At 47.7% G+C, this 60,948-nt stretch overlaps 2 protein-coding genes and 1 long non-coding RNA gene across 3 annotated transcripts in view; 1 reads left to right on the forward strand and 2 right to left on the reverse strand.

Annotated features, from left to right (window-relative positions):
• Positions 1 to 17,872, forward strand: part of ldah (lipid droplet associated hydrolase) — a 521,342-nt gene extending 503,470 nt beyond the window's left edge. The window contains exon 7 of the mRNA XM_072498873.1: positions 15,982 to 17,872. Coding sequence (XP_072354974.1) covers positions 15,982 to 16,017 — 36 coding nt within the window. The 3' untranslated portion in view covers positions 16,018 to 17,872. The remainder of the gene's footprint in view (positions 1 to 15,981) is intronic.
• A 3,336-nt stretch (positions 17,873 to 21,208) lies between these two features.
• Positions 21,209 to 23,886, reverse strand: LOC140410596 (uncharacterized). Its single transcript, XR_011940696.1, has 2 exons — positions 23,212 to 23,886; positions 21,209 to 22,700 (listed from the first exon to the last, which is right to left on the reverse strand). It is a non-coding gene; the product is annotated as an uncharacterized lncRNA (long non-coding RNA).
• Positions 23,887 to 29,274: 5,388 nt separating this feature from the next.
• Positions 29,275 to 40,802, reverse strand: gdf7 (growth differentiation factor 7). Its single transcript, XM_072498875.1, has 2 exons — positions 39,808 to 40,802; positions 29,275 to 30,888 (listed from the first exon to the last, which is right to left on the reverse strand). Exons 1-2 carry the CDS (start codon positions 40,121 to 40,123, stop codon positions 29,990 to 29,992), a joined length of 1,215 nt encoding a protein of 404 aa, XP_072354976.1. The 5' UTR covers positions 40,124 to 40,802; the 3' UTR covers positions 29,275 to 29,989.
• Between the last annotated feature and the right edge of the window lie 20,146 nt (positions 40,803 to 60,948).

Raw genomic sequence — 60,948 nt, forward strand, 5'->3', positions numbered from 1 at the left:
GCCATTCCCTTGTTCAGTCCCCAAGACAATGCCTTGACCAATCAGAGTTTATCTGCCTGGTTTGAATTTAAACAAAAGCTTGGCAGTTAACTGGTCCCTGGTGCATTCTCTATGGCATCGCTTCTACCAATCAGAGTCCACTTGCCAACCAATTAGAACCCTCTTCTCATGAAGTATAAATTGTTGTTCCCTTTACAACTAGTATTCTTGCTTCTGCCCCGATGTGTGCAAAATTAAAAACTTTGACAGCATGTCTCTTTTTATCAGAAATACTAAAGGTTCCACTACCAGACAATTAATTGTAGTATTATGGGAAGGCACCCATTCTGATACGGGTGCATTTCAACCAGCACCAGAGGGAATACCTGGGTATCAATTTTTTTTTAATTCTTTCACGGGATGTGGGTATTGCTGAAAGGCCAGCATTCATTGCCCATCCCTAATTGTCCTTAAGAAGGTGATAGTGAGTGGCCTTCTTGAACTGGTGTAGTTTATGTGGTATATGTGCACCCACTGTGCTGTTAGGAAGGGTGTTCCAGCATTGTGCTCCTGTGACAATGAAAGAATGGTGATATAGTTCCAAGAGAGGATGGTGTGTGGTTTGGAGGGGAACTTGCAGGTGGTGGTGTTCACATGAAGAGGATAGGAGGGCCTATGTCTCACACTCTCAGCCCTAAGGAAATGCCCAAGGTTTGCCTATTAAGGGCTGGTTTAGCACAGGGCTAAATCGCTGGCTTTGAAAGCAGACCAATGCAGGCCAGCAGTGCAGGTTCAATTCCCTTACCAGCCTCCCCGAACAGGCGCCAGAATGTGGCGACTAGGGGCTTTTCACAGTAACTTCATTTGAAGCCTACTTGTGGCAATAAGCGATTTTCATTTCATTTCATTTTCATTGAGCCCAACAAGGCTCCAAAGTAACTAGTGGGATATGCTGGGACATAGCATATTGAGATTCTAAACTTAGTTATTGGGCGGGATTCTATGTTAGCCGATGCCAAAATCGGGAAAAGTGATCAGGCGGAGAATAGCTTCCGACACCTAAATTGCGGCAGGTGTTGATTTGACGCAAAATCGCGATCCTCCATCACCTTGAAAACGGCGTTAATACTTTTCACTCTGCACGTTTACACATCATTAGCGGGCCCGACCCAATATTCCCTGGGGCCTCCGCGATTCTCCGCCTCGGGTGGGCTGAGTCCCCGACGGCGCGGTTCACTTGTGCTTTTAGAAATCGTGAAACCGTTGTGGTGGCTGCTTAGGGAGAGGGAGGTAGGACCCACAGAGGAGCGACTGCGGGCTGCTGGCACGGACACTGGCTGTGCTGGCCAGGGTGGGGGGTCCTGCCGATGGGGCGGAGGGAACCCCCCCCCCTCTATCCCCCCTCCCCACAGGACTGGGGCGGTGCCCAGGCACGGACCGCCATTACGGTGGCCATTTTTCTGTGCATCCATGTTGGCCCCTGGTTCTGACCTGTGTCACCAACTGTATGAGTGCCCCCACTCACGCACCCCACTCCACCCCATACTCCGCCACACCACCCCTCTCATCTCAACCCACCCCCCCCTCCCCAACCAGCCACCACCTACCGGCAGCCCACCCCGGGGGCGTAGCCCCTGGCGAGGACAGTGCCAGACGATGGTATGGAGTGAGGGACGGGCGCCTAGGAGGGGGGATAGAGGGGGGGGACTAGCCAGTGGCACGGAAATCGCATCCAAACCCCACACCCCATCATTTCCCGCCTCGGTCACCCACCTACCTGCAACCCCCTCTGTGATACATAGCTGCCGCACTACTGGGTGGGTGCCCTGGGTTAGCAGTAACAACGTGATGCACAATCAATACTCTTGAGACCACGAGGAGTCATATCGATTCAGCTTTAATCAGATAGAACTGTACCCAGCAGCGATGTTACAGAAGTGAAGGCTGCTGAGACGGCACCGGCTCTTATACCCTGCCTCTCAGGGCGGGGCTATGTACATTACCCAATGGTAGACCCCGCGGTCTAGCCAATGGTCATTCCTCTCTCAGGTACTGCAATACCTGGCATTACCACATTCACCCCCTGTTAAAAAAAGAGTCAGCGGGGTGATGGCCAGTGTTACTGTCGCCTTTCCATGGTAGGACCAGGTATTGCAGGTACCATGCTGTCGAGGGTAACGGAGAAAGTTCTTGTGTTGTTTATTTTCTTCATGGTGCTGCAATCAGATGATCGGGCGGCCTGGTCGTCCTACTGGAGCGTCTAATTTTCGGCGGCGATCCTGGTGAGGGCCCCGGCGGTTGTGACTCCGGGAACGTGGTGTCTTCCTCCCAGGCAGTTTCGTCACCCCTAGGCGGCTCTGTAGGGTCAGAAACTGGACAGGAGGAAGGGGTGCCTGTAGGGGGCGTTGGTGCCTGCTCGGCTCTGGGTCGGGGTTCTGGCGGCAGTACTGACACTCCGGTCAGGTGCAGTGGGGGGAGTGGGGGTGGGGGCAGTGGCTCGGGCGCGCGTGGGGCTCCGGCGGGCGCCAGGTCCCTAAGGGAGACCGTATCTTGGCGTCCGTCGGGGAACACTACGTAGGCGTACTGAGGGTTGGCATGCAACAGGTGAACCCTCTCGACCAGCGGGTCCGACTTGTGCGCCCTCGCATGTTTCCGCAGCAGGACGGGTCCGGGTGTCGCTAGCCAGGTTGGGAGCGAGGTCCCCGAGGAGGACTTCCTGGGGAAAACAAGGAGACGTTCGTGAAGTGTCTGGTTTGTGGTAGTACATAGCAGTGACTGAATGGAGTGACGGGCCACTGGGAGGGCTTCTTGCCAGCGGGAGACTGGGAGATTCCTGGACCGAAGGGCCAGCAGGACGGTCTTCCAGACCGTTCCGTTCTCCCTTTCTACCTGCCCGTTTCCCCAGGGGTTGTAGCTGCTCGTCCTGCTCGAGGCGATGCCTTTGCTAAGCAGGAACTGGCACAGCTCGTCGCTTATAAAGGAGGACCCGCTATCATTGTGGATGTCTGCGGGGAAACCGAACAGTGTAAAAATACTTTGGAGGGCCTTGATGACGGTGGTTGTGGTCATGTCTGGACAGGGGATGGCGAATGGGAACCGGGTGTACTCATCAATCACATTCAGGAAGTACGTGTTGCGGTCGGTGGAGGGGAGGGGGCCTTTGAAGTCCATGCTGAGGCATTCAAAGGGACGGGAAGCCTTTATCAGATGCGCCCTCTCTGGTCGGTAGAAGTGCAGTTTGCACTCCGCGCAGATTCGGCAGTCCCTGGTGACTGTCCTGACCTCCTCGATGGAGTAAGGCAGGTAATGGAAGAACCGGGTGACTCCCGGGTGGCAGAGGTCCTCGTGGAGGGCTCGGAGGCGGTCTACTTGTGCGGTGGCACAAGTGCCGCAGGATAGGGCATCAGGAGGCTCGTTCAGCTTCCCGGGACGATACAAGATCTCGTAATTGTAGGTGGAGAGTTCGATCCTCCACCGCAAGATCTTGTCGTTTTTTATCTTGCCCCGCTGTGCATTATCGAACATGAAGGCCACCGACCATTGGTCCGTGAGGAAAGTGAATCTCCTGCCGGCCAGGTAATGCCTCCAGTGCCGTACAGCTTCTACTATGGCCTGGGCCTCCTTTTCAACCGAGGAGTGGGTTGAGGGTGGCGGCCAGGTCGCTCTCGACCTGGAAGGGGAGGGACTCGTCGATGGCGCGCATCGTGGCTTTTGCGATGTCCGCTTTGATGCTGCAAAAGGCCTGGCGAGCCTCGTCGACAGGGAGAAGGTTGTGGATTGGATCAGGGGTCGAGCCTTGTCGGCGTAATTAGGGACCCATTGTGCATAGTAGCTAAAGAAGCCGAGGCAGCGCTTTAGGGCATTGGGGCAGTGAGGGAGGGGGAACTCCATGAGGGGGCGCATGCATTCGGGGTCGGGGCCTATGACTCCATTTCGCACTACGTAGCCTAGGATGGCTAGACGGTCGGTGCTAAACACACACTTCTCCTTATTGTAGGTCAGATTAAGGAGGTGCGCGGTCTGGAGAAATTTACGGAGGTTGGTGTCGTGGTCCTGCTGGTCATGGCCGCAGATGGTGACGTTGTCAAGATACGGGAACGTTGCGTGTAAGCCGTACCGGTCAACTATTCGGTCCATCTCACGCTGGAAGACCGAGACCCCGTTTGTGACACCGAAGGGAACCCTTAAAAAGTGGTAGAGCCGGCCGCCTGCTTCGAAGGCAGTGTACTGGCGGTCGCTATTACGGAGGGGTAGCTGGTGGTAGGCAGACTTGAGATCCACCGTGGAGAAGACCTTGTATTGCGCGATCCTGTTTACCAGGTCGGCTATACGGGGGAGAGGGTACGCGTCCAGTTGCGTAACCCGGTTGATGGTCTGGCTATAGTCGATGACCATCCTATGTTTCTCCCCGGTCTTTACCACCACTACTTGAGCCCTCCAGGGGCTGTTGCTCGCTTCGATGACCCCTTCCTTCAGCAGCCTTTGGACCTCGGACTTGATGAAGGTCCGGTCCTGGGCGCTGTACCGTCTGCTCCTGGTGGCGACGGGTTTGCAATCCGGGGTGAGGTTCGCAAACAGGGAAGGCGGGTCGACCTTAAGGAGTCGCGAGGCCGCAAACAGTAAGGGGGGGTATAGGGCCGCCAAATTTAAAAGTAAGGCTTTGTAGGTGGCACTGGAAATCCAGTCCCAGAAGGGTAGCTGCGTAGAGATGCGGCAGCATGTATAGGCGGAAATTGCAGAATTCCCTGCCTTGGACGGTGAGGTTCGCGAGGCAGAACCCTTTTATCTGCACCGCGTGTGACCCGGAGGCCAGGGAGATCCTTTGTTGGATGGGATAGGTGAGCAGAGAACAGCGCCTTACCGTGTTGGGGTGGACGAAGCTCTCCGTGCTCCCGGAGTCGATGAGGCATGACGTCACGTGGCCGTTGATGGCAATTGTCGCGGTGGCCTTCGCTAGCGTTCGGGGCCGACTCTGGTCCAGGGTAATGGAGGCCAGCTGCAGCAAGGAGTTTAGATCGGGCAGCGCGTCGTCAGCCGTGTTGGGAGCTTGAGGCCCCATTCAAGATGGCGCCGGCCATGGATCGCACATGGAGTTCGGGGACAGAGACTCCGACGATTGGACCGGCGAGGGACAGAATGGCTGCACGCACTCCTCCAGCATGGTTGCCGTGGGGCAGAATGGCCGCGGCTGCGACGCTGCCTGGAGGGACAAAGTCTGCGCTGCGCGTTGGGCCAGCAGGACTGGGAAAAGGGAGTGCGGTGGGCCTTGGACGGTCGGGACTTGCAAAAAGGGCTGTGGTTACACAGCGGGTGGCTGGAAGAACGGCTGTGGGTACTCATTGGACCGCACGGGCTAGGCAGACCGCGGCATAGTGGCCTTTCTTGCCGCACCCTTAGCAGGTGACGGTGCGGGCCGGGCAGTGCGCGCGCGGGTGATTCGCCTGGCCGCAGAAGAAGCAGCGTTGGCCGGCGGCGGTAGCGGGGCGACTTGCTGCGCAGGCCTGCGGAGTTAATGGGTAGGTATGGGGGTTAAGCGGGTAAGTCTGGGGGGCGGGGGCGCGCGGGGGCGAACTCAACGGCGTTCTTGTACGCCACGTCCATAGACCCAGCCCGGGCCTCGGTGAGGCCCAGCGAGTCCATTTCGAGTAGCCTTCGGCGAATGTCGGGGGAAACCATACCTGCCACGAAAGCGTCTCGAATTAAAAGATCAGTGTGCTCGTTCCCCGTCACCGCTGGGCAGCCGCAGTTTTGGCCCAGCACTATCAGTGCCCGGTAGAAATCTTCGAGCGTCTCATCTGGGCTCTGCCGTCTCGTTGCCAGCAGGTGACGGGCGTAGACCTGGTTCAGTGGACGAATGTAATGTCCTTCCAGCAGTTCCATGGCTTTATCATAGTTCGCCGCCCCTTCGATCAGGGGGTAGATCGCCGGGCTGACCCACGAGCGTAGGAGGTGTATCTTCTGCCTTTCCGTGGGGGTGTCGGCAGCCATATCGAGGTAGCTCTGAAAACACGCCTGCCAATGCTTAAAAATCACGGTGGAGTTTTCTGCGTGAGGGCTGAGCTGAAGGCACGTCGGCTTGATGCGGAGATCCATCCTTCAAAAGTACTTATCTGATTAAATTGATGCACAATCAATACTCTCGAGACCACGAGGAGTCATATCGATTCAGCTTTAATCAGATAGAACTGTACCCAGCAGCGATGTTACAGAAGTGAAGGCTGCTGGGACGGCATCGGTTCTTATACCCCGCCTCTCAGGGTGGGGCTATGTACATTACCCAATGGTAGACCCCGCGGTCTAGCCAATGGTCATTCCTCTCTCAGGTACTGCAATACCTGGTATTACCACACAATGGGTCTAGTCCATGGGGTGGAGGATGATGACATCGCACTCTGCGATGAGCTCTGCTGCTCCGCATCGTATGGCAACATCTGACTCCTGCCCACGGTAGCACTTCCCACAACCACCTGGGTGATTCCTGAATGCAAGCTGGACATTCCATCACATGGTCCCATCGAATCCCTGGGGTGGCGTTGGTGGGGACAGCCCGGGGGGGAGGGGGGGAGAAGGGGGGGGGGGGGGTTGGAATCAGGCCACCCACGGGGTCCCACCATTCCACCGCTCCGCGCCCTCCCCACCCCCCACCGGCCAGCCTAGACTAGCCCACCTCTCACACCCATCAGAAAGAGCACCGCAGCTGGCCGTAACAGTGGTAACAGGGTTTATTGTGAACAATATTTACAGATTTGTGCCCTAGTCCCTGTAACTAAATTGTGCCCTGAACCCATGCTAACTTAACTGGTGTCTACTTTTCTGGCCTTACAGGCCATAACATTACATCTAGGTGGCTCCCCAGGTGGTACAACAGAAGTGGAGGCGGCCTGCTGTGATTCCTGCCTTGCGATCTGGGTCCCCATTGGCGCACGTTTTCTGGGGCGACCGGGCCCGGAAAGGCCCAGCCACTGCTCTGGTATCCCAGGTGGCATGTGCTGCCCTGTTCTGCCCACCAGGGGCAGGAGGGGAAGAGTCCGAGGTGCTGCCGTGTACCGGTACCTCCCCTGCGGGAGTCACCGGCACGGGCCTCATCACCTCCTCCTCCCTCGGGGTGCCCAATGGCCCCTGGGCTACTCCATGGGATGGGGGTGCGAGGGGAGCTACCCCCTGAGGCTCCCTCGCCACCTGACACTGCCAGTCCTGGAGTTCCGCTCTGACCTCGACCATGGTCTGCATGCTGGCGGCCATGGAGCACAGGGAGTGGACCATCTCCATCTGGCACTGTGCCATATCACCCATTGACTGTGCCACCACACTCTGGGTTTGTGTCACATCAGCCAGTGACTGCGCCATCTCCCTCTGGAACTGGGCCACCTCCCTCTGTGTCTGCGCCTGGCAATGCCACATACATTCCCAGCCATGGCCTCCTGTGACTGGGCCACGCTCTAGAGCACTGCTGCAATTTCCAGGTGGCTCTGGCTCTTGGCTGCCTGTGAGGCAGAATGCCCCAAGCCTTGGACATGCTGATCCATAGCCGAAAGTGTCACCCCCAAGGCTTCCACCACAGACGCGACCCATGCGGTGTTGGCCTGGATGGCATGCATTGTCGGCACCACCTCCTGCTGCTGCACATGGTTGGACTTCTCAAACTGTATCTGCAGATGCTGGATTCTCACCGACAACCCCTCATGTAATCCCTGGCTCTGCGACAGTAACTCCACTATAGATGGGACTGACTGTTCCAGAAGCCCGAGACCCGTCTGGACGGCAGCTATTCCCTGGGATTGGCCTGCACTCTGACCATCCGCTCCCTTGGGTGCTTCTATTCCGCCTGCTGTAACGGGTCACCTGTGTGGTGCGCACCAGAGAGTGTCCCAGGAGCCTCTTCACTAACATGGCCAATGAGGTGAGTGTCTCTGGAATGGTGGAGGGTGCTGGAGACAGCTGTGATGGAAAGTTGGTGTCATCCTACCACCCGAGCTCCGGGGTCTCCTGAGTCTCGAGCGGAGGGCTAGTGTCTGAGCTGCTTCCATCACTGTTCGGCTCGAGATGGGGGGCTCCAGCAGTGGCAATGGCTGGGGGTGGGGGACCCCAGGTGGGTCCACCCCATCTCCAGCTGGTCCTGCAAGACACAAGGCAAAATGCATGATTTTGTCCACTGGGTGGGGTGTGGGATGGTGGTGTGGGGGTTGTCTAGGGTGAGGGTGTGGGTGGGGGTGTGGGCGGTGTGGGGGTGAGGATGGAGCGGGAATGAGGGTGGTGTGGGGGTGAGGGTAGTGTGGGGGTGGTTTTGGGGAGGTGGTGACACGAGGGTCATGGGGAACCGCAACGAAACGGAGTCTCACTTCCTCGCCCGTGGCCGAACTCCACCTCGGCGACCTCCCTTTCCTTGGGTCACTGCCAACTTCGTCCCCTCTGCTCTGCACGGTGAGGGCCACAGGTCTGTGGTCCCCCTCGTCTTTGCCAGCTCCCAGCGGCTGTGTGCGGCCTGCTCCTGGGGGAGACGACACAGAAAACAACTCCTGCGTCTGCAGGAGTTAAACAATCCGACACATGCAGCCCAGGGGGTGGGTAGCTGGTGGCCTCAGTGGCTAGGGCACCCGGCCATGGCGGCCGGTATGGGTGCCAACATGTGGGGCAGGTTGAGGGTTAAGCTGCCCTCCGGGGGGAGTGGGTGGCAGGTAGGGATACGGGTGTGTGGGGACCGGGGTCAGTGCCAGGGTCACAGATCTGCCTAGTCACCCTGGCCTTCCTGAGGAGGTCGAGCAGTTTCTTTCGGCACTGCTGGCCGGTCCGGACTACATTGCCCATGGCGCTGACCTCCTCTGCCACCTGCACCCAGGCACAGCTTACTGCGGCGGCTGGCAGCCTTCTTCCTGGGCCGGGGTACAGGATCGCCCTACTCTCCTCCATGGCATCCAAGAGGATCGCGAGCTCTGCGTCTGCGAACCTTGGTGCCGCTCTCCTTACAGCCATCTTATTGGCTGGGATGTTGTGTGTGGGAGGAGAATTGTTTATGTGCGGCTACACCTTGCCAGCCTCCTAAGTATCAATCACGGACCCGGCAAATCCCACACCGTTTTTCATTAGAAACGATTGTGTTCCACGTGGTGCCGGTGCTAGCCCCTTAATAGTAGCAGAATCCGTATAGGTGTGGCGCCATTTTTTCAGTCATGGAAGTCCACGGATTCTCCGTTAGCGTCAACACTTAGGGCTGGATTCTCCGATTGCAGACGCTGAAATCGCGATTGGCCGGAGAATCCCTTTTGATGCCGAAATCGGGTGCGACGCCATTTTCGGATTGTCTGCCCCCTTCAATACAGCATCATCGGTGAGTGTGCCACATGCCGCTAGGACGGCCTCACGACGCCACCTGAAAACCCTCCCCCAATGCTCCGCCCCCAATGGGCCGACTTCCCGACAACGCGGATCACTTGTGGTCTGAGGTTTCATCAGCCTCGCGTGGCGGCTGCGAACTATGTCCAGCATAGCCACAGTCGGGGGGAGCCGATCCGCTGCCCAGGGGGGGGCTTTGGCGGGAGCCGGTGGTATTGGTGGGGGGTGTCGAGGGGGGTTACAGGGGGGCACTATCTGACAGGCCGGGTCTGCATACGGCCGGCGTCATATTGTATGGCGCGACTGCTGCAGATCGCTGCTGTGCGCATGCGCCGCCACGGATCCGGCAATTCTCCGTCCCTCTCTGCAGGTAAAGCCGGGGGGTTTACGTGGCGTGGCTGCTAGCCCCCCACCTGGCGGAGCATCAGTGCGGGGCAGTGCCAATGTTTTGGTCATAATATTAGACACATGACGCTGGATTCTCCACCCCGCCATGCCACTTTTCACCTCGGCCCGCCGGCGGGATTCTCCGTAACACCGGCCGTTCACTGGGGTTTCCCAGTGTGGGGCAGCCCCACGCCGTCGGGAAACCCCCGGGCGCCGGCAAAACGGAGAATTCCGTCGGCGGAGAATCCCGCCCATGATCCGACATAGTCTCAAAATCGGAGAATCCAGCCCTTACTCTCAGAAACAGAGAATCCTGCCCATTGTCTCCTGCATACCCTCTCACCAGTCTCAGACTGAGTATCGAAAGCACAGTGAATTATTATTCCCTTTGTATTTGTGAGTAAAGCATAACCTGGACCATCTTTAAAACAAAGCTCATGCCTCCTGAGGCAAACTGCTATTGATTACATGATTTTGTCTCTGTCCTAACAATGCTACAATGAAATATTACGATTATATATAGGATGACCTATTACACTACATCAATTAGGTTTGAGGAAATTCATCCACTATTGTAGAATCTTCATAAGCAAGCTTGTGTTTATACATATGAAAATTTCTTTCCTACGGGTAGTTCAGACTATTAAATTAGCACCAAGGTTTCATTCAATAATTCAGCTTTCAGCAAGTTATTTTATGCTAACTTAATCTTACATTATTTTTTTTTCTTTGCAAGAAGATTTTGAGTCTATACCAAAGAATGCTTTATTTTCCACTAAGTGGTTTGTTAATGTTTGTCCTTTCGGGAAAATTCTGTTACAAAGTGCTCCAAAGAAGAGTCATAGAGACTTGAAATATTAATTCTGGTTGGAATTTTTCTTTAAAAATTGCAAAGTGTCAGGTTCTGACTGAAAACCGGCGTGTTTCTTCCCAGAAACACAACGGGGGGCGAAATTCTCCGACCCCCCGCCGGGTCAGAGAATCGCTGGGGGCTGGCGTGAATACCGCCCCCGCCGGTTGCCGAAGTCTCCGGCATCGGATATTCGGCGGGGGCGGGAATCGCGCCACGCCGGTTGGCGGGCCCCCCTGCTCGATTCTCCGGCCCGGATGGGCCGAAGTCCCGCCGCTAAAATGCCTGTCCCGCCGGCGTAAATTGAACCACCTACCTTACCGGCGGGACAAGGCGGCGTGGGCGGGCTCCGGGGTCCTGGGCGCGGGGCGATCTGGCACCGGGGGGTGCCCCCACGGTGGCCTGGCCCGCGATCGGGGCCCACCGATCCGCGGGCGGGCCTGTGTCGTGGGGGCACTCTTTCCCTTCCGCCTCCGCCACGGTCTCCACCATGGTGGAGGCGGAAGAGACTCCCTCCACTGCGCATGCGTGGGAAACTGTCAGTGGCCGCTGACGCTCCCGCGCATGCGCCGCCCAGGTTTTCACTCAGGGGCGAAATTCTCCTGAAACGGCGCGATGTCCGCCGACTGGCGCCCAAAACGGCGCAAATCAGACGGGCATTGCGCCCGTAGGAAATAAATTTTCATATGTATAAACACAAGCTTGCTCCGCATCTTTGGGGGCCGAGCCCCAACCTTGAGGGGCTATGTCGGCGCGGGACAAATTTCCGCCCCACCAGCTGGCGGAAAAGGCCTTTGGTGCCCCGCCAGCTGGCGCGGAAATGACATCTCCGGGCGGCGCATGCGCGGGAGCGTCAGTGGCCGCTGACAGTTTCCCGCGCATGCGCAGTGGAGGGAGTCTCTTCCGCCTCCGCCATGGTGGAGACCGTGGCAGAGGCGGAAGGGAAAGAGTGCCCCCACGGCACGGGCCCGCCCGCGGATCGGTGGGCCCCGATCGCGGGCCAGGCTACCGTGGGGGCACCCCCCGGGGCCAGATCGCCCCACACCCCCCACAGGACCCCGGAGCCCGCCCGCGCCGCCTTGTCCCGCCGGTAAGGTAGGTGATTTAATTTACGCCGGCGGGACAGGCATTTTAGCGGCGGGACTTCGGCCCATCCGGGCCGGAGAATCGAGCGGGGGGGCCCGCCAACCGGATTCCCGCCCCCGCCGAATATCCGGTGCTCGGAGAATCTCGCCCCAGGTTTCCCTTTTTGGAAACTAGCAGTGTTTCCGGCCGGCGTGACATCACGTTGACAGGGTGAGGGGGTGGGTGCATCTGATGACGTCGGAAGAAATGGCATTACGTTGTTGAAGAATATTTAAATGGAGTCAATTTCATAGTAATCAGGTTCAGGCTCTTGCTGGACATGAGCCTGATTTTGTAGCCAATTGGTGGCGCGGAATATCTCAAACTGAGATCTCGCTACCGGAAATTCCCGAGGGTTAGCAGCCACAGCAGAGTTTGCACCCATGGTGAACGGGTCCAGAAAATCACAGCCTCTGTTTCTCTCTCCACAGATGTTGCCAGACCTGCTGAGGTTCTCCAGCACTTTCTGTTTTTCTTTCAGACCTCCAACATGAACAGTATTTTGCTTTTAGATTCTGCAACAAAATGTGTTTGGTTTGTCTTAATTCTTATTTTCATGTATTGATTCACCAAAACATTTACATAACAGCTACAATATGTTTTGTTTCCTCAGAAGAATTTGGCAATGCTCAAGTTTCAAGTCACTTTGTTCGCAATGCAATAGCCCTGCCACTAAGCAAGTGCACTAATATATCCCTGAGCTGTTCCAACATGTCTGAAGAAGCACTTTCATATTGCAACAAATGGGGCCATTCATGAGCTTATGCCCAAGTTTGAAAATCATGATGAAATTTGATTTATGAAGTTTTGGTCCATTATGCATCCCCAGTTTTGAGCGTTATATGAGTGCTCCTAGTCATGCTCTATTCAGTTCACATTTGTGTGGCTGCTCTTTTGCATTGTTGTAAGGTCAAGCAAGAAAAACAGTAATGTTGACCTTATAGAAATCAGAATTTTGGGCAACACGATGGCGCAGTGGTTAGCAATGCTGCCTCACAGCGCTGAGGACCCGGTTTCAATCCCGCCCCGGGTCACTGTCCGTGTGGAGTTTGCACATTCTCCCCATGACTGCATGGGTCTCACCCCCGCAACCCAGGGCAGGTGGATGGACCACTCTAAATTGTCCTTTAATTGAAAAAATAATAATTGGGCACTCTAAATTTAAAAATAGTAAGAAATCAGAATTTTTGCACACATTGAAACTACCTGCAAAAGTAAAACTATCTCTAGCATTGTAGATTAAGATTAGGGTAAGGTTAGGGTTAGACAACAATGTGATCTGAAATGTCTAGCTAAATTTTGAAACAAAGTTCCATCGGTGCACCTGGGAGCTCTCCCTCCCATGTCATTATCATCTTTGTGTAGGGTGTATGTATATCTGTTCCAGATGCATATCCAGTATTACAGGTCAAGTATAGGCACAGGAAGACCATTTTCTTGTCATCCCTTTTCTAATTTTAATGCCTCGCCCTCCTGTAATATTTCTTACTTTATCATGTCTATAATTGTTTCTATAAGGTCACTCCAGTGTTTTTTCTTCCAGTATAAGCAACACCAGATTCCTTACAATTCAGGTGGCTAATCACAGCTAATGTGTACATGATTTCATATCGCTGTTACTACATTCAGCCATTGTAGAAAAAAAGCATGTCAGGCAAATCAAACCATTTGTTTCTTTTTTTATTCTGTCCTCAGTTCCCTTTATTCGCAATGTCCGATTTCAACACTCTACTAAAATGTAGGGGCCAGATTTTCAAATGCCAGTGGGGTCGAGATCCAGTGCAGGCGTGATTTGAATATCCCAATCCCAGAGGTTGTTTCAAGATCCCTATGCCTCTGGATCCCTCTGAGATTTTCAAAGAGCTGGCGGGGAGGAGGGAATGGGGAACCCAATCACTGCCAATTAACGACCCATTAAATTCCTTACAAGACCTTGTTAAAGCGCCTATGCAAAACCCTTGCACGCTTCCCCTATAACCCTCGCACCCTTCCCCTATAACCCTCGCATCCTTCCCCTAGAACCCTCACACCCTTCCCCTATAACCCTCGCTCCCTTCCCTTATAACCCTCACAACCTTCCCCTATAACCCTCACACCCTTCCCCTATAACCCTCGCTCCCTTCCCCTATAACCCTCACACCCTTCCCCTATAACCCTCACACCCTTCCCCTACAACCCTCACACCCTTCCCCTATAACCCGCACACCTTTCCCCTATAACCCTCGCTCCCTTCCCCTATAACTCTCGTACCCTTCCCCTATAACCCTCACACCCTTCCCCTATAAACCTCGCTTCCTTCTCCTATAACCCTCGCACCCTTCCCCTATAACCCTCACACCCTTCCCCAAAACCCTCACACCCTTCCCCTATAACCGTCACACCCTTCCCCTATAACCCTCGCTCCCTTCCCCTATAACCCTCACACCCTTCCCCTATAAACCTCGCTCCCTTGCCTTATAACCCTCACAACCTTCCCCTATAACCCTCACACCCTTCCCCTATAACCCTCGCTCCCTTCCCCTATAACCCTCACACCCTTCCCCTATAACCCTCACACCCTTCCCCTACAACCCTCACACCCTTACCCCATAACCCTCGCTCCCTTCCCCTATAACCTTCGCTCCCTTCCTCTATAACCCTCACAACCTTCAACTATAATCCTCGCACCCTTCCCCTATAACCCTCACACCCTTCCCCTATAACGCTCACACCCTTCCCCTATAACTCTCGCACCCTTCCCCTATAACCCTCACACCCTTCCCCTATAAACCTCGCTCCCTTCCCCTATAACCCTCATACCCTTCCCCTATAATCCTCACTCCCTTCCCCTATAACCCTCGCTACCTTCCCCTATAACCCTCACACCCTTCCCCATTAACCCTCACACCCTTCCCCAAAACCCTCACACCCTTCCCCTATAACCGTCACACCCTTCCCCTATAACCCTCGCTCCCTTCCCCTATAACCCTCACACCCTTCCCCTATAAACCTCGCTCCCTTCCCCTATAGCCCTCATACCCTTCCCCTATAACCCTCACTCCCTTCCCCTATAACCCTCGCTACCTTCCCCTATAACCCTCGCACCCTTCCCCTATAACCCTCACAACCTTCCCCAAAACCCTCACACCCTTCCCCTATAACCGTCACACCCTTCCCCTATAACCTTCGCTCCCTTCCCCTATAACCCTCACACCCTTTCCCTATAACCCTCACACCCTTCCCCTATAACCCTCACACCCTTCCCCTATAACCCTCACACCCTTCCCCTATAGCCCTCGCTCCCTTCCCCTATAACCCTCACAACCTTCCCCTATAACCCTCACACCCTTCCCCTATAACCCTCACACCCTTCCCCTATAACCCTCGCTCCCTTCCCCTATAACCCTCACACCCTTCCCCTATAACCCTCACACCCTTCCCCTATAACCCTCACACCCTTACCCTATAACCCTCGCTCCCTTCCCCTATAACCCTCGCACCCTTCCCCTATAATCCTCACAACCTTCCCCTATAATCCTCGCACCATTCCCCTATAACCCTCGCTCCCTTCCCCTATAACCCTCTCACCCTTCCCCTATAACCCTCACACCTTTCCCCTATAGCCCTCACACCCTTCCCCTGTAGCCCTCGCTCCCTTCCCCTATAACCCTCACTCCAAAAAAAAAGTGCCTATGCAATCAGGAATACAATTTTTAATGTTTTGTTTAGCAAATCCAAACAGTCTGCTGCACATTAATGCACAGCTGTCGGGATGGTCATGGGGCAATGTGCAACTTCTTCTTCCTTCAGTGAAAGTTATCAGTGTGATGAACATAGGAATTTTAGATATATTGTATTATATGTATTGGGTGCAGTAAGGGTTAAAAGCCTGGGTTAGCGTGTGTATGGCTGCTGCATTACAGTAGTGTTTGTAAAGAATCCTGGTTTGAAAGGTTTAGGAAGCCACAGTTGCAATTAAAGCATCGTAAAAGTCTTGGCTAATGGAGTTTTGTTTTGATTAAGTGGGTCCCCTTTGGAGTTAATTAGAGTCCAGTTTGGTAAGATTATGTAATTAATGGGAGGAACTAAAGTATCAGGCATTTTGCAAAAAAGCAGTTAGCTGAGTTTTAGATTGAGATGTGAGTGGAAGTCAAGCATCTTCAGTTAAAGATATGTCTGTCGACAGATTAGCTGTTTCTTCTCAAGCAGTTCAGAATTGTGTGATTGGAAGATGAGGTGAGACAAGCTGGGAAGTAGTTTCTGAAGAAATACAGCAACATTTCTGCAATGTTCTGACAGGATTCATGTATTTTCTTTCTTTCTCAATGTAGAGTATCCAGACATCTCCAACCTGTGGGTATTCCTGAGTGCTAACTGTATTGGAAAGTGGATTGAAAACTGAAGCTGCTTTTGTTGTTGTTTGAGTGGGAATAAAGATGGCAGTTAAGAGTTATTGTGTCACTGCATTGATTAGCATTGTTTAATACTAATCTTTATCAGTGTCACAAGTAGGCTTACATTAACACTGCAATGAAGTTACTGAGGGGCAATTGTAAACTATTTCCGTGTGTGATGTTAAAGACATTTTAATACTGTGTTAGAAATAAATTTTGTTCTAATATACCATATCCTATTTTTTGTGAAATCATTCCTGGAGCGAGGTTTCCATTCCTCACAGTTTTACAAAATTTTAATAAAATATTGGTGTTTCTGTCCAGTATCCACATCACTGTTTGATGTGGTCCGGGACCGTAAAAGCAAGCACCCAGGTAATTTGAGCCAGAAAGTGGACATTACCTTTGTTTGGTCTAGTCACCCTCATTCTAAAGAAGTTATCCTCCTGGCCCCTGGAGCTGCCTGATGTCCTTGGCGGCAAGGCACCAGCAAGGCTAGTGCCAGGTATTCAGAGGACCCACTTCCTGCAGTTGGGAGCCACTAGTAATTGGGTGCCATGTTCACCTCTTGAGACATATTTCACATCTGTGTCGTGAAAGCAATGGAGTTGAGGCACAGGGTTGGAACCTGGAATTCATCCAGGGGTCAGGTTTCTGGCCCCATTCTGAAAATCTAACCCTTGATTTTATTTAGTCAGACAGCCGGTAGTCAATATAGCGTCAGAATCATAGAATTATATAACCCTTACAGTGCAGAAAGAGGTCATTCGGCCCATCAAGTCTACACCGACCCTCTGAAAGAGAACTCCACCCAGGCCAAACCCCACACTATCCCCGTAACTCCACCTAGTGCCAATTTAGCATGGCCAATCCACCTAATCTGCACATGTTTGGACTGTGGGAGGAAACGGGAGCACCCGGAGGAAACCTATGCAGACGCGGGGAGAACGTGCTAACTCCACACAGACAGTCACCCAAGATTGGAATCGAACCCGGATCACTGGTACCGTGATGCAGCAGTGCTACCCACTGAGCCACCATGCAGCCCATCTGAAACAATTTGTGACGTTTAAACATTAATAAACTTTTAATTGGGCAAAATTGCCTTCGATCTCCAGCCTAGATTACCCAGGTAATTGCACTTTCCACATTTGGGCAACTTCAGCTTGGTGTGCTGATCTTTGCTCTCTGAACAATTAGTCACTGGTATATATACCAGTGTCCTGAAAGTCCCGAAAGACGTGCTATTAGGTGAATTGGATATTCTAAATTCTCCCTCAGTGTACCCGAACAGACGGCGGAATGTGGCGATGAGGGGCTTTTCACAGTAAATTCATTGCAATGTTAATGTAAGCCTACTTGCTACAATAAAGATTATTATTATAACATATATGTATATATATATAAAGTTTGCTTGTTGTTGTTGCCTTTATAATTTATTTTAAGGATGGCACAACACACATTAAAGCTGTATGAAGTCATCTCTGTTACATTGAGTCTGGAATTAAAATCTGATCAACAGATCAATGTTCAAATAAGTATTTTGATACCCTAAGTGCACCTTTGAGTTGTCAGATGTATTCATCAAATAGACTCCAGCTGGAATGATTGCTAAGTGTCATTGCAAATATTGTTTTATATCAGACCATGTATTAATTGTTATGTAACAAATAATTTGAATGAAGAATTCCAAAATGTGAAAATTAGCCATCGAATTAAAATCACAATGTAAAATAAACATTTGACATGTCAAACTTGTGGAATGATATGGGCATCTTCACTCTGGATGATTTTTTTGATTGTAATATACACAGTAAATACTTTGAAATCTTGCTGTTGGATTTCTGTTTCAAACTAATAATATTGCTGCCTAGAACTAAACAGGAATGTGATCTTAAAATGGAATGATACAGTGTAGCGTGAATTATGTGGCCCACCATACCTGTGCCCACTGTTTGAAAGAATTATCTGATCAGCCCCACTCTTCCTGTTATCTTTTCCCGTATAGTTCTGCTTCTTTTTTCCGTTCTCTTGCAATTATCCAAATTCCTTTGGAAAGTTATTATTGTGTCAGCTTCCACTACCTGTTCACGCAGCGCACTCCAGATCATACAATGCATTGCGAAAAATTAAAATCTTTATCCGCAGGTATTTTGCAACTTCCTCCCATTCCAAATACATTTAGGAATGATTTGAGGATCGTATTCTACCTCTTTTCTATGTACTGATTTGGAAGCTTTTGCTGCCCTCAAATGCTTCAAATTAAACATTTCTATTTTGTATACCGATCCCTGGACGTTGTTCCAAAAATCTTTCAACAGATTAGATTGCAATATTCACTCCATTTTCTCCATCTCCTCAAGTTTCCTGTTCCTTGCCTGTTATTAGCATTCCGTTCTGAATTCTGCCTTTGCATTCTCCGCTTAAACCCGAGACTTGCATGACAAGCAACTTCTGATTCGTGCAAGGCGGGTCCTTGTCATCATCAATTAGTGAGGTTTCCATTTTTTAAGATTGATGGAGCAATTACAATTCCCTGTAAAACTGAATGAAAACACAAAGTGCTGAAAATACTCAGCAAGGCAGGCAGCATCTGTGGAGAGAAACAGTTAACAGGGAGAACGTTATAGAGCCCGTGAGAGTGGGAAACATGGCATGTGGAGTGACCTAATTGGACTTGATGCAAAATCTCATCCTGATGGCAGGTTAAGTCAGCAACATGTTTGCAACATGTCGAGCCCAACACAGGCATGTGGCACATTCACACTTGTAATACATCTGCATGCCATGAATACTCACTTGCCTAAATCATTTTAAAATTACATCCTACCTTCAGGATAAGGTCAGTGGGGTATGAGAATCTCATGGCACCCAGTTGATGTTTGTTTAAAGGTGGCATGCAAGGTCAGGGGTTTTCCTTGTTTAACTCTGCAACACAATGAAGAGGAGTAGGAGACTGGACTCTTGTATGGAGGCTCGGGACCAACAAGGGGTAGGCAGTGGTGAGAGGAGAATGTGTGTTTAATGGGATCAGTGACATGGAGGAATGGAGGAGGACTCAAAGGAGGGCAAAAGGTAAAGTTGGGGCATGGAGGAGTAAAGTGGGAAGGGCCTGTGTCCTAGGTGTTGGGGGAATGGTGGTGACGGTTAGTCAAAGTAAGAAAAGGAGTGGCGTAAAGGGTGGTGTCAGTATTGTCCAAATGTGTGTCCATCTCAGGGTGTTGACTAGCAGGGTCATTACAATACTTTGAGTTCACCTACAATGTTTCAATGAATCTGCTGACAATGATCTCAGCCAATGTTCTTTACAATGCATAGAAGGAAGAGTCAGCTGAACGTATCAGTTCAGCAGTGTCCCAGAGAATGGTGAGTACAGCATTGCACACGACCATGAGCATTCAGTCAAGAGTAAACAAAGAAAACATCATATTGTTTCTGCCCCAATAAAGGAGATATCCCTATCTTCCCTGTAACTATCAATGCGTGCCAACTATGAGGTGTGCACATTGAGCTTTGACTGAACTAGCCTCGCGAAATAACAATGATACCCACACAAACAAAATGGAATGAGAAATATTTACAAAGTCTGATGATAATGGCAATAGAATGGGGCAGGAAAGTTTCGACCCTGATGCGGAGCCCTTCCCCTACCCAATCAGGAGGTTCTTTTCTTGCCACCTCCACACTGTTGACAAAATCTTCCGCCACATTCCTGATCCAGACCGATCACCTGTATGAAGCGTTAACTCTGCTTCACTCTCCACAGAGGCTGCCAGATCAGCTGAGTATTTCCACCGTTTCAGATTCCAGCGCCTCTGTAAAAATGACTTCTTGCTTGTGGTTAGCTGTGCGGGGGGCGGAGGGGGGCAAGGATTTTCGCTCAAAGGTGCGGAATGCTCTGCATAGATTGCGCGTTAAGATGTTGAACGTGTTGCTTTATGAGGTGTTATTTCCATCAACCCTCTGGTTTCTAGAAAAGATATTCGAATGATGCGCTCGGCCAGTCCATGCAAGCGGTTGTTTGTGGCAGAAAACTCCTGTTGGAAATTCCTTATCCTCCTGTTCAGTACCTGGGAACAGTGGCGGGCGGTTGCCAACAGGAATTGGCAGCAGAGATGGTGCGATGTAGCAGAGTATATCAACAGCTCCAGCTGTCCTCCAGTTACTGAACAAGACACGTCCGTTTAAATGATTACTTGAGCGAGTCCCGGGCAGAAGCCAACCCAGGTGAAGAATAAGCTTGCGTTTACCGGGGAGGTGGGTACAATTCAACCATCAACGAAGAAAGCGTGAAAAATGTATTGTTCTCCACTTAGATACCAAAAGAACCCGTAAATACACACTAACAAATTACAAACTGCTCAACCCCCCTCCCCCCCCCCCCCCCCCCCCCATGTAAGGTCAACTTAAAATGATATTTCGTATATTTTAGAGAAACACAATCAGTGGATTGTCGCCCATTCCAGGAGGTCAATCAAGTTTGTACCTGACCTTCAGGATTTGGGGGTGAGATTGAAGTAACTGTCCTTTCAGTTAACATTGCGTTTACAAAACCACCTGTGCATCTATTTCACCTGAGGAAGGAGCAGTGCTCCGAATGCTCGTGATTTTAAACAAACCTGTTGGACTTTAACCTGTGTTGTAACACTTCTTACTATTGCTACGAAGTCAGCGGCTCATTTTTATCCATTTCGTAGGCTGCAGTATTACTGTAGTTACTGAGCTCAAATCGGTATGAATGGATTATAGTCAACATTCTCCATTTCTATTTCCTGCTCCTGAATCCAACAGATGATAGGTCTTCCCATGTGTGCTCGCTGTCTTCCAGAGCAAGTGGAAACCTCCCCACCCTCACAATATTCAGCTGAGGTATGCTCCAATGTATAAAGGAATAGGGAGACCCAACCCAACGAAAGGAAGGCAAAAGTGGCATGTTTTTCTCTCTAGCTAGATCATATTTGATATAATGGAGAGAGGATTGGTTGTTCCAAAAATAGCAATTTAATACCAGTACCTCATCCTTTATAAAACGAATCAATTCTGATAAGTTCTGAAACTGATTACTGTTCGTGTTACTGGAAACCTTTTAATTGACATGCAAATCTCCAAATATACTACAGCCAGAACTGTGAACAGTACGAATTGAAGTCATGGAGAACTGTGGTCCCATTGTATATCACATTGCACAGCGTGTTTTATTTCATTAGAAACAGAAAAGGGGCTGGGCAAAGTAAGGATGTAAGGGGGGCGGGGAAGTAGCAGAAAAGAGCGTCATATCAAGAAAGGTGATAGAAATTAGTTCAAGTCATGAGGTGGGGTTGAGTTCAAGTCATGAGGTGGGGGTGTGCGTGTTTCCTTATCGTTGTTCATCGCTGGCATTGGAAACAAAGACGGTTTTAAAAATACCAGATTGATGGTTGCACAATAAGACCCCTTAAGTCCTTTGCCCTTTGTCTGTCGAGCAATCTTACTAATCAGAAGTACAATAGCAAAATAATGCGGAAGCTGGAAATCCGAAGTGGAAACAAGAGGTGTTGGAAATCCTCAGTGGTCAGGTAAAAAACGCTTGGCGAGAAAACCTGAGTTAATGTTTCCGCTAAATGACCATTTGTCAGAATTGGAAAAGTTAGAGATGTAGCACGTGTTCAGCAAGTACAGAGACAATGAAAAGGAAGAGAGTAAAGAACAAAAGGAAAGGCATCGAACTCATTGAATGTTTGGCCCATTGTCTGTGTGAGTAAGGTATAGTGTGTAACATTGTTCAAATAAAGCTCAAGCCTACTTAAGAAAACTGCTATTGATTTCATGATTTTGTCTGTCCTGAGAAGGGACCTGAAATGTGGAGTAAGACATTATGACGATAAAAGACAATCTCGTACGGTACATTGTTTAAGTTTCAGACATTTGGTCTATTACTGTACAATCTGTGTAAACACGCGTCTGTGTACACATGGAATCTCCTTGTCCTTTGAGTAATTTGACCTGTTGAATGGGTCCGACTTCAGTAATTCAATTTCTCGGAAGATACCAACTGTATCTCAATATTTTTTCACAAATAGATTTTGAGTATGTGCCAAATAGTGTTTTTTTCCCACTTACTCGTCAGTATTTGTACTTCCATATACTGTTACAATATTTGGGGTATCCGGGCTGCAAGGGAGGGATGGAACTTCTCACGGGCTCATCGCTCCTCACTTTCACCTAGCGCTCACCGATATCTCCAAATTTCCAAAGTTGGCAGCGTGTGACAGTGGCGGCACCCAGGTAAACCACTTCGACGGGCGGGCCAAACCAGGTGTGGGGCGCCGTTGGGTCTCCTACCCTGGACGACTTCGAGATGTCTGTACCAGTGGAAAGACCATCGAAGGTCCAATGAAGGCGGGTCAGCATGCGCTGTGGAACGTCCTTGACAGGACACATAAGATGTCCTGGTCACCCGCTGCATCCAAATCTACCGCCAGTCTTAACTGGACCAGGATAGTCCAGGCGCAAAGAGTGAAGCTGGTGATGATGAACATATCTCCCCACTATAATTCATGCACAAGTCATGTTCATCAACTTGGTACACTATCTGTTCGGTTTGTCTTCATCGTTACTTTTCACATGAATATTCGCAAAACAACTTTACAGCAGCGGCTACACAATGTTCTGTCGTCCTGTGGAAGATAGAAAATTAGCACAAAGTCATTGACCTGACACGTTTGTTTCTCCCCATACACATGCTGACAGACCTGCCGAACATTTCCAACATGTTTAATGTTTTTTCTTGCTAATCATTAACATGCCTCTTTGGATTTTTGCCTCAAACATGCTGGCCTTCACGATTAATGTTGGCATTTGCATGAATTTATCATTAGTGGTCAAATGGCTGGTGGGGAAATACATGTTTCTGGCACAATCACTGCCGTCTCTATTCTGTTGCTATAGCCCACGGTCATGCTTTTATCACGGAGTCATTAAAACCCCATCCATCTTCTAACGAGGGGCATTCTTGAAGGTTGACACTTCTCGGTCCTGGGTTTTGGTATTAAACGCTCATGGCTTTATTTCAAAATTAATTTGGTCTTGAAAGTGCCGGAACTGTGTGAAAATATTCTTAGGATCTGAATCAAAATAGTGTGGACCAGTTAAACATCGAGAAAAGAATGAAAACTATTTCCCACTTACCGTAGGTTATCACCAAATACTATCATTTTGAATTGGAGATGGAACTGTATATTTGGTTTCCGGGTGTGTTTTTTTAAAGCTGAAGCATTTTCAGTCCATTTCTGCAGTACTGTCAGTCAGTGAGCAGTATTGGTAAACTGGCCAATCATTCCCCTTTCTTCAAACCCAGAATTCCAACTGAAGGATGGGAGTGTATGATGGAGCGATGACTTCACCGCTTCCCACAGCTTCCCAACTGAGGCTGATAATCCTGTACTTGTTTTCAATTAAGAATTGTTTCAATTCTGGGTGGTCAGTTTGCAACTCGAATTTGATGAAACGATAAAAAGGGCGCCAATAGGACAGAGCTCACGGCAGTAGTCGGAAGTGCGTCCTGTCAATTCAGCCACAAACCATTATTCCATTGAAGCCAGGTGACACTAGGTGCAAGGTACTTTTAAAAAATAATGCTGATTATGGTGGTTCAACAGATAAATATAGTGCACTTTGTCCCACGAGCCAGCAAAGGTTAAATGTTTGATTCCTGCCTGTGATATCGGGCTGTCTTCAATGCCTTGTGTTAAGCAAGGTAAAATCAGCCATTGTACCGCCTCCCATCCCACACCTTTCCAAATCACTCAATTCCGCAGGGAAATGTCGACTTGTGGACACCGGGGGGCCGTGCGATTGGACCTGGGTTGTGAAAATTTCCCTCGTTAAACAACCCATCCATTACTCACGGGCTGACGGTGCGGTGCTAACGGAGAAGGCTGCTCAGGAAATACTGAGCTATGGCAGTATGGATTTCCCAGTGGGACCGCCGAGGACACCTTCAGGGAGGAGGGAATAAAACGTGCCTTCCGTCCGAATACGTATTGACCGAACAGGAAGACTGAAAGCCACTTTTAATCTCCTTCCCGTCTGACCTGAGCTGTTTAACGTGTTCTCAGCGAGGGAAGGCAAACAACAGCCAAATGTTGAATAGAGAATCAAAACTAGTGTTGAAGTGCTGACCTCACGTCCCGCGTTCACGTCACTTTTCTTTTTCTTTTTCCATTAATTCAAACTTCATTAAAAAAAAATAAGATAAGTGCCCGTGGCTCAGAGCGAGAGCAAGCGAGCGGAAAACCATCCCTTTCTCCAACTGTCTCACTGATTTATTCCAGATGCCAAGAGATTGCAGCGACCATTCGCTGAGGAAATAAAGAATCTGCGCATTGTTTGAAGGTGCTCGCTTTAATTATTCATAAAAATATTTAATAAAACTTATAGTCTGTAAAAAAAAACAATTAAAAAAGAGTAATAGAAGAGATACAGAGTGCTTACTTTCCATATATACTACTATATATTTCCAGGAAAATAGATTGCCGTTTACATATAATTTACAGTTCAATATATACAGTCAATATAAAGCATTGAATACATATAGACAGTGCATTAATATCTGCTGCAGAGTTGTGATATCAGTGTGTGCAGGAACTGAGACCTGGGACAGTGATACTGCTGCCTTCTCCAGCTCTGGCGCATTCCGCAGTTTCTTTCTCAAATCGAGAAGTCAGTTTTCTCACGCGTGGATCGTGAGAAGTTATTTTACCAGCCGGGTGGATTATTGGCAGTGTAAGTAGCGTTTCTATCAGATCCATATACAACCCCGAAATGGGAGGAACGGGGCGGGGGAGGCAATGCACCTAGTTCCCGGCTGCCGCGTAACCTGGCAACCAAAGGAGCCACTGTGCACTCACTATCCACGCAAAACTGCTGACCTTACAATCGTCTCCGAGCGAGAGAGGTGAACGAAATGACATGCTTTCAGGCGTAGTTGAAATTTCCAAGCAAACTTATGTACCGTTTTCCGAGCAGTGCCCACGGTCTGATTGTATGTGACATTTTATACAGGGGCGGGATGTTGGGGCCGTGGGACTGTAATCACAAGGCATGTGGCTGGGTTAAATAGGGAGGATGCTGTTTCCATTTGGGTTGGCTACTAGCCTCATCAGACCGCAAAAGCCATAGTATGGTAAAAGCCTTCGCATGGTAAAACAAAAAGTTTCTAGTTTGCACAGTGCAGTTGAACTCCGCTAAGTGGTGGTTTTCAGTTTGATTTCGCCAAATATTAAGGTTGGAGGAGAATGACACACGGGGATCCTCCAAGTTCTTGGCGTTGATCCAAGAACTCAAAGCATGGAAAGATGATTGTGCCACAGTGACGAGATTCTCCCAACTCGACATGAAGTCATCATGTGTCTTTGTGGTAGAAATTCTCCATTCTCACCCTTGACAATGTATACCCTATCCAGCTACTGGGGTACAAAAATGTTCATACTTAACTTACAGACCAGGTAGAGTCAATTCAGCAAAACGTTCTTAAATGGTTGCTCTCAGAAGCATTTTCGACCAGCACAAGGTTTAGAGTGAGTGTAATAGAACACAGATGGTTCCTCTGAGATGAAGATTGGGTTAAATGTTAAGGTCAGGGTGGTTGCATTCTTGTATTTAAAGTAAGGACTCAATTGTGTTTATGGACATCTCTAAATACACATGGATGCGAGAGAGTTGTGAAAATAAAAACGTACCGATGAGAGGGTTCATGTGATGATATCAACTAGATAGCGTATGCTTCCACCATACTGAAGGACAAGTGAAGAAGTAAGCAGAGGTAAGGTTTTATGAGGATGGAGTAATGAGAACGTAACAGTTTAGGGCATTCGCTGAGAACTCGCCAGCTCATTGGGCTGCTCCCTTCAATCTCCAGTGCTACAAACAGGGTCGAGGCCCTGTGTTTGATGCACGGGACCAGATTCCAGGTTTCCGCCTCTGTACTCGCCGCATTGCACAAATCCGGTACACGACCAACCAGGAATCGCGTGCTGATGTTAACGGCCGTGACGGTGGGCAAGAAAGGAAGTGGTCTTAGTAAGTGGCCCATTGGAACATTGAGCTCTTCCATTTGGAACATCTTACCCGGCCATCTTGATTTGTAATAAGGGGTTTCGCCTTTCCAGCAAGGCATGAGGGGCAGCTAGTTTGTGAAAGGCGGAAGGCCCTATTTTAGGGGAGAGAAGGGTTACCTCTTATTCCACTGGTGACTGCAGAAACATATTTCTTCAAGTTAATGCATTGCATATTCAGCATCTCTCTGCCAGTAATCTTGGATAATTACAGGCAGCCATTAAATCGTCGGTGACTTGCTGCATTCAGGAAATCATAAGTAGCCAAACAGATATTGAAAACAGGACTTTAAAAAACATAATTCATTAAAGATGCAGCATTTTTTTCTGCGTTCGCATTGGAAAGACGTGTGCAAAATGAAATCCATTCCATGCCCTGGTTATACACGAGTAACATTTTTAACATCGCGTCTATGATGGGAGTGCACTGCCGTCCTTTAAATGTCACTACACAAAGTCAGAGGTAAAAGTTGGCTTTATTTCTAACACTGAGAATTTTAAAAACAAGCCGATGTTCAAAGAAGGTGAGTGTAGCAAATCTTAATGATATTGGTTTTTTTAAGCCTTCAACTTTAGATCCTGACTTATTTTCTGATCCAGGAATCTGTTCTCATTTTCGGTGACGGTTGAGCGTCACAGTGAACACACGTTATCTGCTCTCCAGACCTTGGACAACGGGGGTACGTCTATCCGGCCAGTTAACTAGCAGAAGAGGTAAGTCTATCCGGCCAGTTAACTAGCAGAAGAGGTAAGTCTATCCGGCCAGTTAACTAGCAGAAGAGGTAAGTCTATCTGGCCAGTTAACTAGCAGAAGAGGTAAGTCTATCTGGCCAGTTAACTAGCAGAAAAGATAAGTCTAACTAGCAGAAGAGATACGTCTATCCAGCCAGTTAACTAGCAGAAGAGGTAATATAATCGCTTATTGTCACAAGTAGACTTCAATGAAGTTACTGAGAAAAGGCGCCTGTTCGGGGAGGCCTGTACGCGAATTGAACCCGCGCTGCTGGCCTTGTTCTACATTACAAGCCAGCTGTTTAGCCCGCTATGCTAAACCTCAGTTAACTAGCCGAAGAGGTAAGTCTATCCGGCCCATTAACTAGCAGAAGAGGTAAGACTATACAGCCAGTAAACTAGCAGAAGAGATAAGTCTATCCGGCCAGTTAACTAGCAGAAGAGATAATGGGCAATGGGAGTCCTTAGAAGCGAGTTGGTTAGTGACACGCAAAACAATGCCCTCAAGATTCATGGCCAACTGCTCTCTGTTCGATATGCAATGTCTGAGTTGAGCACATAAGGTGTCATCATTTTCGAGTAACAGAGGTTTGTTTTGCTGGAGACTGCCCTTACAGCGTCTGAATCGCCAGCAAACCGTTGGCTTTCTTGGAAGCTTTTTCCGTTTAATAAACTAGATGTGTTCACAGTAGGGCGGCAACGACGCGAGTTTTATATTTGCAAAAGATCCAATTGTTTGCACATTAACCAACTGTAGTCACAAGTGCCTTCGTCCTTTGCCTTTGAGCTCACAGGACCTCTCTGTGCGGCCATTTGGCAGGCTTCAACTTGCGCTATCGCCCAGCCGGGGTTTTAAATAGCACGGCTAACGATGTGTGGGAGTGCACGGGGGTTAAAGGGAGACTGGCATCATGAGACGCTGAATTAATTTCTGTGGAGAGATATATAGAATTCCAAGCATTTGTAGAGTTCTGTTGATTAGGAATGCCCACTGCTTTTTAGAAGATTAGTACTGTTACTGTCAGGTTTTTAATCATCAGGGGCCACAGAATGACACTTCATTCCAACATGGTAACAAAATGGCCGGTATATATGAGTGAGATAATCTTTCGCTGCACTGCTTCCTGACTTAGTCACCCCATCTAGAACTCAGCAGTCAGTCGGAACTGAGGAAGTAAATCGCTGCAATGAACTCAGGTTTCCCTTATGCCAAATCGGGTTGCCCAATCCATAATGAAGACGCAATTTCATGCTGACTTTTATTTCATCCTACTTAACGTTAAATTGTCGAGCTCGTTTGATTTCTGATCATGAGCCAATTCCTCTGCCATCTGGCGTGAGTGTTACTGTGTAATACTGAAGAAGAGATTAGAGATACATCAATCCCACATCTGATTTCATCCACTCCAGACTTTGTGCGAAATGTTGGATTTGGAGCTAATCCGTGAAGTTTGAAATCTATAGGTGCTATTAAATCTATAGGAACGTGGCCATCTTTGGGCTACCCCTTTCTCTTACCTGTGCTGCAGATACAGAGCTCCAAAGTGAGTTTGAAGCAGCACTTTTTGGATTATTTTGTTTTTTTTATATCGGCGCTACACATTTCATTCTCAGTAAAGCAATGACTGGTCCAGTTTGCTGGACAACATTACCCGCCTCAAGCGACACGGCCAGAAACAGGAATACCAGTCGTTAACCTCATTGCTGCTCCTGGTGGCTTGGCCTGAATGGCTGCCACTTTTGTCCACATTAAGTGACGGCACTTCACAAATAATCCACTAGATACGAAAGCTTTGCAACTCCTCGAGAGACGATGTCAATCTAAATTCTCCAACAACATATTTGCATTTATCGGAAGGGAGGTCAAAATCAAACAGACCGCCTATTCGTTTCCTGACTTTCTTTTTAAGTGACTGCAAATGATCTCGATTGGAAATTCGCTCCAGTCTAATGTAAGAGAAGCGACAGCCGCCCTTTGGGATTAAGGCGATTTCATGTCAGTTTCATATGATCAATACTCGGAATGTTCAGTGAAATGAGAGTGAACGAAATTTTTAGAAAGAAAAGTATATAAGTGGGGACAAGATTGACGTTTCCAGTAGTTTTTGTGTTTCTTTTTATTCGAGGTTGAGCTACATTGAAGTGCTACTGCTGAGATGCTGGAAGTGTCCATTAACACTTAGTTTACTCCGGGGGCCGTTTGAATTCAATCCAGGTGCTGTGAAATCGACATTTGAAAGCCCTAATCGGGATTGTACAATGGAGGGGACTGGTTTAGCGGATTTACAATTGTAACGGAGTAATTTTCCACCTAAAACAAAAATAAATCACTGGGTGTTTTCCTTCCAGTGGAGTGGTACAGTTCCATGAATTTCCGTGCTCTTTTAACAGACGCCCCCCGCCCCCCCCCCCCCCCCCCCCACAGATTCATGGGGACCGTGGGGTGGGAGCTATAATAATGAAATAAGTTTGAATTTCAGTCCTCGAAAGGTTCATTTGTGAGATGTAAATCTGTGAGTTTCGCAAGGACAGGCTCGCTTTCCTCTCCAGTGAGTGCAGTGTAGGCCTTCCGCTTGAAGCTGACTCACGTTTGTTAGCACATGTTAATAATGATCAAAAGCAGACCTCCGCCGCTACAGGGAAGCCCCCGCAGGGGCAATTTAGTGATCAAATTGCAAATAATGAGTGAATGTGGGCGCTAAGTCATGTTACAAAAATAGCAGGTGGAGTGGATTTTACGTTTAAGTGAACTTCCCAACCTGTCATCACCCGTCCCTCGAGTATTTTAAAAATAAATCTGTAAGCATGAAGTGGCATATTGAGATCAGTCTTTCGTCTAATTTCAAATTAAATATATATATGTGTATGTCTGTACGTGGTTCATAATCCAAATTATAAAATGTTGAGACATAAGACCGTTATCTTTCGCTGTATTGGTGCAGGCTCCCTCGAACTCAGCCAGTGGCCATTCCCTTTGAGCAAAGACGAGCCTGCCAGCCAGCACTTTAGAGCATTTGACGCCTTTGTCAGCATTTAGCAACCCGCTGCAGGACTTAGCTTCGTGGCAAATCAGCTTCGGGGAGCCCGCCTTAGACCCTCAATGGACCAATGGCAAGGTGCTACCTGCAGCCACACGATTCCACCACCATGTCTTCGTACTGTTTATAAACCACATTGTTGCCTGAGTCTATGTACAAAATGCTAATTGGGCTGAGTTTGGATGGGACACAGCAGCTGGGGGGCGTGGACTCCGGGTCCATGGAGTTCATCAACGTTTGTATGATGGCGTGGTTAGTGGGTTCAAGGTGGGATCTGAGTGGGAAATCGCAGATCCCTTCACAATGGTACGCCTCGTAATCTAAAGGCGCAATGATCCAGTCGTCCCAGCCCAGCTCCTTGAAGTTAACATGAAGGGGCTTCCGGCTACATCTCGACCTGCCCTTTTTCCCGCTGCCTCTGCTGGGCCTGCTTGAGAAAGCAGTTCTCCTTTTCCTTCGGCGCTTGACGTTGGGTTCATTACTGGGTTGTAGTGAATCCGACCCACCCAGCGATTTGATCTTATCTCTGATCTCCCGGAAGAGGTTTTCCCTTTTCCTCGTGTTGCTGAACACCACCAGAAGGGCTTTTTCCTCAGGCTGATCAGAGCGATTAAATCCCAGAAGCCTGGGATCTAAAGCCTCCTGGGAGTAATCGGAAATAACTTCCAGATCCAAACACAGTAAGGTCGCAGTGATGTGGCTTTTCAGTAAATCCCACACGTCGAACACTTGCCAGTGAGATGAGTCGGCGTCCAGGATATCGACTGTCCGCGAATCCATTCGTTTTGGGGGGTACTCTCCCAGTCCCTGGCAGGAATATAATTCAGTCCGATACAGACTGCCGCCCTCCGACAGCGCCGCTTGCAGGTTGACTGCGAAGTGTCTGGAAATCCTCAGCTCGCCTCCCACAAGCTCTTCGCTGGTTGGCAGCTTGGAGACATCGAATAGGTATCTCTGTCTCTTCCCAACGGAGGTTCCGTCTGAAAAAGAACATTGAGAGATGGAACTGAGCAAACCTGGTGAATGAAACAATTGAGGAAAAGGCGAAGGAAGGAAAATGAACAGAGGAGACAGAAAATAAAGTCGATCGTAAATGATAAACGTCCGGATCACATTGCTGAGTGAAATAAATAACACAGGGACCCATCTAATTGGTCGTTTGTTATAACTTTATTTTCTCCCGGAGTCTGCTCCACTGTTAACCTGCCGTTTCTCTTTTCAAATGTTAGCCTACCTGCCGCATATTCATCTTGGACGTTTTACTAGACATTTAAGTTAGAGACACCCTCAAAGTAACGAGGCTGCAGTTTGGTGCGGTTTCTACCCTTGTCACCTGTTTGCAGGATTCAACACCTATGTGAGAATGTATCTATAATTCTTAGACATTCTGTGAAAGAGTTTCAGAGACTCCAGGTTCTCTAACATATAACAATCTCCTCATTTCCGTATTAAATGGGAGAACCTTTATTTTATGCGGTGCCCCAAGTCTTAGTGTCTGTCACGCATTCTACTCGGGTATGGCAATATAAAACAAAAGGTGTGATTGCGTTCCTAAGCAGCTTCCAATTCACACAACGCCACAATCGGGGCTGATCTGATCGTAGAGACAAATGTACGAGATGTCAAATCTGGTTCGTAAACCTACCGGAGTTAAGTTAAAGCTTCGAAAAAGGCCAACAGTATTCTTAAACATTGACATTTTATCTGCTGCACAGGAGAAATGCGCTTGCAGATAAACAATATGAAGAACACAGAGATTGACAGTGCCTGTCCTGACCTTCAGTGGCATTGCCGAATTCCTACTTATAAACCCCAACACTTCATGGACTAGCAAACTAATATTCCGGCGACAACAACAAGGCAAGAGTCAGGAGGGTTTGGTATCATCATCTGTCGCCTGACTGTGTGCTAGCAGAACAACATTTAAGAATCTTGAAACCATCCAGGGCTCCTCCCTCGTCTGCCATCTCCGCCATTGAGAAGGACAAGAACAATAATAACTGTATCCCCAGGGAGTAATCACCTTTCGGTCACATGCTACGTCGATAGATTTTGCCATTTCTCCAGCAAAGGTACGTTAATATCCTGGAATTCATTACCTAACAACTATTGGGAGTTCCATCAACATAACAACTGTAGAGGGTCAAATAGAACCATCTCCTCAAAGCTACGTTGGGTGGGCAATAGACACAGAATTGCCAGTATCACCCTCATCACATGAAGGAATATTTAAAAAGTGGTATTGTCTATCTAACATGCCAGTGCACCAATACATTGCCAATAGATAGCATGAGTGTCCATAGTTGTAAATCTGCGCACTCGCCATTAAACATTTTGTTATTACAGCAGTGTTCCATTACTGCTAAAACACGTACATTGCCTTGCGAAGTTTCTACTTTTTCCTCTTCTTCTGAAGACATTTGCTACTTCCCGGGTCACTCATCATAACCTCACACCATTGGCTACTATGGATGCAGGAGCCATGGCCGTGAGTTTTGATAGACTATTGGGCACGAGGGTTGGGGGTGGGGGGGGGGGGGGGGGGAGGGTTCACAATGTTGCCCTGACCTATCCTTGTCCAATTTCCACACAGGTACAACATCCAGCATGGATCACTGGAGTGAAAGCGGTGGGTCCCACTCCAACTCCCCTCACTAACACAAGCTCGCCGGAGGCAATTGTAAGGTTGCTTGCAGCTCACTCGAAGCATAGGCTGGTGGTATATTTTTGGTCTCGATAATTCAGCTAATCACCGATGTGTACTCACTTTAATGAGCTTTGTGTTTATTTAAGTAATATTTCCTAAATAATGACAAAATCTGAGGTGCACACAGGTAAAGAAAATACATTCTAAAATTCATGCTGGGGCTAAGACCTATGTTTCTTAACGGGAAGGATCTGTGCTATAGAACCGTAGACTCGTTGCTGGAGGAAATCGGAGAAAGAAGTAACTAAATTCATCCGCCCGTCCTTCAGTGCACACTGTTACTGCACAAGAAACCTTTTAAAATGAGTATTTCCATTAACTTCCAAATGAATTAATTATCCTGCCCAAAGTAATTATATTGCACTTTTCTGATTATGCTAATTTTTTTTCAATCTGTTTCTAATCTCAGGCTGAGCAGCCTCGTGGTCTACAAAGTTGTAGTATTTGCGAACGCAGTAAAATGAGCTGCCCACACAAACGTGGTATGCATTCAAGCGAAACAACAATTGCAGCATCTTGGCGTAAACATCCCTGGCCTTCGCAACAAGGAATCGGGTGGTGTCCTCTTGTCTCATTATTGAACTCGACCCCAGAGCATCACCGTGAACATTTGAATGGATTTAATAGGGGTCGGCCAAAAAAAAAGTGTTGCCAAAGGGAAGTGAGGAAGGGCCAGGAGGTAGAGCCAATCCCTGGCTAAAGATTTTCCCGTTCCATTGCACAGACCAATTGACCTGTTTACCAGCGTTCAGAAGCCAGGAGACTTGGTTTGACCGGCTTCACCGCCAGTAGCTGTCAATGTGCTGTCTGCTGTGATCTCACAAGTTCACAGCAGCTGAGGTTAGACTCGGTTACAACTACTCCAGAGTTGAGAGTGGAAACTCATCCGCAGTCTCCAACGACGTTTGTGAGCCCTGCCTCGCTTATTTTTCTCCTCTCACTGAATGTTCAATTGCACATGTGAGCAGTGTGGGACTTGAATATTCTAATGAATTCCGATTTTGGAGTGACATTATTGGCAGTACCTCAGCCCAGTGCCACAGGCAGCAACGCAGACTGGCGTTCCACTTTGACAGGGCCCTCGATGGGATAGCTCTGTGCTCAGCGACAAGGGAACCTAAATCTATTCACAGGCCTGGGTTGTTTTTTCAGTGTTGGGGTTAGAAGCGCAGTAGTGTCTATTTTCTATGTTTAAATACGGTGCCAGATTATCTCATTTGTTCCCAGATTAGAAAGTACAGGCAGAAGTGGCGCTTCCTCCTAACACTGGAGAGTACAGGAGGAAATGCCTGCTTTCTCCCTAATGTTGGAACATCCATATTCGTCCAAGATGAAAGAATGCGGTTAGGAGCACACATTTTTTTTGTGTAATAAAGACTGCGGGAGGAAGTGTCCACTTTCAAACTCTTATAATATTAGAAACATTTGAGAGCATGTTTCTAACAGTCTCGCGCGTTCCAGTGGATTATTCGCTCATTATTAAAGTCTCATTTTTCACTCAGGCAAACTGCAGCAAAAACAGAAAATGGCGGGAAAGAACATCCCAATCGTCAGCGTCTGGGGGGAGGGGGGGGGGGGGGGGGGCGGGCGAGGTTTCAGGAGATAAGGGGCCGGTAAACCCCAGATGTTCTCTTTCCAGACGCGGAATGATCTGCTGTGGAGTTTCGCTGTTTTTATACTTTCAGATTCCCAGCACTTTTCGCTCCAATTCCATTGAAGTGATGGTGCATCGAGCACCGAGGCCTTTGGCAGCATCTGCAGCGTTTCCGTGTATTTGGGAAGGCGGTTTCTTTCCGAGGTTGCGGATAGTCTCGCATCCAAATACAAAAACAGTCAGTGAAAGAGGCTGTGGATTTCAGCGATGTCAAAAACAAAAGGCGAGGAATCAAGAATTGGTTGACTATGTATTCGGCACAATGCATCCAGGCGGTACCACACTCTGCCGCTAACTAGCTTTTGTTCCGGTCCTGGGGAAGTACAGTTTAGTAAACCCCCGACGTATTGAAGGAAAAGGACCAACGCTCCTCAATCTGAAATTAAGTCTTGATTCCATTCACACCCCCTCACTGAACTGCATGGCAGCTGGAAGGGAACCTTTCATGTAGCTTGGGTACAGCGCACGATCATTGCTGTTGGAAAGAGGTGGAAAGCAGTGCTGGCCAATGGGACATCCATCGCCACTAAACAGTAGGCTGAAATGCTAATTGCACCTTAACCTCGTGCCTTCTGGTGAACTGCATTCGAAACGCGCGTTTATTTCTGATAATTGACTAAGATACAAAGCGGATAAGGTTACCTGTGTACGCTGCTATCAGCCATTCGTGTGAAGTGAGAATGATACATTACGGAGAAAAAAAATGACATACTTTCAAACAAATCAATGATCGGCCCAGGCCCCCACCGGTATCGATTTCTCACAGAGTCTGTTATTTAAATACAATCCTGCCCTTACTCGAGTGATCTCGGGATTTCCCTCTCGTAAATTCATCTCAGCCATGCTTGACTAGGGATTGAAACTGAATTGGTGTAATAATGCAGGGTCAAGGCACTGGATCCAAGAGTTTGCTGCATCTTTAGTCAAGCCATATTTTGTTTGAATAACGCATTGGCCCAATACAATTCTTGTAGTTATTTAACCGTCCGAACTGGTACAACTCTGTGTTGCGTTAATCTGGATCAGAATGATAACTGCATTGCTAAAGCGGCCTGCGGCTATCACGCAGATTTGTCCTCAACAGCTTGGAAACTAGCTCCAGGATAGCGATCTGCCCTGTTGCAGCTGAACTCTGAGTAATGATACTGAAGAAGGCGCTGTTAAGGATCTGAATCAGGAACATCGAATCCAAGTTTTCAAGGCTGTAGATATGAAATACGAACGTAAACGTGGGGCGGCCGTGTGTGTGAAGTGGGCTGGGTTACTTTCACTAATAACTTTATAATCAATGAAATGGCTGTCTAATGTGCCGGCGGGCCTTACACCGAGTAACCATCAATGCAAACTGAAGTTGTTCCAATGTCAGAGGGACCCGCGGTTTAATCTGGATTTAATGCTGCACACGCACGCTCTGCGTGCGGACTAAGTCCTTTTTACTTTACCTTTTATCTCTCTGCGGATTTAAAGTGTATGCAACGCCTAATCGATTATCTATTGCCACTAGCAATCCGATATTAAAAATACACACAGCAGATTCACGGTGCATTTTTTCTTACCAAGTGTGTTTCTTGCAAATGATCGTCGGGTGCCAAATTGTCCTTAGTGTGAATTATATTTGTCAGCGATGTCATCACATATTACACAGGGCCAGGTATAAAAGAAATATCGTAAATAAACTGTCCGTGCTTTGGGTGGATGATTACAGCCACTTAACACCATGCAGCCGTACAGTGCTCCCAGCATTATCGTGGCAGCGAGTCAGTCCCTGGCCAGCTTCTCAGGGCAGAAAGGATGTTTTGCAAAGTGACGTGAGAAACGGGTGGTTTGTGAATGGGTTGCACTTGTTCCGCGGTCTGCTTTCCCTACTGAAGTAGCCCGATCTGTGTCTCACGGTGCACCCTTAACATACTTGTTAACATTTTCGGCTGGAATGTCTTCATCCAAGAGTATTTCTGTATTCATCAATTTCCAGATTAGTTTTTTAAAATAAATTTAGAGTACCCAATTCATTTTTTCCAATTAAGGGGCAATTTAGCATGGCCAATCCACCTAGCCTGCACATCTTTGGGTTGTGGGGGAGAATGTGCCAACTCCACACGGACAGTGACCCAGAGCCGGGATCGAATCTGGGACATCGGCGCCGTGAGGCTGCATGCAGGGCTAACCCGCTGCGCCACCGTGCTGCCCAATTTCCAGATTAGTTAATTACTGTCTGCATTAATCAATGTCCAGATATTACCTCTATTTAGAAAATACTTCGGTGGCCTAAAAAATACGGATCACTTTAAGGGGACCAAAGTATAACCAAGTTGGCTCGAGAAGTTTTCAGCATTTCTCAGGAGTACAGACCTTGTATTGTCACTCTCACTGGGATTACTGCACTGAAGCATTGAGATAACTCGCCTGTGTGGATATTGTTGATCAGCTGCTACCACTGCAAACACGCCACCCAGGCTCTATTTATTAGCTATCTAACGATCAATAATTACGCTCTTTGGATTCATTCCAACATGACAACAGACACACTTTCAATATCTACCTAATTGTCTGTGAAGCACTTTGGGACATCGTGAGTTGGTGAAAGCACCATAGAAATGGATGTTATCCATTTCTTAATGTTTTTAATATATTTTCGATACAGGCCTACAAGGTGAGCGCAGGGTAGCCAATGGTGTGAGCTGTATGGGAGAATTTGGTTTAATTCGCAAAGTCAAGTGGATGGGAAAAAACACAAATCTAGACATAGAGCCCCTGACTAAACGGAATGGAATAAAAAGGAGAAATAACAATAACATTTGGCGTGAATTGCTTTTGTTTGATGCCATTGTGCCTTGGCGACGAAAACTAAAAGAATAATTAGCGGGGCAACGGTAGCAAATGTCTGGAAATCTAACATCTATCGAAACGTTATATGGAGACGTACAAAGTATATAGGATACAGACTTAGACATGTAGAAACCGAGCTTTGACTTACAGCCGACTCTCAGAATAGGAGCAGATTCCCCGCTATTTCCATTCGCATCGGAACTGGCAGATGCTCGAATGGACTGGCTCATTCGGCGCCAAACTACTGAACATTAGGACAGCCAAAATACCCCTTCTAATGAAACAAATCAACCTTTTATTTGACATGCTCAAACAATTTAGGAATGGAAATGTTGTACCATTGGCGTTGCGACATTGCAGTAACGGCCACTGGTGAATGTACTGCCCTGTTTAGAAACGCCTTGTCACAAACTTGATGTTAAAGTCAAATGTCAACAACCCTCAAAACTCATACGCCAATAAACACTCAGTTGAGAGCTTCCTGTCTGAACGAGCCACGTGTATTTTTTTTATCAATATCGCAGGCCTCCCCCCCCCCCCCCCCCCTCCTCCACCTTTGATTTCTCGGAGTGACTTAGACAGTTTCTACATCCTCTCGACTTGATCCATGACCAGCACTGGCCTTGCTGCAACAACAAAGCGATTTATTCAAACCACAGTATCAAACCGGCCAGCCTTCAAATTACCCGCGAATCGTTCCTACTTAATGCCCAAGAACTAATTTAACAATTGCCACATTCCTAGGTAACACTACATTGGAACATTAGGCTATCTCCCTCAGAACATTAGAGAGTGTGTGTGTGGTTACTCTTCATAGCATGTTAGGTCTTCAATGAGATGTTTTGCTGGGTGAAGTCTTTAGCGGAGAAGGCGGTAAATGTGGTAATGCTTCCGCCTCTCAAAGACATGAGCAGATGATTAGTACAAACCGAAGTCCCTGCCAAGTAAAAATCATTGGCTCTGCCTACTTTATTGACGTTTCCTTTCTGAGAAAATTTTTCCCAACATGATATACACATAACTGCGTCAAATCACTCACTCAACTTTGGTTAAGGACCGTGTCTCTAACTGAAATATTATTTGTCCTTTCGAAGGGATGCGCACGAACTGGTCGCCAAACTCCACATGGTACCTGGAGTTATCGCGTCCCATTCCATTTTCCTGACCATTTTCCGCAGAGTGCTCGGGCCGAAGTTTCGGACGGCGCTGCCGGGGGAAAGGACCCTTTCCCCGCTGCCCTGGACACTAACAGCGGCTTTATTCCCTCACGGATCCATCATTGAGCCCTTCAGCCATGGAAAGGTGTTCCCACAGAGGAAGGCAGCAAAAGAGTATTTCCGTCTGAAATTGATCATTGCTGCATGTTCCAGGGGTGTTCCAGCAGAGAGAGATGAATAAAACCCAGATGGCATCCAGTTAAACCTCATTTACATTTTAATCCTGGCCAGTTTTGATCGGCAGACGAAAATATACCATGTAAAAACAAATTGCAGACACACCTCAGCAGTGTTCTGAAATATACTCCAAAATCTAACACCAGCCCCCCACCCCCCTCCCTGTCCCAGTTCCTGGCCGACCCCTGGTGTTTTTTTCCAGAATGTTCTATAGTTTTTTAATACAAGGGAAGTAGGTGCAATACCGTGAAATATAACCGCTGTCTCCTTAAACAGAATCTCGACATCTTCCTGATCTCAACGTTATCTTCTGTTTTAAAGAGCTTTATTTTAGGGGCGTCATTCAATACAGGGTCATAATCTTCTCCAAATTAATGTGGGCGCCCCAACATGTGCTCCACCCCCCACCACCCCAGTTTGCAACCTGAGGTTGACAGGCTTTGGACGGTGGTGACCTGAGCGCTTTGTGTGGGACGGGTGTAATTTCGAACATTAAACATGTTTGTGTTCAGATGGTGTAAATGTTGCCAGGGGTGCACGGGGATTGTGATTCTGCACCGAAGCTGCGAGTCCCTCTCTGCCCAGCGCCTTGCCCGCACAGCGCAGTCCTCCCCCCGCAGCTCACACATGTGGGAGCTCACTGAGAGTCCGCCTCACATAAACCCGCACATGACATGGACACATACTGCAATCCACTGTGCAGAATAGCTGCACCATTGACTGCCCTCGGAAGCTTTGCTGGGCCCGGGTCCGCTCTGGACTTTGCTTAGTGACCAGATGCTGTCGCTATTTCCACTCTGACTGCCGGATGGTCAGCGACCGGACACCCGTGAAACGGACCGAGAGGGACCAGCGTTCTGAGCACACTCAATAATATCAGTCCCGAAACTCCAATCGCAAAGCACCACTAAATGCAGGTTCTTTTTAGCAAGCATTTATTAGGACGAATGATCGGTTCAGCCATTCGCTCTGCGAGTCTAACTGCACAAACGCTGCTGGCGAGAAATTTTTCAGAATTCTTACAGTAATGTTGCATCAACGCCTCTTCCTCAAGACCCATCCCAGCTCAGATTTAGCTTGCAGTCTGTCTGAATTCAGGTTAGTCAGTTGTGACCCTGTCTCCGCTTCCTGTACTGGAACCTGCAGATATATCATTTAGCCCAAGGCTCGAATGGTTTGTTTAAAAACTGGAATGAGAGAATGAGGATGGAAACAACACAAACCTGTCCTCCGCCAGCCGGAGCCGGGCCACTGTTAAAAGCGCATTTATTGCCAGCTACACGGAATGTGATTGAAGGCAATGCCCCTCATTACCTACCATGTCCTTGCTCCACAAAGCTGGTGACCATGTTGGCACGGGTTGGGGCACGGGTCAGACTGCTGTTGAGCCCGGTCCTCTCCCTCTCCGACAGGATCCTGTAAAGTGACAGCATGTACTCATGCGGCACCACCGGGCCGGCGCGGCGGTGCCTGAAAGTCCGCTCATGCTTTCTGTCCAGGGAGGACGAGGAAACAGCATCCCGAGGAGGAGAATCCTGCCGGGATCCCAGCGCAGCAGCTTCCAGGACAGAAAGAAACTCCCAACAGCAGCACAGAGCGCACCACACAAGAGCTGCAGCCTTCGGTATATCCATAATGGGTAGCAGAACGTGTTTGTGTCCAACACCGGGCTGCTGTCTGTCTGCACCGGGCTGCTGTCTGTCTGCGCCGGGCTGCTGTCTGTCTGCAGCGGGCTGCTGTCTGTCTGCGCCGGGCTGCTGTCTGTCTGCGCCGGGCTGCTGGCTGTCTGCACCGGGCTGCTGTCTGTCTGCGCCGGGCTGCTGGCTGTCTGCACCGGGCTGCTGTCTGTCTGCGCCGGGCTGCTGTCTGTCTGCGCCGGGCTGCTGGCTGTCTGCACTGGGCTGGGCTGGGGGAGTTTAAGCCGGTGGCTGAGGGCGCCTGGCAGATGGCTTGGGGATGGAGCTTGCACACTCACTCACCTTCGCCCCGGATGGCTGACTCGGTTACATTAGAGAGAGAGAGAGAGAGAGAGCCGCTCAAACTGCAGCAACCACAGCCATCCGCGGAGCAGGGCGATCCCACTGCGACTCTGATTGGCTCAAACTTTATCCCAGCAAAACGTTCTCCTGACAAAAAAAAGTAACTTTTGAGCGACTTGGGGTTGGGAAGGCAGGAGATTGAACTCCTGGGACATCATTACTTCACCAATGACTTCCCAATCATTCTTCACAGAAAGATACCCCCGTTTGGCTCATTTCAAGTTGCCACTTCTCCTCACTGGGTGGTTTGGGCTACTGTGAGGGGAGGGGGTAGAGTTGTACTTTGGGCTCTATGACTGACACTGCTGTGTAAGATTGTGGGACAGTTTGGAGGTGCTGCCGAGGGAGCAGTGTGTGTGTCTCTCTCTGGACACGTCCCCCCCCCCCCCCCCCCCATTGGCAGCTGATGTGGATGTGTGACACTGCTGTCTTTACTCGCATCACAACCACCAATGTGCGACTTTCAGATGATTTTTATGGCCATAGCGCACATTCCTTCATTCCTTCCTCAGTTCTTCTGCACGTAAACAGACAAATGTGTTTGCATTTCCAGTTGGGGTGGGGTGAGGGACGAGGGGGGTCATTATTGCCCCCCCCCCCCCCCCGCCCTCCCCACCATATATTGTTTGAATGATGTGACGGAGTGAGAACCCTGAACCGTCCCCAGTGTCTCCTTACACCAGCTCAGTGCGCTGCTGTGCCGCATTCAGGCAACCTGGCCGCCTGGGACGGGACAGAGAGCCCTGCTCGTGGGGGAACCGCTCCTTCTGTATCCCTCATGCAGACTCTGCATGAAGCCTTTCCGCCCAAGGGCGCTGCTAGATGGAAACACGCGATTTTGGAGTAGAACAGTGTGAAATGTGAGAATCGGTAAAGGGGCGAGTGGCTGATGGATGGGGAATGTGTCCTTCCTCTCTCTCAGTAATGGGTTTGATTTGACAATACATGAGGAGGATGTCCTGGTGTGTGTTTCACATCGAACACCCCCCCCCCCCCCCTGCTCAATTTTCAGGGTTTATCCGCAGTTTTTGGATACCGTGAAGATTTGAGATAACTAAAAAGCGAGCTCAGTGTTCTTTTTATCACAACGGAGCACGTTTCAAAATCAAAGCAGAATATATTCCATCGCGGTTATCCCCACTGTAAGAGTATTCAGAGCAGGTAAGAGGAGTTTTATACAGCATTTTAACCTCTTTGTCTCACCAATTCGCCATCTAGATCTTTATTGCGGAGATAACCTGATACGGCTGGGATTAATGTAGATCAAGTGCATTAAATAATCCAACAATAACAGAGAGATGCGGTTTGTGGAGACGCTGCTGGCGAGGGGCGCTGTTGTAAAGTGAGTGGCCGATGTCGCCCCTTTCAGGGAACGCACTGAAACACAAAAGCATCGCGCCCGACAGGTCAAGAGCGACATTCTGGAGAAAGAAACAAACACAACAAGCACAGAGGGAGTGGTGAGGCAGTAAGTAGGGTTGATGCAGTTGGGAGCCCGAACTCCTCCAGAATAAATGCGCATTTGGAATGATGTGAGGATAAAAATTGGAAAGTTAGAAAAGACGAACTAACATAACTCTGTGAAGTGTCGGGGTGAACGATAGCCGCCCACAGGCCCACACTTTTCAACGTTCAATTTCACGTTTGTTCAAATGTTCGACCGCAAATGGCTGCTGAAGCAATCGAGAGGTTTCCAACTGGGGAGACACATTATTACAATAATGTGTGGGGCCGTAACACTGTCATTACCTCTTGTCGGTGAAATGGGTCTGTTCAGTGGCTAGGTCTATGGGGGGGAAGTGTGGGAAAGCAGCACTCAGCAGCGGTGCTTCTTGTACAGGCTATCACCAGGAGACTGGGGCACCTCATAGATCAGGCCAACAGGCAAGATCAAGTGCACTAAATAATCCAAATCATTTCCTCAGCAACGATTTCAAAGGTTCAATCTCTGAAATTCTTCTTAACCAATCAAACACCCCAAACGAAAGTTATCGACACAATTGCCTGGCTGAAGTTATTAATCGCTTTGACAATTAATGGCGAGTGAATTATATATCTCCCCTTTGTGACCGTTGTGGTTTGATAAGTTCATCATTGATTTCTAGTTCATTCTTGTGAGGTTCCCCCGAGGGTAGCTGAATTTCCTCTGATTTACCGATTTCATCAAAATTGATCCCCACAATCACACCACAACTTATTGATTCAATAATGAAAGATGTTCAAAGAAAACACACATTTAAAATGCAATTACTGCCTCAATGTCACATTACAATAATCGAATCACAGTCTCTAAGTGAGTTAACGATATAGATTTTTTAATAGAATCTATATTTTGATACCAAAATTAAAACGTTGAACGATAGGTTGTGCACTGGATATGTATTATTATTGACTTGAACAACTTCAAGCGTTCATTGCCTTTATTTCAAATTCACTGCCCTTCGCGCGTTATTCAACAGTATGTGAAGAGCGGCATCTTCTGGTCCAGTTGAGTATTACACTGGCATACCCCTGATGCTTTCACATGGACGCAGATGAAAGTGCAAGTGAATAATTATTTTCTGTACCGTGTTATTATTTGGGGGAATGTTTTTCTCATATGCAGATTCCAGGCCTAAGGTTTGAGATTCATCAATTCTTGTCCGTGGAAAACTAAAAAACGGTAGAAACAGTAAGCGCTGGAAAAACTCAGCAAGTCTGGCAGTATCTTTTGATTTTTCAGGGAATGCTTCGCTGTGTGGGCTCGACCCGCATTCATTGTCCATTCCTAATTGCCCTCTGTGGAGAGTGAAACAGAGTTAACGCTTGGGCTCTAATATGACTTCTTTTTTAACATGTACCGTCTTACGCCGCTTTATTCTCGAGTTGTTTATATTGTACTTAATTTCTGTCACATTCGTTCATCCGGTTTATAACAAAATCAGAGACATAAAATATGTTGTTTTAAAAGAGGAACATCTTAGAATCAGAAAATACTACAACACAGATCCAGGCAATTTAACTGATGCACTCTGCAGGTGCTTTTCTCCAGGTGAACCACAGTTAATCCCACTCTGATCGCCTTTCACCTTCCTTCCTTTCAATTAACTGTCTCATTGCCTTTTAAAATAATTTAAAGACTGTTCCATTATAGTTTGTAATTAAATGTGACCAGTGAATTCCACAATCTAAACATAAAGATGTTCTCTAATCTCTGGGGAGGCCTTGTGGCACAATGGGTAGTGTCCTGGCCTCTGAGCCCGGACTTGATGACCAAGGCAGGTGTGTTCAAAATGTGCCAAGGACATTAGCGCAAACTTGTAAATCCCCCCCCCCCCCACAACAGACACCGCTGGAAGGTGGTAAGAGCAGGAGATGGCCTAGTCAGCCGGGTGATGGAAAGGAAATTGGAGTCCCTACTACTATCCACAGCTCTGAACTGCAATGTGCATGGACATGCTTATGTTGCAACTTGGACTCCTTCGGCAGCAGGTGTGGACCAGATTTGACCTCTTCTGGCTGGGGTAGATGTGGGATCTGCCTCCTTGCCTTACCCATGGTGGAGGTTGTGGGTCAGACTTGCCTTCAGGCAGAGAATGGAAATGATCTTAAATCTTGTTGCAGTCTTCTTAACCAGTGGAACTAATCAACTATTTAGTAGAATGTTAGTATTCTTTTACTAACCCATTCTTGTCTTAATTGATCCCAATTAGGTCACCGGTTAATTTACTCATCTCCAGTAAACAAGAAAAGTAGCTTCTTACTTCTCTCTTTATAATAATCCATGATCTGTAGCAACATCTGAATGAAACTGTTCTGCATCTTTTCTGATTGCAGCATTAGAGCAATTTGCAGAGGCTTCAATTTTCCTGACTGATGGCACAGGTCTTACGTTTCATCATCTGTGTCAATGAAGAGTGGATTATCATCTGCTTTTTCAGGCACAGGACCACTGACCATCTACTTCTGCAGTCACACCTCCTCCAGAAACTCCTCAACATTGGTAACATTCTTCTGCTTTCCTGCATTACTGTTTGCGAATCCTTCCAATAATGGGGTACCCAAAACTGTAAGTAATATTTCTAGCAATGCATTGCAGAGGTTTAACATTGCCCCCTTCATTTGATATTTAATATTATAGGGCATTGTGAGTTCTTATTCACATTGCAGATCCTTGATCTTTGGGGACACGCACCAGGAAGTTGGGCACATGCTCCCTTCAATTTTCAACTCATTAAGATCCTGAATTTTTCATATATGCTCCCAAGCAGTTGAGGCAATATATAAGGAATTCTTACAATTATCCCTATGCTTCTACCTGCAATGTCAAAAACCTTCTTCGCCTTTTTGCGATCTTACCTTCTTGAACTGGTCACATTTAATGAGCTGTACACCAAAGTCTCTTTGCTCCCGTATTCCATTTGAAATTTTACAATTTATGGTGCATTCTCTTTCATTATTTTTACTTCCAAAATGTATTACTTTAATTGAACTGCATCTCCCATATATCAGCCTCCCAGCTAATCATTTTCTTCCAGCAGTTTTTGAAATCCTATTTACTGTTAGCCATATTAGCCCAACCAAACCTGTGGCCTCATTTGCAAATTGTCACCTCAAGTGCAAGAATATGGTAGGGTAGTGGCTATATTACTGGATTAAGAATACAGGGTTCGGTCTAAACAACGCACATTTGTGCAACCAGGGAATGTGATTTGAAATCCCACCATGGCATCTTGAGAACTTCAATCAGTTTTTAAATATCTGTAAAAAAAACAGCTGGTTCATTAAAGGTCTTCAGGGCAATGACCCTCTGACCCTTTCCCTATTTTATTTAATTCCTGTCTCACCTGAAAGTGGTAGGCTCTTAGTTGTCCTCTAGTTACCTGGCAAGTCACCTAGCTGTTTCAGATTGCTGACTACAACATGTTCAGGGCACTACAACATTTTCAGGGCAACAGGAATGGGCAACAAGCATTAGTCTTGTTGGGGCTGCCCAGATTCCAAGAACAATTTCGAAAAAATCCAAAATGTTGATCATTTATGGATGTAAATAAGAGGGCAATCAACGTAGACCGCTATTGAAAGCATTCACTGGATCTTTTCAGTTACCAAAACTACCTCTTGGTTTTTCTTGGCTTTCTGTGAAGAAAACATTGCATTGTAAAGTTGTTTGAAATAAGACATTTAACAACTGCCAAATTACCATTTTCCTGGGAAAAGTGTGAAAAAAATAATTAATCCTGCCTTGCTGTGAAGATTTTGTAAATCAGTAACCCAACTCAGCTTTTGATATGTGATCTCTCTGCCTGAGCCAACTCGAATATCAGCTCCTGTCATCTTTTCCCAATGACACATCAACAGTTAATGGAACAATTTTACATTTGAAAAATGCACCATTCTTAACGTAGAGAGAATTGTCTCATGTAGGAGGTTAAGGTGCGTCTCAGCATTCCTTTTTGATATGAATGAAATTAATAAAATGAATCCACTCCAGTGAAAAATGTTGACATGCCTTTGCATGATGCTGACTCACGTCATTTGACTTTCTGCAATAGCACAAAATGGGCAGTAGAGAGTAAGTGGCTGGCATAGCATTTCTCCTGATTTTTACTTTCACTGAAGTCAAGATCTCTAAGTGCCTTTAATTAATTCCCAGTCAATTTTAAGTTTCTTGGATTCCTGACAAACTTTATGAATGCAAAGCTTTCAATGTGGAAAGGAAGTGTTTCCATGAGATCGGGATCGGGCCCCAGAACTCTGTTCTGGACCACATAGCCGAGGATGGCTAAGCGGTTTGTACGGAACACACACTTCTCCTTGTTGTACGTGAGGTTGAGGAGAGTGGTGGCACGGAGAAATTTAGCGAGGTTGGCATCGTGGTCCTGCTGGTCATGGCCGCAGATGGTCACATTTTCTAGGTACGGAAACGTGGCCCGCAAGCCGTACCGGTCGACCATTCGGTCCATCTCCCTTTGGAAGACCAAAACTCCATTGGTGTCGCCGAAGGAGACCCTAAGGAAGTGATATAGCCGGCCGTCTGCCTCGAAGGCGGTGTAAGGCTGGTACGATTTACGGATGGGGAGCTAGTGGTAGGCGGATTTCAGGCCCACCATTGAGAAGACCCGGTACTGTGCAATCTGGTTAACCATGTCAGATATGCGTGGGAGGGGGTACGCGTCGAGCTGCGTGTACCGGTTGATGGTCTGGCTGTAGTCCACGATCATTCAATTTTTCACCCCAGACTTAACCACTATCACTTGAGCTCTCCAGGGGCTGTTGCTGGCCTCGATGACTCCCTCCTGAAGCAATCGCTGGACCTCGGACCTGATGAAGGCCTTATCCTGGGTGCTGTACCGTCTGCTCCTGGTGGCGACGGGTTTGCAATCTGGAGTTAGATTGGCAAAGAGGGAAGGAGGATCGACCTTTAGGGTCGCGAGGCCGCACACAGTGAGGGGTGGTAAGGGTCTGCCAAATTTAAGGGTCAGGCTCTGGAGGTTGCGCTGAAAATCCAGGCCAAGGATAAGTGCAGCACAGAGGTTAGGGGGACGTAGAGGTGAAAACCGCATAACTCTACACCTTGGACTGTGAGCGTGACCGTGCAGTACCCCCGGATCGCTATGCGATGGGATCCGGAGGCCAGGGAGATTTTTTGATTGGTAGGGTGTACCTTAAGGGAGCAGCGCCTTACCGTATTTGGATGTACAAAGCTCTCGGTGCTCCCGGAGTCCAGTAGGCAGGCGGTCACGTGGCCGTTGACTTTCACGCTGGTAGATGCGTTGGCCAGAGTGTGTGGTCTGGACTGGTCGATTACCATGGATGCGAGTCGTGGTTGATCATCGGGTAGTGAGGCGGCCGCCGCGTCGGGGTTCTGAAACGCCGTTTGGTCTCCATGTGCTGCAGGGTGGACAAGATGGCGGCGCCCGGAGGTCCTGGGGGTCACAAAATGGCGGCGCCCATGGAACGCACGTTGCGGGGGTGGAGCAAGATGGCAGCGCCCATGAAACGCTCGTGTTGTGCGGGTTCGCACAACACGTGAAGATGGGAGAAGATGGCGGCGCCCATTGCTTGCACATGCCTGGGGAGGACGAAAGGATAGCAGCATCCATTGTCCGTTACCGGAGTGGGTGGGGGCGACCGCTGCCGCTGAGCGGGTCTGGCACACCGCTGCGTACATAGAACATAGAACAATACAGCGCAGTACAGGCCCTTCAGCCCACGATGTTGCACCGAAACAAAAGCCATCTAACCTACACTATGCCATTATCATCCATATGTTTATCCAATAAACTTTTAAATGCCCTCAATGTTGGCGAGAACGTAGTGGCCCTTCTTTCCGTAGGCCTTACAAAGAACAGCGCAGGCCGGGCAGCGTTGGCGGGGGTGTCTTTGTTGGCCGCAAAAATAGCATCGGGGCCCCCGGAGATCACTGGCTGGCACGTAGCGCAGGCGTACTGGGTGGGTAGCGCCCCCGCTGGGGCGGCTGCCTGTGGGGACCATGAAGCGTAGGAGGAGTGGGCCGCGCGGTTGGGGGCGTAGGACTGTACATTGCGCAGGGCGACCGTCATGGAAAGCGCTAGTGTTTTAGTCTCTGCGAGGTCGCGCGTGGCCCCTTCTAGGAGCCGCTGTCTGATAAGATCTGACCCAATCCCAGTTACAAAAGCGTCCCTCATAAGGAGATCTGAGTGCTCCTTAGCTGCAACATCCTGGCAGTCGTAGTCCCGAACTAGTGGGATCAGGGCCCTCCAGAAGTCCTCAATTGACTCACCAGGTAGTTGAGTACGCGTTGTGAGTGCGTGTCTGGCGAAGAGTGTGTTTGTCTTCTGCTCATAACTCTCTTTGAGTTGAGTCACAGCATCAGTGTAATTGGGCGCATCCTGGATCAGGGGGAAGATTTTAGAGTTGAGTCTGGAGTACAAGATTTGAATCTTCTGAGCCTCTGGAACAGGGGTCGGCGCCGCGTTGATATACGCTTCAAAACAAGCTAGCCAGTGCTGAAAGCCCTTTCTGGCGTCGCTTGCGTGTGGAACCAGCTGCAGTCGATCTGGTTTAATCCAGAGGTCCATCTTCTGAATCAGATACTAATAAATTGAGGCACGATCAATTTGGCTGGAGACGAAGTTGAATTCAAACTGAGGCTTTATTAGTATCTGAAGTGTGGCCTCCTACAGCAGCTGACGAAATGGCTGCGAGCTGAAGGCCACGCATATTTATAACCCGGCTCCTGGGCGGAGCTAGCATGCAGGGGCCCACGTGAACCTGTAGTGCAGGTTCTACCATACAACCCTTAATATAGGAACACAGTGGTTTACCACACAGCTGAGGAGACATTTTACAATGGAAGGGATGTCGGTGTTAACACCGTTGTGTGAGAACCACAGGATTAAGCCAGGGGAGACGGATGATATATAGAGGAGAGAGATGGGGCTGGTGAGGGCGAGGGATTTATACCTGGAGGAGAGGTTCACAAGCATACAGGAGCTGCAAGTGAGGTTAGAGCTCCTAAAGAGAAGTGAATTTAGGTATTTCCAAGTAAGGGATTTTGCATGGAATATGTGGAAAGGATTTCCCAGGCTGCCGAAATAAGCTCTTTTGGAACGGTTGCTGCTTCCGGATGCAGAAGGGGGCGATAGGACTGGGGACATATATGGGTTGCTGGGAAAGCAGAGGGGTACACAAGTGAGGATAAAGGAGAAATGGTAGGAGGAGTTGAGAAGGGAGATAAGCTGGGGAGTGAGGCACTACGTAATGTGAATTCGACCTCCTCGTGCGTGAGGATGAGTTTGATTCAGTTTAAGGTGCTACACAGGATGCACATGACACGCGTAAGGATGAGTGGGTTCTTCCAGGGGGCTGCAGACAAGTGTGAGAAGTGTGGGCGAGGACCAGCAAATGACACACATATGTTCTTGGGCTGTGAGAAGCTGGAGAGATACTGGGATGGGGTGTTCAGGACGCTAGCAACGCTAGCCAGAGCTGATGGAGGGGAGGAAGGAAACGTCATGTCCTTTGCCTCTCTGGTTGCCTGGCGAAGAATATTGCTGGAACGGTGGTTTCTGGGGTTGGCGGCATGTCTAGGGAATCAATATGAATTCCTCCGGTTGGAGAAAATTAAGTTTGAGTTGAGGGGCTTTGAGGTACAATGGGGATTGTTCATGGCCATGTTTGAGTAGTTGTTCATCGTGGAGGAGGGGGGTGGAAGGTGAAAAAGGGGGAAAATTTGTACAGACTGTACAACTCTGAGTTGGGCAGAGTGTTCACTGGATTATTTATGTTTTTGTATTTTTTGAATAAGTTTGGAATAGAATACATTTTTTAAAAAAGGTCTGAATGGCCTCCTTGTGTATCTGTACAAGGATTGTGGCAGAGGACAAAAATACTGGACTAAGATATTGGCTCAAACTACTGAAGAAGGCAAATGCACAGACAGCACGAAATGGTAGCTGCATTGAGCAGTTTGTCAGAATGAAGGAGTGCAGAGCTTGGGTACTATCATCGAATACAGCAGTAAATACCATGTTAGAGCCTCTGCTTACAGCTTCTCTGGAAACTTACATTTTTTCTAAATACATAGTCCACAGCCACCACGCCGGGTTCCCGACCGCTGAGACCACACATCAACCGGGTGGTCAGGGGCGGAGCATTGGGGGAGTGCATTCAGGTGACGCCCTAACGCCATTCAAACAGCGTGCGCCGCACAACGCGATGATGCCATTTCAGAGGGGCAGAGGATATAAAACCTGCGTCAAACAGGCGCCGCCCCTGATTTCGGCGTCAGAAGAGATTCTCCGCCCGATCGGCGATTACAAAATCGGCGTCGGGGAATGGTGAATCCTGCCCATAATCACCCAAACGGAGAATTGTAGCCATGCTCATTAATGAGGTGCTTGGGGCAGCACGGTGGCGCAGTGGGTTAGCCCTGCAGCCTCACAGCGCCGAGGTCCCAGGTTCGATCCCGGCTCTGGGCCACTGTCCGTGTGGAGTTTGCACATTCTCCCCGTGTTTGCATGGGTTTCGCCCCACAACCCAAAGATGTGAAGGCTACGCTAAATTACCCCTTAATTGGAAGAAATTAATTGGGTACACTAAATTTATATTTAAAAAAAAATTAATGAGGTGCTTGGATGCCAAAATAATTATATTCAGTTTATGCTGTGTGAATCATATCAACTAATATTCTATAGGAGAGCTGAATATTAGCATAGGGGTAAAATCAATGAAAAGCCAAACAATACAAAATAGATAAAATAAGATCCAAAGGAAAAAAAGTATTGTAAACAGTACATTTTGTTGAGGTAAAATCACTATGCAGTAGCAAGTGCTAAAACAACTTTTACCCTGGTAGGTTATGGTGGTCAAAACATCTGTATCTATTTTAATAATTTTAAGAAAGAAAACGATCATGGGAAATGGGACTGTATAATAAATAGTTAAGTGATTGAGAGGGGGAACCATACTGTCTGTCCTGACCGGAATCAACTATTATCTTCCAGCTGCACACAGTCTCTAGGGAAATATTTTAGTTTGTTGTCTGGCCATCAACATGCATTAAACGACGAAGCTATAGCGATTGTGCAGAAAGCAGTATATGGTTCAGCGGGAGGAAGACACAGCAAGCCCAAATATCCCTTCCCAGTTCACTTGGTTTCACCCTATTCATAAAGAGATTAAACTTCTGTGGAAATCTATTTATACCATGTGCAATAGATTTACATGTATAGCAAATTAAAAAAAAGCTCACAGGAATTGCTTTTCTCTTGTTCCTATGACAACCACATGCATGCAATTAGAATCATTGTATTAAATGTTACTTCCAGCCACAGCTATGTCACAAGGCAGGACTGAAAATTTTTTTTTGCTGGTTTGAAAAACCATTTCCCGTCATGCAATCACATTTTAAGCATGTAAGAAATAGGGTGGCAAAGTGGAGTTGAGAAGATCAGCCACGGCCATATTGAATGGAGGAGTAAGCTCAAGTGTTAGCATGAGATACTCCTGCTCCTACCTCTTAAGTTCTCACGTTTTTAAACAATAGCGACTTTCTTGCAAGTGTTGTGAATCTTTCATTTAGCGTATTGCTCTTAATTGGATGTTGAATGCTAACGGGACTTAAACTAGGAGAATCAAAATGGATCCCTTGGCTGCTTGAAATAAATATCCAGGTGTTTGCTCCTCTATTGCTTTTTATTTGACGTCAGCTTATCCTAATAATAGCACTTTCACCTCAAATTCAGATGTACGTGGATTCATGTTCCACCCAACAAGCTGATAACATGTTTGCCTGACATTCCAATGAGCTGTGAGTGGCCAGGTGCCTTGCTTCTGAATAAGGTTGCACAGTGATGACCATCCTACCACGAAGAAAACTACAGAGCATCCCCCTAGTGTCCTCAGTAATGTTTGTGCTTTGTGGGCTGCTCTGGAACAGCCCCGAGCAACTACCAAGATTTGGGAAATTATGTTGCCTGTTGCACAGCTTGACCATGACAAGCGAACAGGCGTCATCAAATAAGAAACTGAGAAAAGAGCAAAAATAAGGGGAGGCAGAGGAGGAGAAAATGCAACAGAAAGTGGAAGAATAAAAAGAGAAAGGGAGACTGCAATGTCAGCAGCCCCTTCCTGCCCAGGCTTTACATGATCAAATAATTAATGGGTGATATTAGTAACCTCGATCACACCATCCTATTCACCAACAGTCCCATGTTCCTAAGCATTCCCCTAACATCAACCAGCATATTGTCCACTTGCTGACAAAATTAAATTGAAAATCACCAGGAAACCACATTCCTTCAATTAATAATAATAGTAATAATCTTTATTAGTGTCACAAGTAGGCTTACATTAACACTACAATGAAGTTAATATGAAAATTGCCTTGTCGCTACACTACAGCGCCTGTTTAGGTACACTGAGGGAGAATTCAAAATGTCTAATTTACCTAACAAGCACGTCTTTCGGGACTTATGGGAGGAAACTGGAGCACTCGGAGGAAACCTAGGCAGACACGGGGAGAACGTGCAGACTCCACACAGACAGTAACCCAAGCCGGGAATCGAACCCAGGTCCCTGTGAAGCATCAGTGCTAACCACTGTGCTACCGTGCCGTATTATTATTATTCTAAATGTATTATTTCATGGGATGTGGGCCTCGCTGGCTAGGCCAGTAATTGTTGCCCAACCCTAATTGTCCTTGAGAAGGTGGTGGTGAGCTGCCTTCTTGAACCGCTGCAGTCCATGTGGTGTAGATACACCCATAGTGCTGTTAGGAAATTTGAGGATTTTGATCCAGCGACAGTGAAGGAACGGCGCTATATTCCCAAGTCAGGATGGTGAGTGACTTGGATGGGAACTTGCAGGTGGAGGTGTTCGATGCGTCTGCTGCCCTTGTCCTTCCAGGTAGTAAAGGTCATGGATTTGGAAGGTGCTGTCGAGGGGAGCGTGGTGAGTTGCTGAAGTGCTTCTTGTATGTTGTACATATTGCTGCCACTGTGAAAAAAAGCAAAACAATTTTCTCTTTTCAACCAGCTTGCTGCCAGTGTGCACTGGTGGTGGAGCAAGTGAATATTTAAGGGGTACTAATCAAATGGGCTGCTTTCTCTTCAATGGTGTTGAGTTTCTTAAGTGTTTTTGGAGCTACACTCAGGCTTAATTCCACCACATTCCTGATCTGTAGATAGTGGACAGGCTTTGGGGAGTCAGGAGGAGCGTTACTCTCACAGTATTCCCAGCCGCTGTCATTTACCAATGTATTAATATTGTGGTGTATTTTAATCCTTTTTAAAAAAATAATCCAAGATCAGGAGTACCTCCCAGAAAACTCCTTTCAACTTCAGGTAGTGAAAGTCAGATCCCAAAGATGCTGAAATGGGTCAGAATGATTGACTACCCCTCCCCAAAGGAAAGGAGCTGAGATTATAACTATCTTCTAGATTGCCTTTTCAGAAAATTAAAATCAGGTTATAATTTTCCCAAAATTATTAGGGTTTGTTGAAAACTCTTCATTCATGCGATTCCCCCAACAAAGGAAGTACAGGATTAGGTTCTGGAGTTACTGACACAGAAGACCATGTGAGACGATATCAATTCTAAAATATATGAAATTTTATTAAAGAACTGAACATGGAATTCAAAGTTGTGGTGAAAACAGTCCATCACAATTTTATATATGTTCTAGAACAAAGAGAGAATATTTATTTCTGATAGAGAATCCAGTTTGTGGTACAGAGGCAGAGGCAGCAGAGGGGGTTGGCGTTGCCGAACTTGCTTCATTATTATTGGGCGGCGAATGTGGACAAGGTGCGGTGGTGGTGGGAAGGAGATGGGGTAGAGTGGGTTAGGATGGAGGAAGAATCTTGTAAGGGGTCTAGTTTGAGGGCGATGCTGATGGCAGCGTTGCCAATGGCTCCGAGTAGGTATTCAAGGAGCCCCGTGGTGCAGTCCACAGTGAAGATATGGAATCAGTTGAGGAGGCATTTTAGGGTGGAAGGGATGTTGGTGCTAATGCCGCTGTGCTTGAATCATAAGTTTGAGCCAGGGGATGGATAGTGTATACAGGAGGTGGAGGGAAGTGGCCAAGTTGAGGGATCTGTATTTGGAGGAAGGGTTCGCCAGTGTGGAGGAGCTAAGGGAGAGGGTAGAGCTGCCGAGGGGGAGTTAGTTCAGGTATCTGCAGGTTAGGGACTTTGCGTGAAAGGTCTGGAGGGGGTTGCCTAGGTTGCCGGGATACACCCTGCTGGAGCGACTGCTGCTTTTGAATGTGGAAGGGGAGGGAAGAATTGGGGATATATAGAAGTGGTTGGGGGAACAGGGAGACGAGCAGGTGGTGAAGATCAAGGAGAAATGGGAAGCAGAGGTGGGAGGGGAGATCAATTGGGGAGTATGGAGTAAGGCACTACATAGGGTAAACGGGATCTCCTCATGTTCAAGGATGAGCCTGATACAGTTTAAGGTGGTGCATAGGGTGCATATGACTCGGGCGAGAATGAGTGGGTTCTTTCAGGGGGTAGCGATGAGTGTGACAGATGTGGGCGGGGGCCAGCGAATCACGCGCACATGTTTTGGGATTGCGGAAAAATTGGGAAGCCTCTGTTCGTAGTCTTAGCCAGGATAGTGGAGGAGGAGGTGGACACGGACCCTTTGGTGGCGATATTTGGGGTCTCAGAGAAGCCGGAGCTCATGGAGAAAAGGGAGGCCGATGTCTTGGCCTTCGCCTCACTGATTGAATGGCAGCAAATTTTGCGGGAGTGGCAGTGGGCATCGCCACCGGGGGTAGTGGCTTGGTTGGGTGAGCTGTACGACTTCCTGCGATTAGAGAAGATAAAGTGTGAGTTAAGGGGCTCTTCAGGGGAGTTTGAGGAAAGGTGGGGGATGTTTGTGACTGTGTTTGAGGGGCTGTTCATCACAGGGGGGGGGGGGGGGGTGAAAAAGAGGAAAAATCTGTACAGACTGTACAGTTGATTGTAGGGAAGTATGTTTCCCGGGTGTTTGTTCGCTGTAACCTGTTTTGATACAGGTTTGTAATAAAACACATTAAAAAAAAGAGAATCCAGTTTGAAATTTCAATCATTATACAGTAAAATATTTTAATTAGGAAACCCTTCAAACATTAAAGAAACATTTACCTTAATCTCCAAGTGAGTTCGAGTCTTGCTCCTCTATTCTAAAAATAGCTGCGTAATTAATTTCTCGTATCTAGGGGTGGCCCCTTATTTGTAGTTCGCCTGCTCTTTTTATGCTCCAAATTTGTTTTTGATTACTGTTAATTGTCCTCGAAAGACAATCCTCCTTAATTTCAAGGAAATGTATATAACTGCCAAATTCTAGAACATTATTCCCTTGATTCTAGGGAAGCCAATTTGTGACTACTGTGGTGGTGGTCAGAATGTTTTACCTTAGGAATCTTTTTAAAATTCATTTACGGGATGTGGGCGTTGCTGGTTAGGCCAGCAATTATTGCCCATCCCTAGCTGCCCTTCAAAAGGTGGTGGCGGGTATCCTTCTTTAACCACTGCAGTCCTTGAGTTATAGTTACACCCACAGTGCTGTTAGGGAAGGAGTTCCAGGATGTTGCCCCAGCGACAGTGAAGGAACAGCGATATACTTCCAAGTCAGGGTGGTGAGTGATTTGGAGGGGAATCTAAAGCTCTGGGGTTTCCAGGTACCTGCTGCTCTTGTGCTTCTAGATGGTAGTGGTGGTGGATTTGCAAGGTGCCGTCTTAAGGAGCCGTAGTGAGTTACTACAGTGCATCTTGTAGATGGTTCACACGGCTGACACTGTTTATCGGTGGTGGAGGTTTTGACTGTTTGTGGAAGGGGAGCAATCAAGCGGGCTGCTTTACCCTGGATGGTGTTGAGCTGTGTTGGAGCTGCACTCATCCAGGCAAGTGGAGAGTATTCCATTACACTCCTGAAATTCAAATTCGACTTGTGCATTGTAGATGGTGGACAGGCTTTGGTGGGTCAGGGGGTGAGTTACTCACTGGAGGATTCCTTGCCTTTGATCTGCCCTGGTAGTTACAGTATTTATATCGCTAGTCCAATTCAGTTTCTGATCAATGGTAACCCCCACGATGTGGATTGTGGGGGATTCAACAATGGTAATGCCATTGAATGTCAAGGGGTGGTGGTTAGATCCTCGCTTGCAGGAGATAGTCATTGCCTGGCACTTGTGTGGCGCGAATGTAACTTGCCACTTTTCAGCCAAAGCCTGGATATTGTCCAGGTTTTGCTGCATTTGGACACAGACTGCTTCATTATCTGAGGAGTCGCGAATGGTGCTGAACATTGTGCAGTCATCCACAACCATCCCCACCTCTGATCTTATGATGGAAGGGAGGTCATTGATGAAGCAGCTGAAGATGGTTGGGCAGAGGACACTATCCTGAGGAACTCCTGCAGTGATGTCCTGGAGTTGAGATGATTGACCTCCAACCACCACAACCATCTTCCTTTGTGCTTCGTATGACTCCAACCAGCAGAGAGTTTTCCCCCCAATTCCCAATTCCCATTGACTCCAGTTTAGTTAGGGCTCCTTGATACAATACTTGGTCGAATGCTGCCTTGATATCAAGGGCAGTCACTCTTACCTCACCTCTGGCATTCAGCTCTTTTGTCCATGTTTGAACCAAGGCTGTAATAAGGTCAGGATCTGAGTGACCCTGGCGGAACCCAAACTGAGCGTCCATGAGCAGATTATTGCTGAGCAAGTGCCGCTTGATAGCACTGTTGATGACTCCTTCCATCACTTTGCTGATGCTGGAGAGTAGACTGGTAGGGCGGTAATTGGCTGGGTTGGATTTGTCCTATTTCTTGTGAACAGGGCACACCTAGGCAACATTCCAAATTGCGGGGTAGATGCCAGTGTTGTAGCTGTACTGGAACAGCTTGGCTAGGTGTGCGGCAAGTTCTGGAGCATAAATCTTCAGTACTATTGCTGGAATATTATCAGCGCCCTTTGCCTTTGCAGTATCCATTGCCTTCAGCAGTTTCTTGATATCACGTGGAGTGAATTGTACTGACTGAAGACTGACATCTGTGATGCTGGGGACCTCCGGAGGAGACCGAGATGGATCATCCACTCGGCACTTCTGGCTGAAGATTATTGCGAATGCCTCAGCCTTGTGCTGGCCTCCTCCCTCATTGAGAAGTCTCCTCCTCCAGTGAGTTGTTTAATTGTCCACACTGCAGAGCTTAGATCTCATGCGTTTGTTGTGGAATCGCTTAGTTCTGCCTATTACTTGCTGCTTGCGCTGTTTGGCACATAAGTAACCCTGTATTGTAGTTTCGCCAGGTTGATACCTCATTTTTCGGTATGCCTGATGTTGCTCCTGGCATGCTTTCCTGCACTCTTCATTTAACCAGCGGTGGTCCCCTGGCTTGGTGATAATGTTCGAGTGGGGGATATGCCAGGCCATGAGTTTGCAGATTGTGGTTGAATACAATTCTGCTGCTGTTGATGGCTCACAGTGCATCATGGATGCCCAGTTTTGAGTTGCTAGATCTGTTTGAAGTCTATCCCATTTAGCATGGTGGTAATGCCACCATGTTTTAAGATTAGGACATGGTTGTAAAAAGAAATCCCTATCCAAAAGGGGTCTTCTTAACAGTCCTGCATTGTGCCATTTATCTGGACAGTGTAAGAAATAACTATGTTGATTTACAGATTCTGGGTGTCTGTCATTCATTTCGGTGGATCCTCATTGCTGTTAAAGACACAAGACTGTACATAATAATAAAAACAAGTTACCGTGGGTGTTGGAAATCTGAAATAAAAATATGGCTGTACATGCTTGGATGTATAGCTTAAGCAATGTGTGTTATATTTAAATCCTTTTATAAAAATGAATCCTTTAAGCTCTTAATTATTGGAAATGGCTCCTATACTGTTCACTATGGCTATATTTCTTTAGACAGACTCCGTCACAATATGACTGGTCAAGTTAAGTTCCTGGTCAATGGTAACCTGCAGGATGTTGATAGTGGATAGTGGGGCATTGCCATTGGCTGTCAAGGGGAGATGGTTCAATTCTCTCTTGTTGAAAATAGTCATTGCCTGGCAGTTATGTATGTGAATGTCACTTGCCACATGTCAGCCCAAGCCTGAATGTTGTCCAGGTCTTACTGAGTTTGGATATGGACTGCTTCAGTGTCTAAGGAGTCACTAATGTTGTGCAATCAACAGCAAACACCGTCTGACCTTATGATGGCAGAAGGTCATTGATGAAGACGCTGAAGAGGTTGGGCCGAGGATACTGCCCTGAGGAACTCCTGTAGTTCTTTCCCAAAACTGGGGATTGACTTCCAACAACCACACCAATTTTCTTTTGTGTTCGATACGACTCCAACCAGTGGAGTGTTTTCTCCTTAATTCCCATTGTCTCCAGCTTTGCTCGGGTTCCTTGATGTCACATTTAGTAAAATATTGCCTTGATGTTAAAAGGCAGGCACTCTCACCTTACCTCTGGAATTCAGTTCTTTTCCACATGTTTGGACCAAGGTTGTAGTGAGGTCAAGAGCTGAGCCTCAGTAAGTGCCACTTAACAGCACTGTTGATGACACCTTCCATCACTTTGCTGATGATCAAGAGTAGACTGATGGGATGGTAATTTGCCAGATTGGATTTATTCTGATGTTTGAGGACAGGACAAAAATGGGAAACCTTCCACATTGCTGGGTCGGTGTTAACTTTATAATTGTACTGGAACAGCTAGGCCAGGGGCATGGTTAGTTATAGGTCTTTAGTCCCACTGCCAGAATGTTGTCAGAATCAGTAGCCTTTGCAGTATTGAGTACCTTCAACCATTAATGCTATCATGTGAAGTGAACTGAAGCATGGCCTGGGAGAGGGAGGGCCACAAGGTGCTAATCACTGGGTCCTGTGTGTTCGTGGCAGGGTCAGGCTTGAGAAGCACCACCCACTGCCTCACACCTAATGGGCTGGTGAACAAGCCTGCGGTGGCTACTCCACTCTGGGACAAAACTTGGTAATATAAGCAGTTATTGGAGCAAGTGCCAAAGTCCGTGCAGCCATTTGTTTTGACAACCAAGGTGCATTCTAGGCTGTGTAGTCCACCTTTGGCCACTCCATATCCCTTCCTTTCACGTGCTGGCCCACTAAAGGTAGAGTAGTGGATATGCCGCAGTGGGCTGGGGAGGCCAGAAAGAGTGGCGGTTGCAGCAACAGCGATGCCCAGGGCCCAGTGTTAGACAGGGCAAGAGGAAAAATATCTTGCCATCCAAAACTCCTCTTCATTGAGAATATTTCCAAACTTCCCAGACCCACGAGTGAGTAAGTGCTGGTTTTGAGCACCCTCAAATATGATAGAAAGGTAATAAAGTAACTCTATTTTGGGTTCACCAGGATATTATAAGTGATAAGGAGGCAGTTACGAAGAGAAACTTGAGACATTTGGGCTTTTTCACGAAAGCTGCCAAGAGTGAGAGAGTGAGTGAGTCTGTGTGAGTGTGTGTGAGTGAATGAGAGTTTGTGTGTGTGAGAGTGAGCTACTGAGTGAGTATGTGAGAGTCAGAGTGAATGTGTATGTGAGTGAGTGAGTGAGTGTGTGAGTGAGTGAGTGAAAGAACCCTGAGACTGGGTGTGAATTGAACACACATGCACATTTCCTCCTCCCTCCCCAAAAATCTATGTTCACACCATGCTGGAAGAGAAGAAAATGTAGGTTGAAAGGGAACCCACTGCCAAAGTGTATCTTTTCTGTTCACAAAGCCCACTTGTGTGGACAAAAAGCATATGTTATTGCAGGTCTACCATGGTTGATGCTCATTTACGGAAGGTTTTGCCATTATAAACGTGGAAGTGAAACCAGGAGTCGAGAACCAATAGAATGCGTCAATGTTAGTTCAATATATTCTCATTTTTACATGGGATAGTTGTTTGTGGTGCTTGTGAGTTTCAAGTCTTTTTGATATTGCTGTCCGGATATTGTATAGGGTCGGATTTAAAGAAGCAGAGTTGGCTGTGTAATATGAATGGTCAAGTTGTATGTAATTATCCAACAAAGCCGTGGTTATAAAGTGTATCATGCTGAAAAGTGAGCTTTTGGTGGAATTTATAAATTGAGACAGGCGGAAATCTTATGTTCTCGCCCACTGCGGGAATCATCAAGGGCAGGATAGACAAGCTAAAAGTCCATTGACATTGGACAAACATTTTCAGCCCTGGGCAGCTGTGAACAGAAAATCCTGCCCAAACAGGACAAAAGCCACAATGTTTTGTTAAACCTGCATGAAACGGTTTAAAAAAAATATATATATTTTATTACAAAGATGTGTAAAAATAGTAACGTATACAGCAACCTCACAATCCACAGTTTGTACAATTTTCCCCCTTTTTACCCCCTACCCTCTCCCCCTCCCCATCCCCGCGACAAACAGTTCCTCAAACAATGTCATGAACACCCTCACTGTGTCTCAAAACCCTCCTCTGACTCCTGCATGAAACAGTTTGACCCCATTGTGACATTGTGACCTTCTCTGCAGGGTCTCCCCCTATGGACCAACTTCCAACACCCTCCCAACTCTCCTTCCCACTTCCTCTTCACCTCACTTATTGGAACTCTTTCCCACTCGATCAGCTCCTTATATATTTCCGAGGCCTTCCCCTCCCCTACTCCTGTTTTTGACATCACCTTCTACTGTAGCCCCCTTTGTGGGAGTGAGGAATTGAAGAAACGAATGTGATATAAAATAGTTAGTTCAAATATTAGTTACAATAATGTAGATGTGAGCCAGTCTGATGGTAGTGAGTTCACAAACAAAGGACAAAGGGATTCAGAAAGCATGACAAGGTTGGGGAAAAGGATGCTGGGTAACAAGTGGCCCAGGGTTAAGGAATGCGAAGTGAGCCAATCAGGATATATGGCCAGGTCAGGAGGTGTACAGGATGATCTATGAGAATCTTGTATGTGAAACTTGATGCCATTTGA

The sequence above is a fragment of the Scyliorhinus torazame genome, chromosome 4, assembly GCF_047496885.1.
Source record: "Scyliorhinus torazame isolate Kashiwa2021f chromosome 4, sScyTor2.1, whole genome shotgun sequence".
Classification (NCBI taxonomy): Eukaryota; Metazoa; Chordata; class Chondrichthyes; order Carcharhiniformes; family Scyliorhinidae; genus Scyliorhinus; species Scyliorhinus torazame.

Bases quoted from the DNA above. Each gene is read 5' to 3' on its own strand.
- gdf7 (XM_072498875.1), bottom strand. From the start codon at position 40,123: ATGGATATACCGAAGGCTGCAGCTCTTGTGTGGTGCGCTCTGTGCTGC. The intron at 30,889-39,807 runs GTAGGTAATGAG...GTTCTTTTTCAG, and splicing joins CTTTGTGGAGCAAGGACATG to ACGGAACCTCCGTTGGGAAG.